Source organism: Pocillopora damicornis, chromosome 2 (assembly GCF_964200805.1).
Source record: "Pocillopora damicornis chromosome 2, jaPocDami1.2, whole genome shotgun sequence".
NCBI lineage: Eukaryota > Metazoa > Cnidaria > Anthozoa > Scleractinia > Pocilloporidae > Pocillopora > Pocillopora damicornis.
In genome coordinates this window covers 32,069,026-32,139,482 of record NC_142671.1, presented here as the reverse complement: position 1 = coordinate 32,139,482, position 70,457 = coordinate 32,069,026, and the positions used below count along the sequence as shown (strand labels likewise).

Here is a 70,457-nt window from a genome sequence, read left to right as displayed (position 1 = left end):
TCACCCTTTGAACTTAGAATAGCAGTAACGTCCAATCTTGGCATGTTTAACATTAACAAAAGGTTATGTCTTCTGTTATCGTAATGACGTCTGTCTTTTGCCTCCTATTCAGACAAACCTTGGGATCTTTGTTATTGTTCTGCGAGTGAGCTTTGGGAGGATTGGAAGCACAAGTTATGTGCAGACCACCAGGTAAATACATATGGTTGCCTTTAGTGTTTTTTACAAGCTTCTTTTTATGTGTATTTCGTTAATCTTCTACATTTTTACTTAAGGAGGAAGGTACAATTTTTTTCCACAGCGATTTGTTTACTTACGACAGTGGGAAAAAAGCGCATGAAAAAGCGAGCAGAAGACAGTAGTTAGAATGTTAAAATTGAGTTAATGCTAGGTTTAAGGTCAAAGTACTCCATCTTCACCACTAAGAAGGTTCTAACTAAAGTGCAATTGAATGAATCGCGAAAGGCTTTTCTTTCTCTCCAGGAAAGGACTAAAAGCTATCTTCGCTTTGCTTCCATTGCTGGGTGTGACATTTTTGCTGGGCTTCTTTGTTGATTGTCATGTTGCTGTGGAATACGCCTTTGTGTTATTGAATTCAATTCAGGTAAAGCGTATGACGGGATTAGATAATATTCCTGTTTTTTTGGTTACTTTTCATGTGACTTCGAATTCTTAGTCTTAAAAATGGGTGAACAGGAAAATAAGGAAGACGCAGCAATAAATAATAAAGGAAAGATGTACGAGGATAGTTTGTCGTAAGTGGGAGTAAAAAAGAAAATAAATAATCCCCATAACGATTCGCAATCCATCGAAAAAAGCATTCAAAGCCATTCAGAAGAGAGGTGTTAACGATACAACCACCTCAGGATGAATTAGTGGCTAAGGGCGTGTTACCTACGAAGTACGCAATGGCTGTACGGTTTTAGACAGATAGAGTGACAACACAACAGAGCCTGTGCATAGTGTCGGGCACTCATTTATTGGAAAAACTCTCTAACTTTATTCTTTTTAAAAAATGTTAGGGTGTGCTGTTCTTTATTTGTCACTGTGTACTCGATGATCAGGTGAGTATAAATGCTGATATCAATTTTATCATTTGTCTACTGATTTAGCTACATGTTGGTGTTGCTTTATTTTTCTGTGTTTTTGCTTTTTGTTGTTTTTTTTTTTAAATAACGGGATCTTTAAAGAATCTGAATTGAAATGTAAAGCCAAAACTAAGTTAAATGTATTTGAAAGGACGTAACGTACAAGGAACCTACATGAACATAGTACAAGAACATGTAAATTTCCTAAAGCGCGAGAAACCTTTAGTAAGCTACTCGGACAAAGTTGTGTTTCTGAAACTAATTGATAAAGAAAATGGTGAGAATTGTTTTCAGTTAAGGATTACTTTTGAAACTCAGTAAAGAGGCACTCTTTAAAGCTAGAAATGAACATGAAGCAATGATTTACTCTACCTCTTTACAACTGAGGACAAAGCTTGAGGAATGAAAAGGCTTCCAACCAACCTTCATTTAGACTCGGGAGAGCACCTTTACCACTGCTTGCTCTTGCTTTGCGATTATTTCAGTTTGTCTTACATCTTAAACTCAGCACTAGACGAATTGAATCTTTATTTATATATTTATTTTGAAGTAAGTAAGTAACTAAAGCCTTTATTTAAAGAGGGTGGCACTTAATAGCCAAAGGCTAATAAACTTGTGGCCCTCACAACTATTTACAATCTAAAATACTGTAAGCTAAAATATATATATATACAGTTAAAATATAAAATATGACAGGATTCGATTATAAGATAAAAATAAATTATTAAATTATGAAATGATGCAAAAATTGTTGTTCCTTAAAAATCTTGGCAAACATGTTCTTTTTAAAACATGCTACAGAATTTAGTTTCCTAATTTCAATTGGTGTACTGTTCCACAGTCTTGTTGCCGAAACAGCGAAAGAGCGTCCTCCTTCTGTTTCTCTTTTATATTTAGGACAAACAGCATTAGTGCTTGAATATCTAGTGTTGCGGGAGTGCCGCTTATTATTTAAAATTAAGTGTTCATTTAGATAATTCGGCAAAGTCCCATTAATTCGCTTATACATTATTGTGCATTTATCAATCTTATGTTGCTCATAAAACGGGATCCAACCTAGCTTGTTAAACAAAGCAACTGATGGTGTCATGCGATCGGCATAACAAATAACGCGTGCCGCACGTTTTTGCAATCTTAAGACCCTATGAACCGACTCTTTATCGCAATTTGCCCAAACAACGTTAGCGTAAGACATAACAGGGCGAATAATGCTATTATAAAACTGAAGTCGCTGTTTAAGAGGTAGACACGCTCGGATCTTACGCAATATTGCGATTCTAGAGGCCAACTTTTTACATACTTTCTCAACATGTTCATTAAATGACAATTTGCTGTCAATTTCTACGCCTAACAAGGTAGCACAATCCACATTACTGAGCTGTTTTCCATTTACGATTACATCTATGTCACTTCTATTTATGTTGGCCACGCGTCTTTTGCCAGTGATCGTAAGTACTTTAGTCTTGTCTTCATTTAATGGGAGCTTATTCGCTGAAGCCCATAATTGAATTTCAGAGACAGACTTGTTTAGTGATGGATTTAAGGTGGCTAAGTCCTTCACATCCGCAGAAGCGGTGACAGTCGTATCGTCTGCGTAGAGGTCCAACTGAGCACTTGTGTACAAGGGCAGATCGTTGATAAACAAAATGAAGAATAAAGGACCCAAAATACTGCCCTGGGGGACTCCATGCAACATCAAAGCTTCGCTTGACTCACTCCCATTTACACGGACCACTTGCTTCCTTTCCGACAAATAAGAGTGACACCAGGCAAGCTCCCGGTTTACTATGCCGTACAGTTCCAACTTGCGCAACAACAGCTTATGGTCCACCATGTCGAAAGCCTTACGATAATCGACCAGGACCATGCTGCAAACCTGATTATTATCTAGGCTGAACAAAAGCTCGTCAATTAACTTGATTAGGGCAGTCTCGGTACTGTGCATCCTACGAAACCCAGACTGTCTGGAATATAACAAGTTATTATCCATAAGGAAAGCATATAGAGAGTTGTGCATGAAGTAATGAAAGGATTTTCATTTTCTTGGCAAATAAGTCTTTGATAAGTCGTTGATAATATTTTTGGCATATTTCCCCAAAGAGGTAAGTCCAAATGCGACAGGCCGGTATAACACCCAAAGTAAGTCAAACTCATTTCTATGCATGAAATAAGAGATGATTTGTTACCAATCATCAACCCTTTTTCGTTTATGTTTCTAGGTTCGTAATGCCATGAATAAGATGTTACGTAAGAGGAAACGGGTACACAGTCTCCAGCAATACAAACAGGAGCCCAAAAAAGCGACGGGAATGGCTATCAAGAAAACAGTAGGTGGTGTAGTCTCACCTTAATGGAAATTTGTCGTTTAGAGCGATGATTTGAATAACGAGAACAACGTACTCAATACCAAAATTAACAATGCCCCAGTGTTATCATCCTGCACCACGCACTGAATAACCACAACCTTTGAAGAAAAAAAAATAGAGTATCATGGCTAATGAGCGTGTACAATTTTTTTTTTCCAGGAGTTGTGAAGAATAAGACGAACGAGCGAGGAACGAGCGAGTGAGTTTCTTTCTCACAACAAGTGACAAAAAGCTAACCTCCACCACTCCTCCTCCCTCCCCTCCCCTGGCGGTAAATAGCGACTGGTCCATAAAAGAGTGAAAAACAAAATTAGATTAATTAGATCAAAGAAAAGAATATTAGAAGGGCTGAAAAAATTGTCCAAGGAGCGAGGTTCACAAAACGAAGCAATGGTTTCAACAAATGTTGATCTTTTTAAAATGACTCAGGTAGTTTAGTCTTACAGAACATTTACCAGAAACTGAATTGATCAACTGTATCATTAACTGTTAAAGGAATGTATTTAAAATGTAGTGTATTGTTTAAAATAACCCATAGGAAAATAAAAATTGTTACAAATCGAAAATTTGTGTTGCTGGTATGGTCAGCGTGAAACTGGAGCAGAAAAAGTACGCTCATGCTGGCGTGACGTGTGATGACTTGGATCTGTGTAGCTCCCACGCTAATCCTAGGGCGGGCGTTTTCGAAGGGGTATACAACAAATTTCCCCAAAATGCCTATCCCCCCTTTTTTTTTACGCGAGCAATGGGCGCGAAAAACTTTGTTATTCTTAGTCAATGAAAGACATGTGAATGAAAGACATGTGAATGAAAGACATGTGAATGAAAGACATGTGGCCCCACTAATTTTTTGAGAGTAGCAACGTTAGCGTCGACTCTAGCGATTCTTGGATTTCCAAAGAGCAGTTATCAAAGTTGGACAAATTACCTCATCATCATCATCATCATATTCATTCCCTCATTTGCCCACGCAGTCATGTGTACTTTTAACTACTTTAGTTTAATTAGATAAAAAATTTTTCATTTATAGTTTGCTTGCCTTCTGATGGAGAGGGCTGTGAATAAAATGCAAACCATTTTTATTCAAAATGACCGGTGTATAAGTTAAGAATTTTTTTCTCTTTTGGCCGCCATATGTTGCGTACAATCTTGCAATTTGAGTATATATTCTGAGCAAAGGGACTCTTTGAAGGGGCTTCCATGCCAACAGCTTATCCAAATAATTAGAGAGGAGCTCACAACGTGCGCTAGGCCTCACTCTCATAAAACATGATAACTCCACTTTTATACAAAAAGGTTAGTTATGACCATAGGGACCCTACTTTTCGTGCACTTGATTCCCAGAATTCCGCGTGGCGAGCTAAAATCAATTTTTTTTTTCACTAATATTTTTTGGACTCACGAGACAGACTTCGCCAACTGCTTGTACTCTAATACTTCTCCCGAGTTCAATTTTTTTTCCAAACGTCGTTGTGTCCACTGGGATAATGTATCCGTTAAACAAAAAAGGTTATGATATTATTCACCCTTGGCTTCGATTAACATGTTCGGCAAAGTTTTACCATAGCTAACGCTTCGTAACGGAATCATGTGCTGCAGATCAAACTTCTTTAGGTTTTTCTTTTTACCTCTTGCCCGGTCAATGGCGATTTTTTTGGCAAAGGTGGATCTTAAGATCCCGGGTATACAATATACAAGAATTCTGTCGCCTAAGCTCTTTCAAAATGCCGGGAATCGTTGCGCAATAGAATAATCAAACCACAAACTGTTTACACATTTACCTTTTCAACCCACTAATTACTTCAGTTTTATCCCTTTGCCGTTGTAAAGTTATTCTATTCGCTCCGTGATTCTATGAACTTTTAGCAGTTTCGTATAGACAAAATTGAATAGGGAAGGGGGGAGGGGATCTTGTCAATGATTTAGAGTGGTGGGCTAGAGACAGGAGTTTGATATTTTTTCAGGTTTCCGTGAACGAGGTTCGAATCATACCAATTAGTCGCCAGAGTGGCACTCTCCAGAAGTTTCGCAAGTACAGTACACGTCTTGCCTTTCTCATGGATTTGATGATCGTCCGCGTACATTGATAGCGCAGAATCCACGTTGTATGAAAGTTCATTCTGAAATATGTTCCTCAATACTCCAATATCACGCACCGCCATCTTGGATCGAGGGCCGCACCAAAACGAGGCTGGACAGGCATCCTGGACCACACGCTTGTTTAGCCAATATGGCTGAAGGTGGATTTTCTGCTGCGTGGTCGAAATCTCTCCGCAATGTTCCGTTTTTTGACGCCTCTTTTATGGAGACATGGCTTGAGACCGATGGAGAAGTCCCGAAGAAGATGGTAACTCGTGGTTATAGTAACTTCTGCGAAGGGTATATCTTCGATGTCGAAGGTAAAAATTTCCTTTCAGTCTCAAATTTAACTGCAACACTGGTGTGATTTCACGCTACGCATGCTTCTTTAGGCATCTTAGATGGTGCTTTTTTTCGTTTATTGCACGATTCGCCATTCGAAATCTCTTGTGCAAAATCTATAGTGTATTAAACTTCCATATTCGCACTTTGCTTTCAGTAAAAACTCAGGATACAGAAGTAATTGTTAGAGCTCGAAGCTACAAATCACAGAGAAAAAATGAAGAGCCATGGAGGTTACAGGTAAGCTTATTTATAATACTTAAGTTTTGTCTCAGCTCGAACTTTGCTTGATGTAATTTTCATACGAGTTAATTCTTAAAACATACACACACACATTCACAGCAGATATTTATCCATTTAATTTTTTTTAGGTTGAGATATCAAGGACTCCCGAAGTTAAAATAACCAGTACCTCCTGCAACTGGGAAGCAGGTGCAGGGCTCTGTAACCATGCAATAGGGCTGGTTCACCTCCTTGAGCATTATAGAAAACTGGGCTTAAAAAGTGTACCTCCTGCCATGTCAAAAACAAGTCTACCACAAACATGGCACGTTCCTCAAAGGACAGCAGGAATCAATCCCCGCGAGGTGCAAGAGGTGCTGGTGCAGCAAGTGAAACCACCGAGCAATGATGCAACACAAAAAAAGAAAATACGCAGGTTAGATGGAGTACGGTCCACTCTGTATAATCCGATTCCAGAACATTTTGGTTCACCCAAAATCATTGATTCTATGAGAGACATTCAAACAATATGAAGACATGCAAGTAAACAGTATTGTTCCAGAAACTGACAGTTTGGCTATCTTCGAGTAAATTTAAAGATGTTTGTGCCCGAAGGGCTGACTTTGAATCACTGGCAGTAAGGCAACTAAAGAAGACTGTGCAAACTGCAGCCATGAGGCATGGTATAAATACAGAAGAAGAGGCAGCGTCTGCATATGCTGACAGTGGAGATTGCAATGTTTTCCCTGCCGGGATTGTTATCAACCCATCATGTCCACATCTGGCTGCCTCTCCAGATCGAAGGGTCTATGATCCCTCTGAAAACAATCCCTGGGGGCTGCTGGAAATCAAGTGCCCTATTACGGATTCAATCTCGCAGCTGAAATATCTGAAATGTGTAAATGGGGTTTATAAACTTCGAAAAACACATAGCTATTACTACCAGATCATGGGACAGATGATGTTGACAGGTTGTGAATGGGTAGATTTTTATGTTTATTGTAAATCTGACTTTCATTTAGAAAGAGTGAGGTTTGATGCAGAATTTTGTTCAGAGATGAAGATGAAATTAGACAAATTTTATTTTGAATACCTCCTCCCTGAACTGTTAAAAAAAGTGGGGGCATAGCCTGCTTTGTGAAGCATAGTTAAAAAAATCTGTATGACTAAGCCTAATGTTTTGATAAGTGCTTGAAATAGGATGTATGCTGCAGCAGCAGAGACAAATAATTTATGAAAGGATTTAGGATTTTTGGACTAAGTACATGTAACCAACTCATGTGAGCTGTATAGAGAATGTGATTTCGAACCTCCCTTACAAGGGGGCACCACCTCTATCCTAAAATCTTCTTGTGGGGGGGGGGGGGGTAAGGAAATGTAATGGAACTACACAATACTAACAGGCAAGTTATAGTTTCAATATAGTGGCCCTCTAAAGTTTGTGAGAAGGCAGCAAATTGTCCATATTTGGTTTACTGAACCAGCCAATGAAAGTGGCAAAACTTTTTCAAAAATTTGGTATTCTTTGATTCGTCTGATTGCTCGCTCGACGTGAATACGGAGGCGGGCAATTTGTTGTGTTTCTGTTACTTCTTTTGAGGTGAACTGCAAAGACTTTGTCTTAGACAGGAAAGGAGGGATTGTCAATGTAGCTTTTAGGGGTTGTAATAAATCTTGAATCAGAAAACCCTTATCTGCCATGACCTCGTTTCCTTCTTCGATAAGTGACAAAATTCCACTACGCCTTGTTATCTCTTTGTCTGATATACTTCCCTGATATAAAGAACTTACAAATGTTACTGCACCATGAGGAGCTATTCCCACGAGGCATTTAAGGGTGGCATGCGACTTGTATGCAGAGTAAAATTCTGAGTTCAGAACCTTAGAGCTAGGCCTTTGGACTTTGATCTCAGTGCAGTTTAGGATAACCCTTGTTATGGCACAACTCCTGGTTTCAGACGTATAAGCCCTGTTATAGTTTTAAACATATCGCTTGGCTTGAAGTGAGCAGAACACACTAGAGTAGAGCCTTTCTTGATCTAGGAAACGAGTTTAACACTCTGAATTAAATCGCTGATAACAAGGGAGAATCTCATGGAATATTAATAATCATATTCGAGTCCATGAAAACAAACAAACCGGTGCCATGTGCGTTTGACAGTTTCGGCCAAAATCGACCAAAATCTAATGTAATGAGTCTATAGTTCCTCTGGATATGAATCGAGTACGCAATTCACGTGTAAGAAGCAAGTAAGACGAGAACTAACTGAGTCTTAAATCGAAAAACTTCCCGAACATATATATCAAAAGTGCACACGTGCATTTGACAGCTCGCTGTAGTCACGACTCGACACTCACCTGAAAAAGCGTCCCTTCATCTCGCTTTATCGCGGCAATCCACTTCGATCTCTGTGAAGAATTTTTAGGAAAGTTGAAAAACGACAAATTCTGACCACTTTCGTTTCGTTTGTCGTTCGTACAGTAATTTACGCAGCAATGATCGTGAGCCATATTTGCGAGTTATTTCCACTCAAACTCCATGTAACGCAACCCTCCAAATGACCGCATGCCCGTCCACCCTCGTTTTGGTGCGGTACTCGATCCAAGATGGCGGTGCGTGATATCGGTGTATAGTTGTCCTAATACGGATTCCTGAGGAAAGCCTCGCTCCATATTTCTCCATGAGCTAATTACCGACCCGATGTGCACTCTCCCTGAGCGGTTGCACAGGTAACTGCGTAGAAAATCCAGTGCTCTGTCCTGGAAACAGTAAGCTTTTAATTTGCGCCGCATAAGCAGTGGATGTAACCTTTAGAAAGCTTTGGACATATCTGTTGATAATATTCCCACTAGCAGACGATTGTCGCTAGCCAGTTTCGAATCCCCTACCAGGCCAATATGTTGTTTCACAACTATTGTGCTTTCGATAAGCCGTAAGGCCATCACCAAGACAATTATCATACTTTGTTATTACTTGATACTTTATGAACAGGCTGGTCGTAATGATAAAGGCCAAAGCGTTTACATGCAGTTTTTTTTTCTTACATACTTACCTCCTATTCTTAAGAGGTGTTAGCATTACCAGGAGATAAAATAAAAGATGAATCTATTGATACAATATGACTGACGCGAGGTTAAAAAGAAATGTGTATTTACGTCGAGGGGTAAGTAATACGGACTCTACAGGTAATTATTGTTATAATTAGTAAGCAATGTGTGTCAGAAATACATCGAAAGCCTTTCTTTTCACATGGGTGTACCTTGCCAGTGATAGTGGTAAGCGATCTTCCATTCTTCGGCATGTGATGAAAAGTTTTATCATGCAGATTTTATTTTTTTTTAGACCGGGATCTATCAAAATTTTGCCCTTGTTAAGGATAGGACTTTCATGTATACCAACTCCAGCCAAGTCAAAGAGTAAATGATCTTATGCACAGAGACGGAACATCGAATAAGTATCTTTTTTTTAATAATCTATATCGGTTTCAATAATTGTTTCGAGCTAACCAGCACTTTTGCGGTACAAACAGTTACGTAATAACATGTATTATTGTTTTTTTAGAGGGCACGGTAACGAATCTTGCAATCTGATTGGTTCTTTACCCGGTCAGTATTTTCCTATCTCTGCCCACGGGCCACGGTAACGCTTTCGTGAGTCGCCGAGTACATCCCAACTTTCGTTGTCATTTTTCATAAATATACCTCGTTTTCCGGCTGGGTAGTACTTTTAAGCAAACACGTCGGTCACTACCTCAAGCCGATAAATAACTTATGAATCCTCTCTTTTCTCTCTATCAAATCACTTTGGTTGACAGAAAAATATTGGTTTCAGAATGAATTTTGTATAAACAATAGTGTCATTACGTTGGTTGACAAGCGGCCTAAAAACCGTCTGCAATTAATTTTAATCGTTCACAAAAAGTACCCAGAAAGTTGAAACGTGAGGTATTTGGTTACAGTTAAACTGAACGATGGAACTTTCATTCATTTAATATCTGAATTTTCTCGAGCAATTTGTTCATAGTGAAAGAGCGAGCGAATTTTTAATTTAAGTTCTACAACAAATATACGCTCCTGGTGAGTCTTTCCGATTCCGTTCAATTTGGACATTTGTACCTTAAATTGCACAACAGAAATTGAAGGAATTTTTTTTAGAAAAGGCCGCATTACATTCCCTTGTGTCTCGTTGGAGTGTGCCGTTCGAATTTAGTTTTTGTGAAGGAAAGATCAGAGTTAAACACGCCACTACAGCAAACAAACGAGTAAACTCTCACAACTTCAAAATAAATTGAATTTACTCACAATTACTTTCCTCGCCGTTTACTTAATGAACAGAGGTAAATCTTCTTACATGAATGAATGGTCGATGAGAGTGAATAATACTTTCCGTTAGATCATTAACTGATTTTGAAGAAAACATTGTCGTGACAGTCCTTGCCAAACTGGTTCTGTTTGTTTTCAAATGTTCCTACGCTTTTTTTTTTTTCTTGCGCGCTCTCTAATTGACAGGTGTCAGATTGTGACAGATACTTGTAAAAATAATGTTTCAAAGTTTGTTTGGAAGCCTTTTAAATCACCTTTATCGTTACGGAAATGAAAATGTTTCGCTGAGGCATCTCTCTTAAATTTGCATCACCTCTATTTTAGCCACCATTTACCCACTCAAAAATTGTTCAGTTTATGGAAGATCTTGCCGTATTTACGTCCACAAATCATTCGGGTTCTTTCGGAAAGAATTTAGTCAAGTTTAAAAACAATAAATATGTTATTTACCGGCTAAGGGTCGGTCCGTATGGTGAAAAACTGTGACCTCGGTCTTGAAAATGCTGCCCTCGGCCTACGGCCTCGGGCAGTATTTTCAAGACCTCGGTCACAGTTTTTCACCATACAGACCTCCCAGCCGGCAAATAACATATATTTACTTACATCAGCAATTACAGAGATTTTTTTCCATTGAGCAAACAGCACAGGCCAGTTTTTAGTTTTACTCAGCAGGAATTCAAGTGGCTCAAAACATATTAATATGAAACGAAAAGTTTAGCTGTATTTCAAGCAGACCGATCGAGGAAAACACGTCATTAAAAACTTCAAAAAAAGTAAAACACTTATCGGATTACCTCTTTAATAAAGGACCTTTATACCTTGAATTTCATTTTCCATTTATATGATGAACTTTATAAAAGCCTTTGATATGCAGAGGTATGATTTCTTAAAAGCTGATGAAAACTGTGGGGAGGGGGGGAGAGGGTGAGATTTCAGGAAGTTGTTGGCTTGATGTTTGTTGTTACTCTCTTATTCCTTTTCTACTTTTTTAATTACTGTTGATGATATATTTGTCATGATTTTGCGTAAAAATTCCGTTCTTCCTTCATTTCGCCTTGTGGGGTAGTGCACCTTTTCCCGACTTATTACAAAATGCTGCAACCGTTATGAACAAAACGCAGAAATTATTGCAAAATGCGTCGCTATTAGAAAATGCCACAGAACAGCTATCCATTAATCTAACCCTAAAAATGAAAACTCATGGTATTTCTCATTCGAAGCCTTTTCAAATTACCAATACAGGTGTTTAAAAAATAACCATTTATAAGTATTCAGCATTATAAGCCGAAAAAAAATCGGAAGCTTTTATCTCCTACATTAGGCCAATTCTAGATTATTGTGATACACTGTGGGGTTGATGCGTGAAACAGTCGGGCATTAGCGACTTGGCAGAAAAGAGCAGGTGGAATTGGTGAGAGAACGACTCACAGCTACATTTTCGAAGAACTCCTTCAAACCAGAAAGTTATTCAACCAGAGAGAGACAAAATTGCCTCTTCATTTACATTTAATTTTTTCTTTCACGGTCCTTTTCATAAATTACTGGACAATTGTGTGAGAAATTTATTCTTGCCAAATTTTCTCGAAAATAATGTAAACCTTTAAATTTGTAATAATTACTTAGATATGGTCGGAGGTCCATGAAGAACGTAGATGGAACCTTTATTGATTATGCTCAATTTTTTCTCCCAGAAGGAAATTAGAAGAAAGGAAAATGTTGCCCCCTTACAAAGAACACTGCTTACACAGTCTTGGCAATAAACACTCGAGGCAAAAATTCCTTGTCAGTGTTTTCTGATTTCTTTCATTACTAGCTAGTTACACAGATAAAACCTATGTCGAGCTTCATTCGAAGAAATACTGCCATATTTTATTTAGTGTTTTTCATTACTATCCTGTGCCACTCGAGTCGTAACCAGCTCTTTAAACACATTTAGCAGATTTTAGATACAACTTCTTTAAATTCAAAGCATATGGAAATCTATGAGGGGATCAATGAGGTAATGGCCTTTTCGGCTAATGGTTAAATTTTTGGCTAATCAGTTACTTAAGGTTTTTTCCTTTCCGCTCCGATTAAAAGAATAATTTCTAGCGTCAACTTTTTAAGACTAGAGGTTAACATTTGTCAATTTTTTAGCCTAACGGCTGAACTCTCTTTGTCGTTTTACGGCGACGGGTAGCCCCATTGACACCTTCATCCATACGGAAAAGATGCAATTCTGTGCATTTTGTGATGATGGGACTCCTAAAGTACAACTATAAAAGCATCATGGCAAAAGGTATACGGCTGAACGGCTGGTCAATTTTATCATTATCAGTTCACTTGGGGAACTACCTCAGTGTAAGTTCTCTGTGCTTCAGAACCTTTGTACTATCGGCGGCTGATTGTAAAAGCTATGCTCTATTTACCAAGGTAGGTCACAGCTAAAGATACTTTCAGAAACACGTGAACAACTGCAAACGTGAAATTAAACCTTTCCATGGATATGAAGGATAATTTTTAAAAAAAAATTTCTAGTACACTCCAGTAAACAAACACTCAAGGTGAAAATTTTATCTGATTTCGCTGTTATATAGGCTATTTATTGCAGATACTGGCTCCTTAGATACTATACAATGGTCGAACCTCAGGTATACACTGAAATGATATCACCTATAGCTCAGTGTGACCCACGTTCGCATGTCGCTGGTCGTGGCTTTCAAGTCGCGCCTATAAGAAGCAGGTTTTAAAAATATTTTTTTTGGTGCTATTTGTTTCACTTTTTGTTTGTTTGTTGAAAGGGGGGAGAGGGTTTAGAAACCATTATGAGATATTACTTTTTTTTTGTTTCTTCCTTCATTTCTTATCCACTCTAGTAAGACTCAAAGTGAATATTTTATCTGATTTCGCTGTTAAGTGGGCTATTTTTTCGTGCTTTAGCAGCTTCCTGCGTGCTTTACAACAGAGCAGAGCACAGTCAAGGCTTCTCTATTTGTTAAATGTACTGCACGGCCGTGCATACATAACATGGCGTGAACAATTTTAACTGCGGCTAAAAAGTTTCCCGTCGAGTTAAGCCGCGAGGTTTCAAAACTTCAACACTACTTTTTCATTCTAACCCGAATGAGATAGACTGTTTTGACCTCAAAACGAAAAGAAAATATACCAAAAAATTTTAGAAAACAATGGGCATGTAGCGTAACATAATTATAATGTTATTGACTGATTGACGTGTGCTTAGTAATTATGGCCGCTATCTTTGATTTTTACAATAGCGGAAGGCTGGGAATAGAAAGGAAGTTGTACCAAGGGGGTGAGCGGTGGTCAAAAAGAACGAGAGGGGAGAGGTTAAGGCATCTTACCTTTCCCAGTCCCCCCCCTCCCCCACCTTGCACCGTGCACCAAATTAAACATGGCTGGGTCGAGTAGACAATCGCAAGCTCCTTAACTTTAACTCGCCCTCATATGACCCCTCAGGCTATTTTGAATGCTGAATGTGAAGTTTAAAAGCTTAAGGATGTGATGAGTCATTATGGATCTTTCTTTTGTATTTTCAAGCGGCAGAATCATGCATTTGTTCCCTATATTCAAACTGATACCCCAGCTCTTCTAACTTAGATGGACAGATTTCAGCCAAAAATAGCCCAAATCAGCAGATCATAAAAAACTCCTTTATTCAGGGAACAGTACGTGCTGGCTGGACTGAATGCTTGACTGACACAACTGACAAAGGGGTCAGGTCATTTCATTCACCAATCTTAGACAACACAAAAACTAACATGATCTAAAAAAGAGGCGCCGCTTCGTAAGAAAACCCAGTTTCACTTTCATGTCGATGTCGTTGATGGCAGAATGTGACTTTGTTGCTGCTTTTTAATGAAACTATCGACGCCTGCTTCTATAATTCCAGAAGCTCTCAATACGGTTAGTTTAAAAGTTAAGCTGGTAAAGCTCATTTTGGCGTATTACTCATCAAACAAACGATTTCTTTCTTAAAGTAGCAAACTAAAACGTAAAATCGTTATTCAATGATTGGGTTCATGTTTCGAATGATTTAATATGCATATTGCTGTTTTAGCATTTATTTACTGAAGAAAGCAAGAGGTGATTAATAGCTGATTAAGGCAAGGAACAGAGTCTTCGGTCGAAACAGAGATAAACAAGGACACAAGAGGCACACTCAATCAGGTATATGACTGGGTTGTGATTGATGATTTCATGATTGCTTAGTTTAATTAGCTGCATGCAAAGAATATCAATGCAAAGGGGTCATAAAATATGATATGCGCGCGTGACTCTGTATAGTCTTACTCTATATATAGCGTCATTAAGCAAGTGCAATGAATAAGACAAACTTCTTCCTTTGTTATCCATCCTGAAGACAGTTACGAACGGGTTGTCGTTATCCGTTTCTCAAGAAGTGCACTCATTTTTAAGCACTTCTTTATTAGAGAACTGTTGGCTTCTCGAAACAGATTATGTGTGCAGACAAGTGAGAGAGCATATTTTCGCGCCAGATTTAGCCTACTACCTGTTTTGTCATGATAGTAAAATAGTTTCAAGGGGGGGAAAGAAAGCTGGACTCTAAAAGGAATTAGCGAATAAAAGATATAAAGTACAATTTAGAATAAACAAGAAGGATAATTATAAATTCGACTTGTGGCTTACCATACCTAAAATTACTCGTGTGTAAATAAACCTTAATTCTTGTGTCTAGTTCTTGTTACCACAGCACAATTTCGAAGGCTCCGACTAAATTCATCGCTTTTGTCCCTGTAATATGTAAGGAGATAAATCCTGCCATATCCAAAAAAATAATGTTTTGATTATTCAATCAATCAATTATGTTTCTTGAGTCTTATCAACAAATACCGGACAAGCTCAACCCTGAAACCAAGATCCACGAGACTAAAATTCTAACTCCTAATGGGAGTTCTACAATTTCTTAGGTCATTTTGAAACCCCCTCTGTGCCTATTTGAAGACACAAAAATAACCACTGATGCTTACTGCCACGAGATGAATAAACCCCACTGAGACCAAAGACTGGTTTCACTTTCATGTTGCTTGTAAACAACAAAACGCGGGTCGAGATGCCACGATAAAGAAGAATTTAAGGTTATCAAACGAGATAGTTGAATGTGGTGTTTCCATAGACTTTGAAAATTGTTCGTAACAAAGTAATCCGCTCCAATTAGAGTTGAGGATTAATATTCGTCGATCAGGGACAAATGCTGTCTGTTCTGTCGTTTTCTGTCACTTAAAAAAAACTAAACAAAGGTCCGCGCAATTCAAATGAAGAAATCAGTAGAATGGATGTCGAGGAGTAGTCAGTAAAACAGGAAAAGCTTCTTTGATTTTTGTTTTTTTGCATCGCTTCCCAGTTAAAGAGTATGTTGTGCTTCCGTCAAAACTGTTGAAATTGAGAATTGTTTATAATCCATGGAATGCAACAGTGGATCTTTCAAGGAACTTACTTTCAAAACAAGGTCGCTCAAGGACAGGAAACTCGAACTCAACTGATGACAGCTAAGTTGAGGGATATTATTAATCAGGTTTAAACAATTTTAACATCGCCTGATACTTAACCAGTGGCGTGTATTGAAAACAAGAACTATGCCATAGGAAAAAAACAAAACAAAACAAGGTGATCGTAAAATCAAAATAATAGCAATGGTGGTCCTCACTGCTGTCACCACGATGAATGAGAGTGATTAGCGCACAGGCATACGAAACTGATAAAGAATTAGGAAGCGAAACAAAACAAAACAAGTAAACAGAAAAAAAATTCTTACTATGGCTAAACTTATTGATGTTCGTGACTTTTTGTCCATAAGTCACAACAATGACAAAGAAACTTGTTAAAGCAGACCGAAACTTCTTCCATTGTAAGCTGTCCTGAGGCCAGGTTTTTGACGTAGTCATTCTCTTGTGTTTAGTCAAGCTGGATTTTAATTCGTTTGAAACGTGTGTTGACGGCAAAAAGAAAGTTAACTTCTTCTCTACCTATAGCAAGATTGTAATAGTGTATAGTATAGTGTATAGTATAGTGTATAGCAAGATTCGTAAAAATTCACCTTTTCTAAAGACGTACGTAATGTTCAGTAAGATCTTATCAAATGATGAGATGTGTATTCTTTATCTGCCCCAGGCTATTTTGAACGCTGAATGTGAAATTTAGAAGGTATTACAGGATCCGATGAGTCATTATGGATCTTTCTTTAGTATTTCCAAAGCCATATAGTCGTACATTTGTTCTCCATATTCAAACTGATGCCTTCTTCCAACTTAGATGGATCGATGTGAGCCAAAAATAGCCCAGATCGGCAGACCAGAAAGACTTCTTTATTCATGGAGGAGTAGGTGCTGCACTGAATGCTTCACTGACGTAACTGACAAAAGCGTCAAGTCATATCATTTACTAGGCTTAGACAGCACAAATAAATGTTAAAAAAAGAAGCCCCGCTGCTTCGTAAGAAAACCCGGTTTCACTTTCATGTTGATGCCATTGATTGCGGAATATGACTTTGTCGTTGGTTTTAAAGTGAAACTGTCGACGCCTGCTACTCTAATTCCAGAAGCTCTCAAAATGTTTAGCTTAAAAGTTGATATTCTAGATTTCAATCACAAATATTCAATGCTCAGAAGCGGGAACTAAGGCATTTACGTGAAACTATTTCGCGATGGCATCGCTATGATGAATACTGCATTTAACTTAGAAGCATCTCTAGATTTTCAAAGCTGGTAAAGTTCATTTCTGCATAATATTCATCAAACAAACGATTTCTTTCTTAAGGTAGCAAACTAAAACTTAAAATCGTTAGGTTCATGAGTCCGAATGATTTAATATGCAAACTTGCTGTTTTAGCATTTATTTATTAAAGAAAGCAGGAGGTGCTTGCTAGCTGACTGAATTAAGGAACAGTATCCGGTCGAACCAGAGATAAACAAGAACACAAGAGGCACGTTCAATCAAGCATATGATTGGGTTGAGATTCATGATTTCATGATTGCTTAGTTTTATTAGTATAGCCGCATGCAAAGAATATCAATGCAAAGGGCCGCAAAATATACCCTACAATGCAGATTTTTTATAAGGGGAAGTTAACGTTGAGAGGCTCGCGATCGTTTATTCAACCGACCATGTTTGATTTGGAAATAGAGTCGATGGGGGGAGGGGGGCGATGAGAGGCGAAAATACGCCACCCGAAGAGGCTGCTGAAAAGCAAAGCAGCCTCTGATTAGTTGTGCGCCACTGCCTTCCTGAAATTAGCAGGTAACCAATCAAAATGAGTTAAATTGAAAACCGGAAGCACAATAACAAACACACATAGAGTCAATGTGCGAAACGGTGAGGCAGTTTTTTCAGCCAGGAAAAGAAATGGCTTCGACAAAACCACCTCAACGGTCACAAATACGAACTGATAGTTGCTGCATTTCATATTCTCCGAACAAAAATCCTTGAGTGTAGCCGCCATTAATCCATTCAACAATTTTCCTTCAATTTGATCGTAAACGATACTTTGAAGCAAACAAACAACTGTACTCAAAGGATTACTGGTTTCAATTTGTTTGATGCAAACCAGGATATTCTTGTAAAACGGTGTGGCTGTTTTTATTTTTTCATTTTATTATTATTTTTTTCATCAACGAGAGAAATGGCTTCGCAGAAGCCTCCACTGCTGACGTAAATACGAGTTGATATTTGTGCACCGGCTATATCTTCCAAACGACAATCCGTGAGCGTAGCTATCGAAGAAGCTTTTCAACAGAGTTTGCCATCTTTCCCTTTTTTCTCCAAGAGGGAAATGTCCAAATGACACATTCAGCTTGTGATTCGGCTAGAGCTTAACCACACCAATCAGGAACTCCGTTCATGGACGTACGGAGTTTTGCAAAATAACAATGACCCCAGGCAGGTGTAATCTTCATTCCCCCCCCTACCCCTCTCCTTATTTTTGGCCGTTGACCCCCTCCTGGTAAAAATTTCTTTCTATTCCCAGCCTTCCACTGTCATTAAGATAAAAGATGGCGGCCATACTTTTCGCTAAGAAAATACTGAGCACTCGCTCGTCGTCGCTGCCATTTACCATCTCATATCCAACGCTCGCTCACGGAATAATTGTTATCCGACTATTGACCTCCGGGCAACAAGCGCGGGAATTAAATAAGTCATAATTATCTTTTTGAGTTATATTATTTCACCCTTTTAGTGCATACTAAAACAGCTATTCATCTTAGTATCGTCGCTCGCCGCCTTCCAGCTTGGTAAATATCTATCATTAGCCTCCTTCACTTCGGTGAATAGTTGTTAACATACTATAGCCTACTACAGGAAATAAGTTTAAAGTGTGGGGATAGTAGTTCGTCAAACAACGACTGTGAAAAAAGTTAGTCTTGGCTATCAACGAAACCAATGTCAAGCTTCGAGCCTCCAGTCCCCATTGGTAACTAAACTGCGGTTACCTTTCTTGTGTTTATAGTTCTATAGTACAAAACAACAAATCAAAAGATGACATCAAATCAACAAATAAACGAATGAATATTTTAGTGATGAGATAATCGGGTAGGGATTTATGGTTTCGGTTTTGTGGCTCTATGGCCCTAAATGAGTCGAATTGAATAACTTAATTACAAATTTCTGTAATGCAATGCAGCTATGTTACACACTGTAAGAATAGGCCATTTGGCGTGAGAATTTGGGCCCGAGTAGCAATATTACATACCTCAGCTCTATTGCCATGTTTTTCATTTATCATCGTAGCTCAACTTTTGAATCCAGTAATCAATCTCCCCTTCGACCTTCCCTTGCAAATGTTTTGAAATTGCTATGTTTATAATGATTTCCACACAGCGGTTCTTTTTGGCTATCACGCCCTCCATTAAAGGATCATGCTTTTTGGTGTGTAACGTGACGCTCTCGAGAACGGCCGCGAAACAGACTGGTAATGACTAAAGGAAAAAGAGCACACAATGGACAAACTTGTGATTCTGAATCAAAATGGCCACTGCACTAGAATACTCTTCAGAGCAATTAAACTACTACAGAATATGCTATGTTGTCACCGATGTACTAACAGAGGGCTTGCGAATAATTTTAAAACAAGAATGGGACAATCGCTATCGGAGAACATGGGGAGAATGGAAAGATCAACCTAACAATGGACTGGACTTTTGGAATGGCGAATCCTTGCGAAACAGAAGTCGAAACGCTCGTCTGCTGGCAACCATAAAAAACGGTGACACAGCTGAATGGGACTGCACCATGCTGTTTTACGCCATTCTTTATTCAGACTGCATTCATGGCTTGAATCCAACCCTTAAATCACACGTGGATGACCTTAGGAAGTTGCGTAATGAAGACTTTGCGCATATGCCACGAGGACACCTTTCGGAAAAAGATTTCCAAAGTGTGATTTTAAAAGTTAAAAATGCATTTCTTGCACTTGGTCTTCCCACACAGAAAATCCATGATATCCAAAATCAAACAACTTTCCCAACGGAAGAATTGACAAACATATTGAAGATGGTTGCCGATCTTAATCAAGAAGTTCAAGAGAAGGAAAAGAAACTGAGAGAAAAAGAAAGTGAACTTCTTGAGAAGGGTAAGGAGCTGCTAAAAAAAGAGGAGCAGCGACAGGTCCTTGAGCAGCAGCTTCTTACAAGTGTGTCTCCATTTTGTGTTCTTCCCCTAAAACCTACACACGACGTCACCGGCCGCGATTCTGAGGTTAATAAAATTGCCCAACAGCTCCGAGCTCTCAAATGTGTCAATGATCATACTCTAAGCACCTTGTATATATCTGGAAATCCAGGAAGTGGAAAATCGCAGCTGGCCCGTTTGGTAGCCAAGCGATTTTACGACGAAGTCAAAGGAATTCCTCTTGCGACTTCATTTGTCATGACCCTGAATGCTGAAAATTCAGAAACGCTTTTGGAATCCTACGTCGTTTTCGCTCGACACTGTAAATGTCCAGAGTATGCAGTTACAAACACTCTCAACTCCACAGAACTATGTGCAGACGAAAAGATTAGAAGTCTTAAGACGCTGATAGGCGCGAGAATTTCTTCCTATACGTCATGGCTGCTGGTAGTCGATAACGTCATTAATGTGTCTCAAATACATGGACACTTACCAGATACAGGAGACGAACAGTGGGTAGCAGGCCAGTTGCTTATAACAACACAAGACGCTGTCTCTATCCCTCTGACAAATTCTGCAATCCAACATGTCTCAGTCAGCAAAGGAATGCATCTAGATGATGCCCGCTCGTTGTTAACACTCCTGTCAGGGGTGAATGACGGTGAAATGGAAGATGAAGTTGCACAGGCATTAGACTATCAACCTCTTGCCTTAGCGAGTGCCTCCCTTTATGTGCGAGAAGTTCGGCAGAGTAAAGTATCTGTCAACTTTGGCTGGGGCGACTATCTGGAGAAACTTGTAGGTGGTGAACGAAATACGACAGAGACTATTCTTACTGAGACAAATCCAAGCTACAATAAGTCCATGACAACAGCAATAACACTTGCAGTGGAAAAAGCGATGGCAACCGACAGAGTTATTAATCACCTGTTCACTTTCCTTGCTCTTTGTTCACCTCAGCCAATACCCCAAGACGTCGCTGTCAGTTACATCATACAAATGGATGAAGAATTTACTGATAAAGAGCGGATCAAATCAAGGATAAATCGATGTTCATTGTTATTATCTGAAGAAGAAGGAAGCAGCGTCTATATCCGAGTGCACGGAGTCGTTCGCTTTGTACTTGATTCTTTAAAAACAAATTATGCAAAGGATTTATACGTCAAAGCCGTCATTGGGGCTGTTACATCATTTGCCAAGGTCAATGACTTTGATTCCTTTATCATTAGCTCAAAAGTGGTTCCCCACCTAAGAAAATTGATCCTGAAGGATAAATATCTGTTTCCTATACAAGAATTATCTCAAGTCAGCAAAATGGGTGTTATTCCCCTACAAGATTATCTTAATGGCCTTCCGATCCTCGGACAAATGTGCCTCAACCATTGTGAATACAAAGCTGCAATGAGCTACTTCGAAATGGCCTTAGAAATCATACGCTCATGTAACGCAAATGACACTCTAAAAAAAGCAAAACTGTACCTCTGTGTAGGAACCGCACACAAATATATGGGTAACTTAAAGCAAGCGAAAAAGTTCTATGAAAGTGCACTGGATATTTATGTGAAACAGCTCGGACCTGAGCATATACATGTCGCAACTTCTTACAATAACCTGGGTACTGTATACAGAAATCTAGGTGATTTCCAGCAAGCAAAGGACAGCCATGCACGTGCACTGGACATTAAAGTGAAACAGCTTAGACCTGAGCATGTAGATGTTGCAACTTCTTATGGTAACCTGGGTACTGTATACAGTGATCTAGGTGAGTTCCAGCAAGCACGGGACAGTCATGCACGTGCACTGGACATTCGTCTGAAACAGCTCGGACCTGAGCATGTACATGTCGCAGCTTCTTACGATAACCTGGGTACTGTATACAGAAATCTAGGTGATTTCCAGCAAGCAAAGGACAGCCATGCACGTGCACTGGACATTCGTCTGAAACAGCTCGGACCTGAGCATGTAGATGTCGCAACTTCTTACAATAACCTGGGTACTGTATACAGTGATCTAGGTGATTTCCAGCGAGCAAAGGACAGCCATGCACGTGCACTGGATATTTATGTGAAACAGCTCGGACCTGAGCATGTACATGTCGCAACTTCCTACGATAACCTGGCTACTGTATACAGTGATCTTGGTGATTTCCAGCAAGCACAGGACAACTATGCACGTGCACTGGACATTTATGTGAAACAGCTCGGACCTGAGCATGTACATGTGGCAGCTTCTTACAATAACCTGGGTACTGTATACAGTGATCTAGGTGATTTCCAGCAAGCAAAGGACAGCCATGCACGTGCACTTGACATTTATGTGAAACAGCTCGGACCTGAGCATGTACATGTCGCAGCTTCTTACGATAACCTGGGTACTGTATACAGTGATCTAGGTGATTTCCAACAAGCAAAGGACAGCCATGCACGTGCACTGGACATTTATGTGAAACAGCTCGGACCTGAGCATGTAGATGTCGCAACTTCTTACAATAACCTGGCTACTGTGTACAGTGATCTAGGTGATTACCAGCAAGCACGGGACAGCCATGCACGTGCATTGGACATTCGTCTAAAGCAGCTCGGACCCGAGCATGCACATGTTGCAACTTCTTACAATAACCTGGGTACTGTATACAGAAATCTAGGTGATTTACAGCAAGCAAAGGACAGCCATGCACGTGCACTGGACGTTAAAGTGAAACAGCTCGGACCTGAGCATGTACATGTTGCAACTTCTTATGATAACCTGGGTAATGTATACAGTGATCTAGGTGATTTCCAGCAAGCACGGGACAGTCATGCACGTGCACTGGTTATTCGTCTGAAACAGCTCGGACCTGAGCATGTACATGTTGCAGCTTCTTACAATAACCTGGGTACTGTATACAGAAATCTAGGTGATTTGCAGCAAGCAAAGGACAGCCATGCACGTGCATTGGATATTTATGTGAAACAGCTCGGACCTGAGCATGTACATGTCGCAACTTCTTACAATAACCTGGGTACTGTATACAGTGATCTAGGTGATTTCCAGCAAGCAAAGGACAGCCATGCACGTGCACTGGACATTGGTCTGAAACAGCTCGGACCTGAGCAAGTACATGTCGCAACTTCTTACAATAACCTGGGCATTGTACACAGAAATCTAGGTAATTTCCCGCAAGCAAAGGACTACTATGCACGTGCACTGAACATTTATCTGAAACAGCTCGGACCTGATCATCTTAAAGTTGGAAAAATTTATGAAAATATTGGTGACGCACACAATGAACAGGGTCATGATGGGGAGGCGAAAAGAAACTATGATCGTGCTTTGGCGATTTATGTTCGAAGCCTTAGGCCTGAAGATGTTGACGTTATAATTATTCAGAATAAGCTGGCTCAACTACTGCAGAATACTCGGATGGCCTTTGTAGATATGTAGACAGGCGTGTTTGTCCTGTTACCTGTTCAATGTTTTGAATGTACTAAATTACCGATGTCAAGTTCAGGCAACTTATCGTTCAAATTTCGTTAAGGATACAATAAGGTTAATTAATGGGAAACCAACATTTTTTAGAATCACGTTCAGTTTAATCGCTTACTACCGTAACTATTGCTAAGGATTTCTTCTCTTATTTTAAGCGTTTGGACGTATTTTAATTCTGAATAGGAAGAAGTTGATTGTTTATCGCTGTGAGACATTCTGGTACTTATTCCAAAACCACAATTCGATTGATCGGATCTCTTCATTTTCGTGAGTTTTAGAGAAGTCAAAGTGAACTAGAGCGAGCGCCCGTCATGACGACTTTCAGGATCTTTAGTGGGACAATTTATATACAAGGAGAGATTTCCTGTTGTAAAAGAGGATGCAAAATGTATTTCTAATTTTGCAATTTAATTTTTTTTTCTCGCAGTATACTTTTCACATCCATAACACCTTTCTCTGAGAAATATATGGGGATAAGAATGTCTGCCATCAGTGTTACTCTGTAAAGGTTAGGTATTTAGTTTAATTTCTTGTCCAATTTGGTCACTTTCCTGAAAATAAAATCGAAGTCATTGCCAAAAAATTGGTGAAAAATACGATAGTTAATCCAGCAATCACATTCAAGGAAATTTTGAGGGTCCAGATTAATTTAAAAATCATTTTTTAAATATGAAATTCGTCATGTTTTCGTAAGTAAAATCTTGCATTGCTAACCTACACCATGCTTGTGTCACTTACAGTAACCATAGCAATTTTTCTTGCGATGTTTGCTTACTCTGGAACACAGTTCCTTTATTTGTTTTGAAAACGGTACCAGCAAAACTGAAAAAAAAAAAAAAAACTTTAATCGATTCTTGATAAGCCTCAGCAAATCAAATTGCTTTAAAAAAGTTTAAATGATACGTGTACCCTAATCAATTTCGCCATTTCCGAGAATCGCAAATTGCGAATAAACAAACAAAGAAACAAACATACGATAAATCATTCAAATATCTAAGTTTCTGGTAGTAGTTAAATAGTATTATCTGATTACTTTATTCAGCGGTTTGTTAATGGAGATATTAGAAGGAAAAAGCGTTCGGGATTCAATATGAATATTCCTGTTCTTTCTGAGAACGCGAACGCAGAAGGTCTCGAGGGCCTAGTGAAGAATTAGCATCGCAAAAAAAAAACAACAAAAACGGTAAAGTAGAGTTTAACCGGCGACTATTTCAACATAACTGAATGCGTTTATTTTACGAAGTTCGACAGATACATTAAAACCATCCCACGACTGTTTTGGTTGGCTGACCCAAATGTGAAGAACAGCCGGGCTGATGTAAACTTACTAAAGCCATTTCCGTTCATCTGGAGCCGAAATTAAGGTGCATTAACGAAGTTAAGTGGGAAGTCGATCTCGTCGGTGTGAAAGATGGACACGTACGCGCAATGGTGGTGAAAATGAGCGAAGCTTTCTCGAAATTCGAAAGCAGTACAAATTATAAATGTGTGAGAATTCAGTTAAGTGATGGCGGCAAAGAAAAGAAAAAAATATCGTCACTTGTTTATGTGGATAAAGCGCTTTACATGATAATTGTTCTAAATGAATGGACGAGGAAAACAGGTACGATAGTCTTCGCTCTTGAATGAGCACGGTGACCTATATTCTAAATTGCATGTATTTCGTGTTAAAATTATCCCCTTTCAATTGCAGGAGTTTTGCGTCCATTTCATTTGATATTGTTTTGATTCAGCAGCAAGGCCTTATCTCAAATTTCAAAATTCCTGTGGTTGTGAGAAAATACCGGGACCCTCCCCAAAAATTGTTTTTATTAGAATTTCGCCATCCATTAATATTGGTGGTGGGAGCGAGTACAGTCCAATTCGGTCTGTAATCATATGAGGGGTCATCGCCGCTAAAATCCTGTTTCAAATTCTGTTATGTAGAACCTTTGTACTTTATAAATTCTTTTCTGAAAACACTCGAACAGAAATTTAACAAACGCAATAGAATTTAGCAATACAGAATTGAAATTACATAAGCAGAACGAAATCTGAGACGTTATAAACACAACGTAACAAAAATTGGAGTAACAGAATGGAGTGCAACCTGGGAAAGACCCAGTTGAACATTATAATTAATGAATATTGATGCGATCGTTCTCGCGCGAGGAGAAGGCGAAGATTCCCCCGCGAGGTGCATCTCTTTGCCGCAAGAAGTTAAGGATCTCATTGAGGCACATAACAGCGGTCAGGAAAACGCAGACGAAACACCTCTTTTCACATCAATCGAAAGACAGGCTCGGCCATTGTTTACAGTGCAACAACATCAGGGAAACGCCACCTAACAGAGAGCGATGCAGAATTCATGACAACTCCATAGCGGATTAAACGTGAACCTCAAAAATTGAGGTTGTTAAGTATTCATATATTCAGGCTATTGTTCTTTCTCAATACTTATTCATTCCGATGAGTTTGCCGACATGCCGGCATGCCTCCGAAGATCGTGAAGAGCGCAACTTCTCTGATGTAGGTGAGATATTTTTCTTTTGTCAACAGATGAAATAAACTCTCCCGGGAATCTGCTTGATTGATGTCTAATAATTGCTACGCATTCCGGTGTGTTGGGCAACATGTCAAAGACATCAACCTCGGATCAAACCCAAGCACTTATCAGCTCACAAGTCTTTTCAAGTAGAAGTAAACATTGCATGCGCCGCGCGCCCCCAACAAGCGGTGTAAATATACCATATAGATTTTAAACAGGGTTCTTAAATCATTGAGAACTTGCTTTGTTGCTTTCTAAGATATTTTTATCCAGTGGAAAACATAAAAGTACGAGTAATGAGTATAATAAATTAATAAAATACGTTGTAGAGTTTTCAATGCACGTAATGACTCGCGTAAACAAACCCCCCTTGAAGTGTTGTAATGCGACTTGAGAGTCGATTTCGGGACTTTTTTTACTTTTGTTCCTCTTCTCGTTTCTTTGGTTATAAACATTACCTCTGTTTTGCTTGATTCGGTCGACTTTGTGGATCGATCGATCAGCGAACGCCGCGTGATTGGTGGTCGGCTTGCGTGACTGCTGACAACAAGCAAGACACAACACGCAATTGGTTGCTTCTTGACAATAGTTCATTCACAATTTGTAAACATCCGTTCGCGTTCACGCCGCATGGACAAAATTCAGCTGAGGCGATCTACCGATCTACAATTTCTTGTGGTTAGTTATGTTGCAAAATCAGGGTGTTGAGTTTGACAACGGATGAATCTTCTGATGGAGAAATTAACTGGCCAAAAAGTTTCAAGCCGATCTTGAAAGGTGGCAGTAAATACTTCGTGATCGACGAATCATTTCTGCTCGCACTAGGAGTCAAAGTCCATGTAGAGCAAAGAGGATTCAAAGATCTCGATCACATACTAGAAAGACACGGTAAGTGGAATTTACGAATCTTTTCACGAATTCAATGTAGTTTATCAGCTATCGTCTAAAGAATCGAGGTAATGGGCAATAGGGTACTATTTGTCAAGCCTTCTGATAACCTGCGATTACGCGAAAAGAAACTTATTTCCCCTGGATTGAACAATCAATCGAACACTGCAATGAAAACCCTGATCACTCGAACTATGTTACCCTTATAGGCTGAAAACATTACGATTACAGTATATTGCAGGTCCATGTTTGTATATGAGCGAGGTGTGATTTCAAACCCTTGTATCTTTCTCCCTAAAAATATAATATGCTGTATCGTCTTTCTTTTGGTTATTGTTGCAGACAATCCAATACAATATTTATCGTATGCATGTTGATTTATCTAAATTATTTAAATTGTGCTTTTTAATTTTCAATAAAGTCAGTTTAAGTCACTAAAAATTGAAGAGCATAATAAAAAATAACTCCAAGATACTGACGATTAAATACACCTGCCCCTTATTAAATTTTTCAACATATATTTATGCATGGATTTATTACTCTAATGCCCTTTTCTTGTCATTTCACTAAAATGGGCACACCAAAGTAACAATACAGTTAATGCTACATTAGAGCTTACTTTAATTTCTGCCAAATATCTAAGGTGTTTTGTCCAGTGCTTAAAAGACTTCATCAGCTCAGTTGAGTTTATATGCTCTAACCTAAAGTGCCTGAGGTAGTTTTGACCAAAGATTTAAATGATATTTTACAAGTTTGCAAAAGGGAGGCTTAAAATAACAGTCCTGAACGGAGTGAAAGGAAAAAAACTGTTTGATTAAGTTACTGGAAAATTTACTTTCAAAATGGGTTCCCTTATAAATTACAACAGGAATTTAATTACAACAGGAATTTAAAATGCTAGCTTTCTAAAAACACAGCATCACTGCCCACTGATGTCATAACTTAAGTTCTGGTTTGTCCCCTTAAGGTTTAGTTGTACAAGATGAATATCTGTTAAAAAATGGGTCAGCAAAACTCTGCACCCACATGTCCTGTAAGGCAGCAATACTGCAGGTGCTGTTCAACTTCAGCAGTGCTAGGAAGGGTGAAGAAGCTGCAGCAGCAAGAGACTTGTGGTGTCAGTTGGTAGACATACTTGTAAATGTTGCTCCCACATCTGAATCCCTTCAACAACAAGCCAATAGAGACAGTTCAGCATATCCTTGCCCCACTGTTTGTGGCCCTCCTGCACATCTGTTGGAGCCGACAACTCCCGTAAACTCCACTGTTCCTGGCCCTCCTGCACATCTGTTGGAGTCGACAACTCCTGCTAACTCTATTGTTCCTGTCCCTGCTGCACATCTGTTGGAGCTGACAACCCCCGTAAATTCCACTGTTCCTGGCCCTCCTGCACGCCTGTTGGAGCCGATCATGACTCCATTGAAATCACAATCGATTGCGACTGAAGATCTTCTATCTCGTCAACAAGCAGAAACAAGCAGGATGGGGGACGCAAGTTTACATCTAGAGAGGTGGCCCGTCGTTTAAACTTGCAAAAAGATGAACTAACAAAGCTGGCTAAGAATGTTCATCATGGCTCCAAGAATGACTTTATCGCCTCACTGGCAGAGTCAGTCACTAGTAAAAAAGACCATGGTAACAATAACTGGGATGGAACTTTATCCCCACAAGATGTTGTAAATTTGGCTAAAAAAGCCCATGATCCTAAAACAAGGAAGCCTGTTTATGACATTATAGTAGAAGAAGATGCTGCTGCTCACCATCATTTGTCAGCTATTGAAGTACTGGATCTTCAAGACACTCGATCACTCTTTCGCTCATTATTCAGCCGCCCGTTCCTCTTCTGCGTCTGCAAGACCTCCAGCTGCCAAAAAACCCCGGACCTTTCAGGTCAAAGAGACCTAGACTCATACATTTTTCTGCCATGGGTCCACACAAGCTACTTCTGTCCCTTCATGTGCTCAAAAAATTGCGTTGCAGAGTGTGGGCTTGGACGCCGGAAAGTGTAAGGCAACTGCACTTGATGTAAAAAACCAGATTGGTGGTGGGTTTGAATCGCTAAGAAGTGGGTAACCGAGCTCAAAACTGTTGTTAATCACCCCTCCATCTGATATTCATTCCTGTGCGATGCTGCTGGACTTGGCCAAGCACTGGCCTACATAGGGCCACTCCAAAAAGGAACTAGACATGTTAGAGAATCTAAGTATTGAACAGGTACATGTAAGTGGATACAAGACCAGTTTAATTAAAACCCCCACCCCCTGGATAGTTTTATTAGTTACACAAAGGGGGGGATGGCTTCAGAACCTACAGGCTGTAGGTGGTTTGTAGTGTTTGAGTAAATATTACATGAAATTACCTAATGAATAATTCATTTCTGTACTACAGCTACTTCCAAGCTTTTACTTTAAGTTATCTGAAGTTACTAGTTTGATGGCAAATGCTTTTGTTTAAAGGTCAAAGGTGAAAATGTGCCTTTACTTTAAGTTATCTGAAGGTACTAGTTTTATAACAAGAGCTTTTGTCTAAATGTCAAGGGTGAAAATGTGCTCAGTGTCAAGTGTCTGGTGTGTGGAGGAGAATGTATCTTTGGCCACCTTTAGGCAGCACCAGGCCCAGTGCAAAGTCAGAACACTGTAAGTTGTGCCTGCACTCTTACATGTCTTTGTACTGTTTACAGCTTTATATACTAATCTAAAGATAGAAAATTAATTTTAAGTTGACAGTTACTTGAGTTTCACACAGAATGCAATCATTGGACTGTTCTGTTAGTGGCAGTCGAAATAAAGTTGGATTAGACTCTGTACAGGCTGATATGCTTTGTACATGAAACTCAAGCAATTGTCAAGTTACTGTTTCTGTCTTGTAATAAGTATTTTTTGCTGCACTTGTATTACACACTCCTATGATTGTGTGAAACCATTTGCATTTTTCTTTGGTTCAAATTTTATTTTCCTTTGTTTTTGGTATGCAATGTATGATAACAATTGAAAACAAAGTAAAACAAAATTTGAACTGAGGATAACATTGAACGACAACTTGAGCAATAAAAACTATAATAGTGTTAATTGGAAAATGTCAAAAGTGCCGGTTATTATGGTAAAACCTCTGTTTACATTAATATGGAATGTTTACACTGTTTCCTTTCATGCGAGAAGGGAATCTTAAACACTGGCAGCAACTGAAAACCCTCTGGGATTGGTGGAGGTTAATAACCATTTTTTGCTCAATAGAAATTAATTTAAGTTGCAACTTTTCCCTGGCACACCTTTACATGTATCACAGGTTCAAATGATAACACTGCTTTCCAATACCATACAACTAGTTTAAAATGTAAATTGAAGTTAACTCCCTTGCTTTTGATGTAAAATAATATTAACTCTATCAATATACTTGTTGCTATAGATCAGAATTCACACTGGTATATGTTTCAAATGCCAGGGTACCTCTGCTGATGGTGATAAACTGAATGAGGAATGTGATATGCTGAACACAATTTCAGAAGGTGAGAGGTCAATATTTAAAAGGAAGGCAGTTTTAGAACATAAATTGATCTGTATAATGGATATTTTTGTTATCCAGCAACCACTTTCAATGCAGCAGACTTACCAGAATTTGGGTACTTTTGTCATTTTAAGATAGAGCAAGTTTGGAGAGTCAGTTGATGGAAATTTTTCCTGGAGATACTTCAGAAAAAATTCAACATGCACTTCTGCAGGGGAGTCAGGATCTTTCTGGTGCAATTGATTATCTATTGAGTGGAGTGATGAATAAGAAAGGTTAGACTAAAACATAGTGAATGATGAAAATTAAGGTTGATTTGGGTTTATACAGGAACTTGTATGTTTGCTCAAATGCACTTAATTGAACATACATAATAGGGAATGTTGGGAGAAGACTTGAATAGCTTGTATTAATCACAAACCACAGATATGAGGGAATAACACAATTCAACTCAGATGTTTCAGCCTATTTACCTAAGTACTCAGATAACTATATTGAACTAGTTGTTTCCTTTCAAGGCTTTCTGTGATAAATTGAACTATTTGTTACTCTATAGTTTCTAGTTGTCCTTTGTTAATGATGAAAGTCAGAACTATGACTGAAAATTTCTGGGAGATATATATTAATGTTTATGTGCTTCATTTTTTAATATTATCTAGTACAGCTCTTTGAATACATTAGGTAGGGCCAAAGTTGCACATTTAACATTAAAAATTCAAGCTAAGGAAATCACAGTCCTGAAGTAAAGATCAGGGATCCAGTATTAGTATTTTTCTCAAAATCATCAGCTATGCAAGTATGTTGAAAAATATACTTGCCATGGCTAGATTTTACTTGCTTGCAATCTGCCCATAGTATTGCATTATAGACTAAAGAAAAGCAATGACAAATAAATTGAAAGCTTGCTTTTTAGTATTATTGATTCATTTGTTTGGTCCAGAAGCACTTTTTTTACAATGGAGTTCACAATAATCAATATTATTATGAATACTTGCTCAGGAACATATCTATCTGTTTTTGTTTTATCTCCTTTTTCTTTCATTTTTCTTCTAGTTGCAACACTTTGTCAAAATAGTGCCACATTTTACAACTTGTAGGAAATCCCAAATGAGAAAACGTATCTAAAAAGTTCATGTTTCTCACATCTGTCACACACAACAATACTTTTAGAAAAATTCAAATTTTGTTGGACAAGCTTTTGTGTTGTCATACTTGTCTGAATGATGTTGTGGTTGTCTTGGATTACCTGATGACCAGAAATGTGGATCCCTGAAAGATTTTTATAATTTTCTTTCTTTCTTTCTTTAAATTGAATTAAAGAAAATGAAGATGAAGACAGTGCAGATTGAAATACAGCCTCATCAGCCTGGGGAATGAGGAAATTGGATCAGAAGGAAGCTTTGATGCAGTTTGTTACCTGCACTGTGCAGTCCCATTTACCTAAAGAACATCTATTCATAATTAGAGACAAAAGCATCATAACTTAGGTGTTGAGGAAGTATAAAAATCCAAGATTTAACCTACAAAGTCTCTTAAACATCCAATTTCAAATCTCTGGTACAGTAGAATTAGAGGTAGATGCTGGTGCCATTCCAAGCAGAGCATTCTATTATTTGATGCAGGAGTTATAGAGAGGGAAGTTCAGTGGCATTAAATTGTTTGAAGGAGAGGCTGGTCATCTTGTACCACCCTGTGATTACAACCTGGTATCCAGCTCCTTCGTTGTCCTTGTTGGCAAGATGATTGTGCATTCTTTTAAGTGACCTGCCCATGGAAATTTGCCATTTTCAAACCCAAAAATATAAGAACTTGTTTAGCTAAGTAAGATTCAGCAAGTTCGTGTATGTGGGTTATAAGTAAATAAATTATTAATTTAAAAATTGTAGCCAAGGAGTAACTGACTTCCAGACTGCACATTTATATTATTTTTTACTACACAACTCTAATTGTAGAGATAATACAGCATGTATTCTGTAACCAGATTTGTTAGGCTTATCATAACAGTTGTGAATAATTACTGTTAAGGCCCAAACCCAAGTTTGGTCATTTTTCTGGTAATCAACAACTGCCTCTTTTTTTAATCTTTTTTTTTTAATTTTTTTAATATTTTTTAAAAAAATTTTTAAAACTAAAGTAGTGAGCAGTGTTTATGGCCTTAACTGGAATTGACCTTGTCCAGCAACATCCACAAGTACAGCAACTATAATCAAACAGATGACAGCACAGAAAAAGCTGCAGAGTACTTTGAAAAGTACTTAGATGAGCTGAATACCAGAGGTACAGAAATCTTGAATGAATGTCTTTTGAGATTCATGCTAATTGTTCATACACATCCTTGTTGCACATGCAAATTCATGATGCAATGTCAGGCATGCCAAAGAAATCCTCGTAACACTTAATTACCTTGTGGCAATTGAATTATTTTTGTCAAGATCTAGCTCTTCAGCTGTACAATTGATGACCCCTATTTTTAGAAATCAGTCTCTTCTTAGGGGCACTGTAACTTACACAATGAAATTTGTTTTACCATCAGTATTGTAAAACTAACTGTCATTGGAGCCATCTTTTTTAGATTTGGGAAATTTTTATGTGCCCATATGCAAAACAGTGTTTCTGCATTTCTGGCTTTGAGTAAGTCATTATCAGACTGTGGCAAGACGAGTCCCAACTGTGTATCCTCTGACCCATTGATAAGTTACATGTAATGGAAAACAAAATGTGTGGATACCATAACGATTCTGGGAAATCTCAGAAAATTGTTACATCTTGAATACATTCTCACGGCCTGAGCTGCAAAACTTCCTTTTGATGAGAAAGTGTTAATTTTTATGTCTTGTTTTCTTATTTTTATTAATTAAGATGGCTCAAAAGATGGAGAAACACTACAGGGCTCTTGCAATTCTGGATTTGCTGGCCCTCCCTTCCAATCACTGAAGAAAAGTTGACAGTTGCCTTTCTTGCAAAGACACCAAACAAAGTCCTGGCAGAAGCAGGCACCTCTTTTAAGGTGTTGAAGATACCAACATACCTCACCGAATATGACAATTTTATGAAATGTATGGATCTTTCCATTTCACATGGTAAAGTGTGGTTTGGAAAGATCTAGATACATGTTCAATAGTTTCTGAAGGACAGTGTTCTTTGATAAAATGTTTTGTTTGGTTTAGACTATAATGGGAATACTCAATTAATTTTAATAGTGCACATTACTGACTTGTTTTCCATGATTGGTTTTTACTTCACTGTAACTTACATTTTCCAATCTGAAATCAATGTTTTTTCCCCTTATTTTTGCGGAAATTTGTATGTTACTTTTTTTGGCTTAAATGATTATGTTTCATGCTACATGTTGAAATTAATTCCAGTTCATATTTTTCCTTCATATCATAGCATGTATTCACAAATTCCTGCTTTTGCAAGTGTGAGCAATTAGTTCCCAATAATTTTATGTTGTTAATATACATACAAACAGTCAATCAGCAGCCATCGATGAATGTTACTCATGTCAATTTCATTAAATACAAGAATTTAAAGCTTGAAGGTGTTAGAAATATATGAAAAGGAACGATCTCTGGCTAAAACTTTTAAAAAATACGAGCTTTCGGCTGTTTGCGCTACAGCCTTCAACGGGTAAAATGATAAAAAGGTAAGAAATACTAGGTGTGAAGTACAAAGTAGGAAATTAAAAATGCTAATAACTAAGAATGTTTGTTAAAAATACTAGGTGTGAAGTATAAAGTAGGAAATTAAAAATGCTAATAACTAAGAATGTTTGTTAAAAAGAATGTTGTATTGTCCGGGCAAAGGACAGGAATTGTTGTCCGCATTGGGAGTTAACTTGGAATGCCACGCTTCTAGTGTTTTTCTTGTTCTAAAACTGCCTTTGTCAATAATAGATGCATTATCAAAGTCTATTGCGTGAGTATTGGCCCAGACGTGATTGGAAATTCTTGAGCTTTTTGCTGCGGTTTTCACATTTCTGAGGTGTTCTTTCTTTCTTGTGTTGAAGGCCCTGCCAGTCTCACCAATATAACACCATGAACAGTCACCACAAGGAATTTTATAAACAACATTTGTTTGAGATTCCAATAATGGTCGGAATTTTGGGGCCGGGAACTGTTGTTGGAGGGTGATGAGTGGTTTGTTCACCACTGTGATGTCGTGTTTTTTGAGGACACGAGTCAGAGGTTCTGTTACGCCTTTAATGTATGGAAGAGAGGCGAACAACTTGCGTGATTCGGACGCCTCGACCATCTTGAAAAATGTGCCAACAAGTTCCTCCGGGGACAACACTGTTGAGCGTCGGGTTTTTTTGGTCTGGATGTTTTTAATGAAAATCGATGGATAACCATTAGACTTAAGTGCTGAATAAACTCGATTTAGTTCTCGTTCTTTTCCTTCGGAGGAGTTGGGTAGCTTTAGGGCTCTGTGTAGAAGGGTTGCTGCTGTGCTGGCCTTGTGTTTATTATCATGGTGAGAATTGTAGTCTAGATATCTGTCCGTGTGCGTAGGTTTTCTGTAAACATCTATAGCGATGGTGCCATTTCTACGGGTGACCAAAGTGTCGAGAAATGAGATCTTATTGTCACTTTCAATTTCGATGGTGAAAGAGATGTTGGCGTCAATTGAATTTAATGTGTCATGGAAAGCTCGCACATTGTCTTTTTTGATAATGCAGAAGCTATCATCAACATAACGTTTCCAGATTTTAGGAGGGACGGATGAACTGTAAATCGCACTTTCCTCGATCTCTTCCATACAGAGATTGGCCACTACAGGGCTGACTGGACTGCCCATAGCACATCCGTGTACTTGTTTATAGATTCTGTCATTGAACATAAAATAGTTGTTGGACAGGGTAAATTGGAGGAGTGATATTATGTCATCGATGTCCAAATTTGTTCTGGATGGAAGAGAGGCATCCTGTTCCAGTTTGATCTTGATGTAATCACATGCTTTGTCAACAGGGATCGCGGTGAACAGTGATACAACATCGAAGGAAACCAAGACTTCGTTCTCGTCGATCTTGATGTCAGATATTTCTTTGGAAAACTGTAAGGAATTGGCAACAGAGTATCCGTTACGATTTTGAATTGGAGATAGAATATCCGTTAGAAACTTGGACGTGTTGTAGAGGGCTGAGCCAATACAGGTGACAATGGGTCTCAGTGGGTTCCCTTCTTTGTGGTGTTTAACTGAGCCGCGGATCGCTGGTGGTGTGCCGTCGGTTGAGTGAAGTTTACGATAGGTTGGGTCATCAATCTTTTTTTGTCTCTTTAAGGAGAGTAACATGGCATTCAATTCGCGTTCAATCCGGCGGAAAGGTGATGTGGAAACTAGTTCATAGGTGGATCTGTCATTGAGCAAAGTCTCCATTTTGTTGTCGTAGTCTGATCTGTCCATGACGACAAAGCAGTTTCCCTTATCGGCTTTCATTATGACTCTAGAATGATCCTTCTTAAGATCGTTTAAAGCTTTTCTTTCTTCCTTAGAAATATTCTTATGCGCCGGCAGTCTTGCTCTATGTAGGATGGCAGCAGAACTAGTTCTAACAGCATCTTTAGAAATATCAGGAAGGTGACGAATAGCCGCTTCGATTTCAGACACAATGTTCTTGTGTGGAATGCTTGTGGGCGTCGGAGCGAATTTTGGACCTTTCTCTAGGAGAGATCGTTCTTCTGGTAAGAGTGGTTTGGTGGAAAGGTTCACAACCCAGTTGTTCTTGTCGATATCAGACTTTTGATAACCAGTGGATTTCATAGTAGCAAGTTTCTTGGCGTGTCTGGTGTTGGTGTTGTTGTTGAAAGATGTGGCTCTGTTCTTTAGGAATAGTAGCAAGGTCGCATAGGTGTCCTCCTTGATTAGGGAGCACAGTTCACGCTTGGTGTTTTCGATGGCAGTCCTTGATGTTTTGATGTGCTCATGGCAGATGGTTATTCTTGCTCGTAGGCAGTGCTTGCTAGCGCGATTCATTATTTGTTGGAAAACAGGATGGCTGCCTGGTGGTTTGAATCGCAGAGATTTAGGTACAAGTTGGTTATCCAATGCTTTGTGAGTGAAGTGTAGGTGACGATGATGTGCTTCAAATTTGAAAGTTGTTTTCTCTAAGCGTCGAGCGAGCGAAAGGGCTTTCTGCCCAGCCTCTTGGCGTATACGTGAAAAGATAGAGGGGCCGCAGCCAGGATAAAACATCTTGTAAAATTTAAAAAACGATCTCTGGCTAAAACTTTTAAAAAATACGAGCTTTCGGCTGTTTGCGCTACAGCCTTCAACTTGCTTACAGCCTTCAAACAAATTTCCTACTTTATACTTCACACCTAGTATTTTTAACAAACATTCTTAGTTATTAGCATTTTTAATTTCCTACTTTGTACTTCACACCTAGTATTTCTTACCTTTTTATCATTTTACCCGTTGAAGGCTGTAGCGCAAACAGCCGAAAGCTCGTATTTTTTAAAAGTTTTAGCCAGAGATCGTTTTTTAAATTTTACAAGATGTTTTATCCTGGCTGCGGCCCCTCTATCTTTTCACATATGAAAAGGAGTTTATCTTTTAACTTCAAAAACCATAACTATTCTCTTTGTTTATTAATAAAAGTAACACATGCAAAGTCTCATTTAAATGTAATATCAATTGGTTGTTATATGTGGTGGGCCAAGCCCAGGTACTGTTACAGCTGAATGAGTATTTTAGACCACTTTTACTTTCATAAGCTACATAAGCAGTGTTGATCGATTAATGAATCTTGTAGGGGATTTATGGCTATTTTGTTCTGTGGCACCTCCACAGATGAAGTTCCATAGCAAGAAGTTGGACCATCATATTCTTCTGATCAGTGTGGACCATAAAAATCTAAGCCATAAAGCTCATCAATAATCTGAAAAGGAGAGTGGTAGTGATTTATGTCCAAAAATGACAGACATGATGAAGATACATCAGTTTCTGTTATTGACTATACCTTAGAGGTTTTTGATTTGTCCTTTGTTTCTGAGTCACAACAGTTCAGGCAAATATATTTTTCTATGTTGTATTACCCACCAGCCTCAATGAATTGCTTAAGTCCTTGTTATTCCTACATTCTTTAAAATCAAATTAATTTGATTTACTTCTAGGTTGTTAAACTCCAATGCCACTCGTCTCTCCGAACTGTGCCAAACCCAACATACTACAGATCCAAAGATGTGTAATAGAGGCCTACTCCCTCCCCTTTTTCTGTGCTTAACCCTTTAACTCCCAGATCAAATTTGTAACTCTCCTTACTGTCAACCCTACAATTCTTATAATATTAGTTTAGAGAATTTAGTATTGGATCAAAAAATTATTCCCAAATTGATATTTTTCTTTGTTCTCATCACTTCTTTGGTTGATATTGTAGAGATATTGTGAGGGGAATTCTGTCTTGATCATTCATGGGGGTTAAAGGATTAAAGGAGCTCTATTATATGCCTCTTGCAACATCTAGAGATTCCTGTTGATTCTTGGCAGGAACACGGTGTAAAGCAAACAGATTGCAATACAAACAAAATCTGATTTTTAAATTTAAATGTTATGACGTAATGACTTCAATCAGGGGTCACCCCGACCTAAATTGTTGGGGGGGGGGGGGGAGGGCAGGGGGTATGAACCTCCCATTTAAAGTACCTTTGACTCTCACTTCTCCTCCCTTTCCTGCAGTGGTTCTATTCTCTTTGCCCCAAAATGTTTCTCAAATTTTCAAGGTTCCCTCAGCCTCAGGATGTCTCCTTCCCACCCTCCCTTTTCCCACCCCTTTCCAAGGGCTCCCACCCTCCTGTCCCCACCAACCCCGTCGATTTGAAAATCACAGGCTAAGACCAGCTATTATAAGTTTAAGTTTTGACATTCAAACCTTCTGGTTGGAAAAGTTTCAAAATTTGTCATGTTTTGTGTATATTTTTTCTTTGTCCCAAGCATGTGACAAAAACTAATTATTAATTTTTTTGTCAAGCTCAAAAATCTACCATCTTTCTTTCTTTCTTCATCATTATGTTTTTCAACCTGGTTAATTTGACGATCATGGATTGAATCTTTGGTACCTGATAAGTTTGTGACTGTCATCGATGTGTCATAGTGCCAGTGGGCTTGCAACTTGGTAGCTTCTTATATTTAAACCACATGACGAAATCCCATGGTTCCGCATTTCTTAAACGTGAAGGAAACATAAAGCTTCATGTTTCCGCTACATTTACGTTTTGCGGAAACGTGTTATACCAAGTCCTATTGATTCTATCAAGTTTCCGTCATGTTTCCGGAACGGTAATGTCAAGTTACGTTTCCGTCATATTTAAGTCAGGACGTTTCCGCTGTTGTTCGTTCCCGCTACGCTTCTGCAAACGGATTTAAATATCCTTGTTGAATTTTTACAAAGAAAACAAACCGATCATGGTTTTGTGCGTGGTTTTGTGCGTACTTTATTGACGAATTTGAAACGTTAGGAAACTGTTCTATAAATCAATGAAGTGATAAATATGGATTTTTAGAACAACTATCGCAAGAAAGTTTGTATATGAATTGGTTACTCCGGCTGCTTATACGACTTGCAAAGTAATAAAATTAATATTATAACGCAGCATGAAATCACCAATTTACTCATTCTCATTTCTTGCGCAAAAAACAAATTCCGTGTTCCGTAAACATGCGTTAACGCAGAGACTGCGCAAAGACTCTGAAATCGATATTAAAGGCGCGTTAAGGGCGTCGATGGGGATGGTTATAGTTCACGGATCATTATTGAAAGAAGTACCAAAATATGTGAAATAAATGTGTCTGATCGGTCATCAGTGAATTACCGAGTGATTTGGATGTGTTTCTTTGTGAACTCATTATGTTTCTTTAAGTTTCTTTAGGAATTTTTGCGCACTGCAATTGACGGACCTTTAGCGGTTCTTACGCGCAGCTAGTCTTTATGCGTCTTAAATTCTTAAAATCTTTTTACGAATCATTGCGCACTGTTCTTTACAGACTTTAAATGGTTCTAATAATTACCCACTGTTATGTACGGACCTCTAGCTCTCTTGACCCACAGCTAGTCTTTACGCGTCCTTAAATATCTTAACGAATCTTTACACTGTTCTTTACGGGCCTCTAACGGCCTTTAGGCAGAGATGATCTTTACACGTCTTTAATTTTCTTTACGAATCTTTACGCACTGCTTTTTACGGACCTTTAGCGGTCTTTATGCACAGTTAGTCTTTCTGCCTCTTGAATTATCTTTACGAATCTTTACACCCTGTTTTTTACGAACCTTTATCGCTCTTTACTCATAGTTAATTTGGTAATTTGAGGCAGTTGGGTCATTCGAGATAATTGGATCGCTGGAACCGTTTAGGTCAATGTGGGTTGACATTTGAGGCCGTTAAGTCAATTGACATATTGGGTCACTCGAACCGATCGGCCATTGAATTCTGATCATTATTTTGAGGTTTGCTTATTAGCCTAGATTTCTGGCCTATTTGCATGAGCTGGGCAGTTGAGTCATTAAAGCCAACTGAGTTACTTAAGGCAGTCTTGCCACTGGAACCGCTTGGATCTGCCTATATTATCTGCCTATATGCCTATAGGGTGTGCCTGGTGAGAACCAACCTAACAATGCGTATTTACTATATATAAACTATGTATATACAATAATTCACTGTACGAAAATATTCTCACGCTTTCGAGATGACAAGAAAACATACAACAAAGCTGCTTTAGGTGATCAACCGTGACTTCGGATCCAGGAAGAACGGAGGATTCCACCTCTGCTGACATTTCAGAACACTCACTAAGGTCAAAAATTAGGCGCACAGGCTTAAATGTCAGTAAGAATGGGAAACCAAGACTGTGAAATTACAGTCCAACTTCATTGTATCTCCAGATTAGGACGCAGACTTAGTGCCAATTAGGCTGGAGAACTTCAACTAATGTAATCTAAGGGCACGTGATTATATTCCCTCTGGATTTATCCTTCTCGTCGCTTCACGTATTCTGTTTTGTTGAAAAACAATTCCTTTTGCTCTTAAAAATCCAGTCATTCTTTTGTACCCGGTTACCGGAAAGTCGGTCAAAATACAATTTATTACTGTATCCAGCTGTCCATCACTCGTTGTGCTATACACTTCTCTACAGGAGGAGGGCATTGGGATTTTCGGTTTTGCGGTTTTGGCTATTTTTTGGATCGGTTTCTCTGTTTTTGTGCAAAAAAAATGCGGTTTTTTTGTTTTGGTGTTTATTACGGTTTGCGGATTTATCGTTTTTCAGCATGTGGTTTTAGGTTTTCGCGAAAAATACAAACGGGTTTTCGGATTTGATATCCGATGCGGTTTTCAGTTTTTCCTATCTAACCTATTTGGGTTCCGGTTTCTCTTTGATCTGAGTGGCAATTACACGCCTCGAATGATTTCGAATAGCCGCTAAATTACTGAGAGGAATGCGTGACAAACCAATTGAAATATCGTAGGAATCCTCAGGGGGTTCACGCCTCTTTTGATAACTGGGATTTGAAAATGTATCGGTTTGGACAGTTTCGCACGCGGATTTCGGTTTTGATCGAATTTTTTTTTCGGTTTTGAATGAGTTTTTCTACGGTTTTGCAGTTTTTAATGGGCCCTGATGTCTCCCTCCTACAGCCGAGACCAAATTCTTGCAATCGCTTTTCGATAGTAAAAAGAATATTATGTTATATAATATTGTGAGAATATTAAACCATTGCTCGGTAAGGAACTGTAGCTGTTCTTTTGGAATACTGAACTCTGGTCTTCCTTGCATTCCTGTTAATATAGTTCCCGCGGTGAAGTAATCACGAAGAAGGTCGAATACCCCTTGGGTCAATTCCTTCTGTACCCGAATATCTCACAAGGATATTAATTACCCAATCAAGGCGAAATACCATATAATCTAAACCATCCGCGGTTTGGTTACCCCTTTCAAAACACCTTTGCATGTCAACGACATAACTAAGCACACACTGCCACACGGCAGCCACTTTGAAAGTGGAATAATAAATTTTCTTTGCGCGGGAACGACTGCATTAATATTCATAAATTATAATGTTCAACCGGGTTTTTCCCAGGTTGCACTCGTTTCACTGATCAACAGAACAGAAAATAGAACAGCCTCAGTTTCTATTCTGATGCCCTAATTTTGTGTTACGTTGTGTTCGTGATTTCTCAACTTCCGCTCTGCTTATGTAATTTCAATTCTTTCTTCCCAAATTCTATTCCGTTTATTCAATTTCTGTTCTAGTGTTTTCGGAAATGAATTTATAAACTACACAGGTTGTACATAACAGAATTTGAAATAGGATTATGGCGACGATGACCCCTCATATAGTCATACGAGTAATTAACAAAATCGGGCGACCGCAAAGTAGGAATCAGATTCGTTGATCACGATTTGGTAACAACTATAGAGTATTATGAATTTTCATGTATCAATAACTACTGCCAATTATTGGAGTACGTACATTTTCTTTGAAGTAGGCAATCTTCCAATTTTTTTTCCACTCGAAAAAAGGGAAGTGATGAAAAGTTTTATGATACAGAGAGTTCATTTTCGTTTAGACCGGGATCTATTATAATTTTGCCATTGCAAAGGATGGAACTTTTCATAATTACCGACCTCTGTTAATACGACAGCACTACTCCATCGATGTCGAAGGGCATGTGCTCTTGCGTCAAACAAACACCGGATTAGTATCTTTTTGTGAACTGAGTTACACAGATTTCAATATTTCATATAATCTGACCAGCTCTTAAGCGTTGAAGCAGTTACTTAAAAGCGTGCATTACTTCAATGAGCAATTCAAGACAGTTTTCCGATCGAGCAAACAGCATATTTTGCGTGTTCCAATAATCAGACAGTTCACTTATTTCAAGGTCTTTTTATCAGTCAGCGTTTACTTGTGAAACTCAAACCAAATGAATATGAAAAGTTTAAAGAAAACTTGAGCTTTATTCAAAAGTTATCAGAGGTAATACACTCTTAAAAGCTTCAAAAAGTGCAACGTTTCTTTAGGATTTCATCTGTAATTAAGCACATTTAATGCTTAGGTTACTTTTGATCGGGCGTTTACATGATGAACGGAAGCTCATTTAACACATGCACTTGTTTGAGTTTTTAACGACCGACAAAAACTTTAGGTCATATTTCAGGAAATTCTTGCTTACTGTTTCTACTTTCGTGTTTCTAGTCTAATTTTTAATTAACTTAATCTTCTTGCCTTTGTTTGCTTACAACCGTCATCCTTTCTCCCATCGTGTTTAGTGACGTCCTCTTTTCCTTGGAACAAGTGCATCTGTTCTTTTGATTGAAAACAATGGTTGTATCAAGGGTAATTCGGTTTTTCTTTTAATTATCGAAAGCAATGTTATAGTATTCCTCCACGAATTAAAGGGGCTTTTTTATCGTTGAGAGACGTCTTGTTTGATCATTTAGTCTTATCGTGCGGATCAGAGAAGTCCTCAAAAGGACTGTTGTCGGTTCTAGTGACTGACGTTGTAAAATGCCTTATGGGAAGTAATCACCAGAGTCGAGCCTCGACTCTGCTTATATCTTCCCATAAGATCAGTGATGTTGTCGAAATAAATGTTAGTCAAACCACAGGCAGACCAACCCTACTATGTGTGATTTTGGGGTTCAAAGGTCATTATCGGAAATACCTGATCAATTGATATTGAGTTTAAGCGTCAGCGTGTGCCTTAAAAAAAAAAGAATAAAATAATGGATAATAAAATATTTTATGATAAAGTTCGGATATAACGCGCGCTGTCATTGGTTGAAAGAGCGTGCTCTATGAGAGTATAGAGCATAGAACTGAGCTAAAGCTGTCACGCCATCTGCCAAATTGTACTATGTTCGACCTTTTCCGGGACTTCTTTTTAGCTTTTTTCCGATAATTGAAAGTGAAGTTTCGGAACAAGCGAGCCGGCAAGTAGCAACAGAAGAACCAAATAAAGGTTTGTAAACATACCAGGCGCCGTAATTTACTTTATTAAAACGCGAACAGATGCGAAAATCCTCAAAGGAAAAACAAAATAGACATTCCGAGTTTCAAAGATTAATTCACGCTCAGTTAGATTGCAAGCTTATGTACGGAAATGAAAATCAAACACAGCTAACACTCATATAGTATTTAAAGTTCAGTGTTCAAAAACAAAACAGAACAAAACAGAAATGATGAAAAATATAACCAAACTGGCATAGCTGTTAAAATTCATTCTAATCATGACGGTGTTTGAGCGAATATGAACATGCTGAAGTCCATCGCGGCTTGCTCATCATAGCGATCTCCGGTCATCACAGTAAAGCAATTCTCAGAAATTATATCGGCCGCCCTTCGAGTGAAAAAATAAGAGCTTGCTCTGATATCCTTTCCGATGCGTTGAGTGGAAGTCACTGCAGCCGAGTTTTGCCGTATCCCGAGCGATCTTCATGTTTCGGTGAATTCGGTTGTCGTTCATTCAAAAAACACTCGCCTTTCACAGTTTGTTTTATACCTTGTCATGTGAAAAACCTCGCGTGTTTTTATGAGCCATAATTCGGCTGAAGTTTACTGAACATTTCACTTCAAGATTCTGTATTAGAGACTTAAAAACTTCAGGCAAAAGTGTTAAATTCGACTTGCCGAACTATTTTAGTTTGTGAACTATCGTAGAATGTGGACTTTCTAGAAGTTTCTTTTTAGACTGACTGTTTATGTGACTTTCTTTCTAGAAGACTCAAGAAGTGGGGAGAAACACTCGACTATGTCTCGTGTTTCTCCCTACACTTCTTTCGTGCTCTAGCTGCTTCCTACGTGCTTTATAACAGAACAGAGCACAGTCAAGGCTTCTCTATTTGTTAAATAGGACGATAGAAATAGAACGTGTTTGGTCTTTTACCTTTATTTTGTTGTCGCTCCCGGCCGCTTAAACGTAATCGTGTCGAAATTTTTTTTTTTAACTCATATTGTGCACTATGTAAAAATAAAGGTAACAAGACTTAAGCCGTTACATATCCTTTTCATTTTTTATTTTATTTATCTATTATATATATTCTTAACTCCACACGCTCACGATATTCACAATCCGAAACTGCCAAACAATAGTGATTCTTGTCTTTGAACGTGAGAAGTATTTCTTCAACTAAACTGGTTGCTAAGATATGTACTCTTAATTCATATCACATCTTTTTACATCTATTTTTGGATTTGGATCCGGTTTAAACTATATCCTGTTTGAAAGGAGCCTACAAATAATTTGCTTTTTTAATACGCATTTCGACCAATTCTGTTCCAGGACTGCATAGGACTGCATGTAACAAAAGATAGTTCAATGAAAAAACAAAATATTTTAACTGTTCATTTTGAGCAAAAATTGTTCGAACTATACACAGCTTAGGGTTGCAAGTGGGTATTCTTTTTATGTTATCATTAGTACGAATGAACTGTTTTCTCGCTTGTGGCCTGTTCCTTGCCGAACGCCGCTTTCGTATTTGGCAAAACATAAACATTCGTTAATCTATTTTTTGAGTGGGAACAAAGCGATATTCATCATGTGGTATTGGATCTAGGCAAATGCAGATTGATTGACATTGAAATGCAATAAAACAAACAGGCGAGGAAAACAACTCTGGGTACTTTTGACACTCGTCACGTGACTATGCTATGTCTGTCTACGATTGGGAATACTAATAAAATTAGCCTGTCTTGCAAACACCAAGGAGGTAGGGGTAGGCAAAGTTACATGGATGGGAAACCACCTTTCCCCAAGGTCTGCCGGAAGCTATACACTGAATCCTTTCGTACTTGCTCATTCCTCCGTACTTTGACCACTACATTGCAAAGCAGTCAATAACGATTTTGATTTTAGTATCCACATTTGACAGTTTTCATCTGGCGCCTACAAGCGCCAGTCATTCAGATATAAAGGCTATGAATATGTCATCGTCATTGTGGTTGCTAATTTTCTTCCACTTATCCATATCATCCTTAGGCTGGCACACAAACTGAGAGAGAAGATTTTTTCTTGAACTTTCCTTTAAAAATGAGTTTACTTCAACTAAGGAAAATAACATAATCTTTGCGACCAGAGCGTCTTCTCCCATACAAATCCTTTAAATTATTGGTTTGTGGCTCTAATAGAATCTTGCTGAAATTAACTGAGGCTGAAGTCCTGCATGTTAGCGTATCGTAAGGTACTATATTCATTTTTACGAAAATCACGTACTGAAACCTGTAGATATTGTGTCTGTGGAAAGGAGGTCGTGTGACATGATGCTTAAGGAATCTTTGTTCTTCTTACACAACAATATTTCCATCTGGTCACGTTAGACTTAGTGAATGCATAGGCGGCCCAAGCTCACGTCTCGAGAAAAAGCCAACGATGAATTCATGAACGCGTCACGCGTTGTGTGACTCGGTGTTAAGTTACGGGAGGAACCGTTGAAAATTTGAACACGTTATAAGGCATAGTATGGGGAACGAAATATGGTCGATTTATAACGATAAATATTTCGAAATCTGAATATTTTACACGTAAAATCAATAAAAACTTACTCATGCCCTGTGTATCCGTCGAAGTTTCTAGCGATTTCTGCTGTTTTAAGCTTGCTTTACCATCACTGTTATCCATGTCATGTTATCCACTTCGTCTTTTGACATGGATAACAGTGATGGTAAAGCAAGCTTAAAACAGCAGAAATCGCTAGAAACTACGACGGATACACAGGGCATGAGTAATTTTTTATTGATTTTACGTGTAAAATATTCAGATTTCGAAATATTTATCGTTGTAAATCGACCATATGTCGTTCCCCATACTATGCCTTATAACGTGTTCAAATTTTCAACGGTTCCTCCCGTAACTTAACACCGAGTCACACAACGCGTGACGCGTTCATGAATTCATCGTTGGCATTTTCTCGAGACGTGAGCTTGGGCCGCCTGTGGTGAATGGACGGAGGTTTGTGATCGACAACCAAGGTAATCAGAGTGTGGAAAATACCGCAGGTTTGTCGCAAATTTTGTTGACTTTTAGTTTAGAGGAAACTCATAACATGTAATGTTACCTTTTATGTTTGTGAATGACTTGAATTGTTATTAATTTGGATCGTTGGGTTTTGAATTTGCAATTCATTTGAAGCGTGTGGACAGAGAAATGTTCATCGATTGTAAAGCTTGCGAAAGCCAATTCAATTTAGATCTCTGCTCCACGACTGCCAGTATTTAAAATAATTATTGGTTATTTTAAGCCGAAATAACATAACAACGTTGCCTTTAATAGTGTCGTCTTTCAATGTGCACGAAGGCTGCTTCGATAAAATTCCTAAATCACTTCCGCTTTCGATTTGACTGTGATATGCGAAATAAATTCTTCTCTTTCTGTATCCTTTTCCTTGAAACCTTTTACATCGGAAAAGTACCTTAAGTAACTTCATAAGAAAAAGAAATTCATTCTCGTTTTAGGTGAATAATTATATGTTTTGTTCTGAATCGTTCTCTCTTGAGCAATCTTATCGCCTACATAATCACGGATTGTTTAAGCGTGATACGCGTTTAGGCATGTTCTGGCTCGGCAGCCCAATAAATCTCACTGATCTGAATTCGGCATAGGTTGTGGTAGTTTGCGGGAAACTTCAACTCGGTTGCACAAATGAAAAAATGTATTTTGCATTAAGATCTGAGAAATGATTGTTACGGTTTCGCTTTAGCCTAAGCGTCGAGAGTGGTATTACAAAACAATTAACTGAAAAAGGCACGAGAATTTTATAAGGATAGCCGAGGAAGATAGAAACAGATTGCAGATGAAGAACTTGAAAAATATGCGAAAAAAAATGTGTGACAGCTACTGATTTGACTTTGTGTTTTCATAGGAACATAGAATTCTCGAAAGTCGACTGCTGTATCGTGTCTGCTTCCGGCCATCCTTAAGTGTCAACCCTATGTTAAAGAGCGATATATAATTTATGAACGAATAATGATGTCACCCGTTGGGTGTTAGGTGTAATCTTCAAAAAGCCTTTAAAGAAGTCGAGATCAAAGTTACGACTTGATTTCGGGACTAGCACAAAATGTATTGGTTGTGTTTTGACAATTAAGAGAAGAGTTTCATAAGGAAATTCTCATCGTTGAAATGATGTAAAAGTGGTTTTTCTTTGGTGATTTCGTTGTATGTTGTATTAAAATATTAATTTTCAGCCATGCGTGTAATTTCGGAGATGTTTACATGTTTTCTGAGCACAATGCTTCAGAATTAGTGACTGTAGGATAACCACAGAAGTTGCACATTTTTTGCCTTATTTGCCCACTTGATAAAGAGGTTCTGTAAACAGTAAATAACATGGAACATATTAAACACACCTCAAAGGTAGCAAAAATCCATAATAAACAGATGCAATGTAAATCTATAAATTTTTGGTACAAAATATGTATAGATTTAGCCAAGCTTAAATTATTATGCTGGAAAAAAAACTGTAACAAAACTCTTCAGCACTGGCCGTGGAGGAGTTTCTCCGAGGGGATAAGACACTAAGATGAGGTCTGGAACTTGGGGACGATGTTCTAACAACTTGCTAAGCGATCAAAAAGCATACTAGGCAGCAGTATCTTCAAAAAGCTTAGGACTTTCGTTGTTGTTCCCGATGTTTCAACAAATTTTCAAAGATAGGGAATGTTTTCTTCTTCAGATGAAGTGTATGATGTCAGTATCACTTGAAATTATTTTTTTAGTGCGTGACTTATAACTTCAGTTAGGGAAAATGAGCCAAACTTGAAAGAAAACGACGGTAAACTACTTCGCGTAAAGACATCACCGGTCGATTGAAGTGTATACATCTGAGCACAGTGAGTTAGTAAAACAATGCGCCAGAATCGTATGGGCTTCTCTTATATCTTCTCTCGAAGCTGCCAGGTATGGTTGCTTGCCCCACTGTTTTTCCCAAACGTTTCAACCTCCTCTGTTTAGCGTAGAAAATAAAAAAGAAAAGTAATTTTCAACTCGTGTATGAACCTGTAATTTTTTTAACTTTTTCGCTTTTGGCTATTCTTGTTTCATGATTGTCCTCTTGCTGGAAATGCACAACTTCCATGTTTGAAATGCCATGTCCATGTCCATAGTAAGGTAACAGGATTGAGGAGGGTGTGTTTAGGAATAGGCTCTCTTGTATGTATGATTAATGTTTTGATGAGGTTGGGCTGTCAGGGCAAAGGAGCTGAGGATTTTAGTAGGCAGTGACTTTTTTCAAACCTGGAAACTATCATCGTGGAGGCCATACTTGTGCCTGGTAACTCATTCGTATTCTGTTTTAAGAAGGATACCATATTTTATTTTATTGTTTTTTTAGAGGGCACGGTAACGAATCCTGCAATCTGATTGGTTCTTTACCCGGTCAGTATTTTCCTATCTCTGCCCACGGGCCACAGTAACGCTTTCTTGAGTCGCCGAGTACATTCCAAATTTCGTTGTCATTTTTTCATAAATATACCTCGTTTTGCCCGCTGGGCAGTATTTTTAAGCAAACACATCGGTCACTACCTCAAGCCGATAAATAACTTATGAATCCTCTCTTTTCTCTCTATCAAATCACTTTGGTTGACAGAAAAATATTGGTTTCAGAATGAATTTGAATAAACAATAGTGTCATTACGTTGGTTGACAAGCGGCCTAAAAACCGTCTGCAATTAATTTTAATCGTTCACAAAAAATACATAGAAAGTTAAAACGTGAAGTATTTGGTTACAGTTAAACTGAACGATGGAACTTTCATTCATTTAATATCTGAATTTTCTCGAGCAATTTGTTCATAGTGGAAGAGCGAGTGAAGTTTTAATTTAAGTTCTACAACAAATATACGCTCCCGGTGAGTCTTTCCAATTCCGTTCAATTTAGACATTTGTACCGTAAATTGCACAACAGAAATTGAAGGAATTTTTGGAGTAAAGGCCGCATTAAATTCCCTTGTGTCTCGTTGGAGTGTGCCGTTCGAATTTATTTTTGTGAAGGAAATACCAGAGTCACACACGCCATTGCAGCAAACAAACGAGCAAACTCTCACAACTTCAAAATAAAAAAAATTGAATTTACTCACAATTACTTTCCTCGCCGTTTACTTAATGAACAGAGGTAAATCTTCGTACATGAATGAATGGTCGATGAGAGTGAATAATACTTTCCGTTAGATCACTGACTGATTTTGAAGAAGACATTGTCGTGACAGCCCTTGCCAAACTAGTTCTGATGTTTTTCAAATGTTCCTACGCTTTTTTTTTCTTGCGCGCTCTCTAATTGACAGGTGTCAGATTGTGGCAGATACTTGTAAAAATAATGTTTCAAAGTTTGTTTGGAAGCCTTTTAAATCATCTTTATCGTTACGGAAATGAAAATGTTTTGCTGAGGCATCTCTCTTTAATTTGCATCACCGCTATTTTAACTACCATTTACTCACTCAAAAATTGTTCAGTTTATGGAAGATCTTGCCGTATTTACTGCCCTAAATCATTCGGGTTCTTTCGGAAAGAATTTCGTCAAGTTTAAAAAACAATAAATATGTTATTTACCGGCTAAAGGTCGGTCCGTATGGTGAAAAACTGTGACCTCGGTCTTGAAAATGCTGCCCTCGGCCTACGGCCTCGGGCAGTATTTTCAAGACCTCGGTCACAGTTTTTCACCATACGGACCTCCCAGCCGGCAAATAACATATATATATTAAATTGATGCACAAGCTGTATACTAAAATTTAATCTAATTTTAATGTTGTAGTCAATAATACCAATCCCTACACAAAATAAAATGCCAGAAGGATCAGAGGGAAAAGTAATGTGCCATACATCTGCGAGATTTCATGTAATTATTTTAATTACATGAAATTTAATTAAATGTTCTCTTCATCAATGTGCCCTAAACATTACAGGGGAGGAGGCAGGTCAAAGTAAAAACATGAATTAAAATAGAAGAGCCCCCGTTAATTGCAATCTTAATTAAAGGAGGATTCTTGCTTTTCCGGATTCCCACCCTTTAAAATTCACATATCTTATGAACACGCAATTCCTCATATCAATGTTTAGTTTGGGTATGAGCATTGATAAGAAACATCATACATTACTGAAAGCTTGAGCAAGAATATTTAAAGCAATCTAAATAATAATATTAGATGTTACAATGTGGTAACGTATCAGGCAGACAAGTGATGAGAATAAAGAAAAATATTAATTATGGATTATTAGTTGATCCAATACCAAATTCTCAAAACGAACTTTACAAGAGCAATATGGCAGACAGTGATGAGAATTACTATTGATATCTAGGGAGTTAAAGGGTTAATTGTGCTCCAGATATAGTAAATGGTATTGGAGAGAAAGGAAAAAAAGTTCTTGAAATATTCTATGTTGAATGAAACTTTGTCATGAATGTTACTTGGGATGGCAACCAAAACTTATGTAAAACTATATATAACAATTACCTTTCCATGTAAACGAACCATAAGGAAGCAAGATATGAATTAATTCAATCTCACCCAGTTTGAATGTAGAATCCAGAATCTAATTAACTTATTGGGGAACAGGAAAAAGCTTCATGTGTTTTTTTCAGCGTCTGTCGTTCCAAATATCACAAATCAATCACACCACCACTTCAGTGTTTTTTTGATGATGTATACTTTTTCTTGTGGACATCTATTCTTAGTATCTATCTTTTACCAGCTGACATCTGAGAGAATCAAGTGCACACTGGTAATTTGACTCATTGCAGGTAAACTCTTCAACTGATTAAATTTTATTTGATCAAAAACATGAAGGGCAATAGAGGAAATTATCTAGCACAATCCAAGTTTCCCTGTAATGTTTCTTCTATCAAATGGTAAAGTTTACAGTTTCCCTCATTTTACTGTCTTCTGGTCATTTGTTTGTTTGCTTTCCTAACAACCTTAACTATTGTTTCCAACACTGAAATGCGAGGAGCATACAAAATGTGTACAGTTTTTAACACTTAATCTCAGGGAGTGACTAGCATCTAATTTCTCCTTTTAATATCATCCCTGAATCAAGAATCAAGGTCATGAGAATAACAGAAATGATAATTAACTGAAGGACCTCTCGATTTTTTAACAAATTCTCCTTGCCAGCACATTAAGAAATGTATAGAGAACAGTATGGAGAATATGCATACTGATGTTAGGGTGTAAAGGGTTAGAGAAATCATGCAGTCATTTTTTATATATATGTAGAGTATTGCTTGAATATATAACTGTGGTCTGTGCAAGTGCCTAGTAAATATCATTCTATTGTCTTCTACTCTTCCACCTTGGAGAGTGTCTTGTGTACATGAAAATTGAAGTTGGTGCCTTTAATACTAGCTTTTTTGGCTGCAAAGATCAACAAAGAACAACAGCCACACCAAAACATCTTTTCAAAGACACCTTTACGATGGCAGGTACACACAACTGACATATTTGAGTAGAGCATGTAAAGCATTAAGGTGTGATTGTCAATTTGCTTTTCATTACCAGCAAACAGCTTATTTCTCTCAGCTTTGAAAACTTTTGTATCCTCACTTTCAAAGAAAAGCATTTCCCTTTAACATTTAAGAGAGAATTTTTCTGGAGACCGCGTGAAATCAAAAAAATGTGGCACATGCCTAGAAAAAGCCCTACCTTCATACTTCGCTCAAAGATACCTTAGGGTAAGTCTATAAACGTGGTATAATTTTTTTGTTCAGAACTGTTTTTATTTTCTAGAAAATCACCAAACACTGTATCGAGCCCCAACCGCCATAACAGTGGCCGAAATGAAGCCGACGAGTAGGGCAACAAAAACGGTATTCTTCAAAAGCGCAAAAGAAAGCAAATCTTTCCGAATATTATCTATTTGTATACGAGGTATTAACAAATGATTTGAACCTAATAACGGGATTATTGATATAACTATGAATTATTGGCGAATATTTGAAAATCGCCAAAATTTGATTGATTAAAAATTTCATTTTGGAGCAGTTTTTCAATAAAAATTTTTCCTACTCGGTATAACTCGGAATCACTTGAGATGAGCATTTCTGAAAATTGGAAACGATGTTCTTTTCAAGGATATAAAAATTAATTTGGGGCTCTTAATAACTGCGAAGAAATAGCCCGATCTATTTCGTGCAAATCGCAACGCCGCCGTGTAAACAACCGCAGATAATCCAATTATTCTTTTATTATCGAAGCCATAATTTCTGCAAAATCTTACCGCTTTGAGCTGTGCTTTATCAGAAACTCAATATGTTAACCTTACCTTCTGAAACCAGTGATTAAAGAATGATGTTTCCATTATTTTTGTTTCAAATCGCCATGTTCACTTGAAAAGTGTTTACAACGTCCGGCTTGACCATTTACAATACTCGAAGCTGTTCATAAATCATCGCAGACTATCGCACCTCTTGACTTATTTCTGCTTCCATACAACTCCAGTATATACAAAAGTCTTTTTTGCACGATAAACCAAGATGCTTTCATTGCTTACAGTTTCAGTTAAGAAACGTTTGGCTCCCCAAATGGCACAACGATGTTCACCAATGAAGTCGTGTGTCATCACTCATTTTTGTCACGCAATCACGCTAAACGTGCACAGGACATCCAGACAGGCATTCGTCTGCAGACATCGCTGTACCGAGTGCAGGGCCAACTAATATTTATTTCTTAGTCAGTGTTATGTTTTAAACAAAAACCTGCGCGAATTCACTTAAAAAACGCTGTAGATCTCTTTTGAGTGTTTTGAATCAGTGCCATTCTGAAAAACTACTTTTTGACGTTTTCGTAAATTTAGTCACCCCCTGGTACTGACTATACATGCGTTGTTATCGACTCTATTTCCACGACTTCGCGCTTGCAAAGATTATATTTATCAATAGGCACTTTAAGTATGACGTTTAACGGCAAACGGCAAACGCAAGCTTGCCTTTCATTTGGTTACCAATTTATGGAATTCTTAAAAAAAATCCTGCACAAAAAATAAAATAAAATAAAATAACACATTCACGACAAACACAAACCTACTTAGTTCCGTGTACACACGCCTAAAGACAGACGACAGAAATTGAATTTTTGACGTTCGCGGGAAAAACAAACGTCATACGTAACCTCTCAAATGACGAACTTCCCAGTTAACTAAAACAACTGGAAGTTAATTGTCTAGTGCTCCGTGATTATATACATCACCTACGTGTCCCTAGTGGATCGATATGGTCTACCATGACCTTCAGTGGCAGGCAGACAGGTTCCACGGTGAGGCGTTCTTTTCTAATGACACTGGAAAAATTCTACCGACTATGTAAACAGAACAACAGACTAACAATTTCGTGCTTTATCTAAGCACTTTGAACGTTAAACTTCACTAAAAACGTAAATCTTCGAGTCACAAAGTCGGCCGCTTGTATCAGGCCGCGAGACAGTACGTGTTATTTGATATCGCCTGACTGTAGGTCATTACAATAACATTTTTTAAAGCTTTGGACTTACACAATCTCTGTTTTTTGTTTTTGTTGTTGTTGTTGTTTTTTTAAATTTTCCTTACGATAGCGTGCTCATCAATTTAAACCTTTCGATTTTGTACCTTGATTGCTACGATGATAATGGCCATCGCTAGAAACTTGACAGTTTTCTCAACTCGATCTCGGAAAAAGTTGTTTCCCGTCCCTTAATTAAACAATTAATCGGCTATTCTTTGAGATCCCGAATTTTCGACAAGACAGAGGCGGCGTACCCTCGGAGATTCAAGAAATCTACCAGCTAACTGAATGGGTTTTATAAAGCAAAAAAAGAAAGAAAGAAAGAAAGAAAGAAAGAAAGAAAGATAGAAAGGAAGGAAAAGAATACAGTGTCATATACTTTAGGTGTTTTCCTGGTCAATGAAACCAATATTCAAGCTACATGTAGTTCGTCACTGCTGACAGGTACAGCTAAAACAAAGGGCTTCGATCTTGCTCACGTAAGACTGCTTACGATGAACGGAGATATCGCTGATATCAATGCTAAAAAATAAGCAAATATCCTTCAGCAATGAAATGGAAAAGCTCTTTAACTTGGACTTTGCTGCCATTTCACAAAGATTGTACGCATTATATGTGATAGGGCGTCTAAGCGCAAGTTCCTTTAAAGCCGCATTCGACAGCTCTTGGATTCTTGCTTCACTTGCAGCGGCCTCCAAGTCGTCATCAGACTGTTCCTCGTCATCCTGGAGGGTCTTTTTCGCAGCCAGTCGGGAAAAGAAGGCAGCTATTTGATTTGCTGTAAGAAAATCGTCGCTTGTAAACAGGCGGTTACCACTCGCATCTTTGGCGCTTACCATCGCACGTGCAACTGATGCAGGGTCTGCTTTCTGTCCTGATTGTTCCCCCAGTTTAAATTTGACAGTAAGATAGGCCTTCTGGCTGGAAGTAAATCTCTTTCGTGGAGCACCAGCCCTTAGTGCCCAGCCCATTGGTACTTTTCTGCACGAATCTGGTATGATGTCAGGTCTGCTGTTTGCAATAACCTCTGGTACTGAAGGGGTCTCTCCCTCCAGTTTCTCTCCATACACCTTAACAGCTCTGTCTGTTAAGGTCTCGCGCTCTAGAGCTCGCTCGTGTTTACCACAATCTAAGTGTCGCTGCATTGAAGAATACCTTAGGAATGTCCGTGTGTGGTATCGCGCTTAAAAAATGCAAACAACGGTAATTTTAAATTCTGGGTTTAAAACTTTTTCCCGGAAATAAAAAATAGGGGATAAGAAGGAAAGAAAATAAGAGCGTATTGGTAACCTAGCCTCCTTTCGAGTGACATGTTATTGCGTGACACCATCGCAAAAAACGAACGTCACTGATTCACTTCATCTGTCAGGATGCTCTGGCTCGTTCTATAAAAAAACAAACTTCCGTTCTTATTGTGAAAGGAAGACTTGTAAAATGTGAGTGTTCCAAGCTGAAATATGGTTTTAACTGTCCAGCAATGCGACGTTTCCGGCAGGAACCTTCGTGAGATGTTTTCATTGTGATTTGGTATACACCGCCTGTAGTGCTGTACTATCGAAGCTGTTGTCAAGTCTCTTTATAACAAGATTGAGGCAAGGAACCAATCTTAGAAAGGTGTTTTTCGCCAGGTGAGCTTAAGAAATCCAGTTTACAATCTAGTATAGGTCAAAGCGATAAGATTTTGTTGGAATTATGGCTTCGATAATAAAAAGCCTAATTGGATTATCTGCGGTTGTTTACATGTCGGCATTGCGATTTGCACGAAATAGACCGGGCTACTTCTTCGCAGTAATTAAGAGCCCCAAATTAATTTTTATATCCATGGAAAGAACATTCCTTCCACTTTGTAAAAATGCTCATCTCAAGTGATTCCGAGTTATACCAGGTAGGAAAAATTTTTATTGAAAAACTGCTCCAAAATGTAATTTTAATCAATCAAATTTTGGCAATTTTCAAATATTCGCCAATAATTCATAGTTATGTCAACAAGCCCGTTATTAGATTCAAATCATTTTTTAATACCTCGTATACAAATAGGTAAAATTCAGAAAGACTTGCTTTCTTTTGCGCTTTTGAGGAATAAAGGTTTTGTTGCCCTACTCGTCGACTTCATTTCGGCCATTTTATGGCGGTTGGGGCTCGATACAGTGTTTGGTGATTTTCTAGAAAATAAAAACAGCTCTGAACAAAAAAATTATACCACGTTTATAGACTTACCCTAAGGTATCTCTGAGCGAAATATGAGGATAGTGATTTTTCCGATCATGTGCCACCTCCCACGCGGTGATAAAAAAAATTCGCTCTTAAACATTAAAGACCTAAGCTACCAGCAACAGGTTTTTCAATTGTTTCATAACATCAGATTCTCATTACACTTGAGAAAAGAGAGCTCTACAACACTTCTGTTTTATTTTCTCACACTTCTATAAAAACATAAATTTAACTATTTGAAGGCAGGTTAAGGAGGAAATAAAAGGAATGTAAATATGTTACGTAAAAAGAAACCCCTCACAATGAAAATACATTTAAGCAATTATCTACATATGTAAACTGGGTGCAATATACGGCCGTAAAAGCAATTTTATTCTAACCTTCCTCCTTGAAAGGTGCCTTGTGCATCAAATAGATCAAGTTCAGTACCTCCAGAGTCCTGAGCAGAGCTTTTGGGGCTACAAATAATACAATAATCAACGACTTATGGCAGGCCAATTTATTGAGAGTCAGTTGAGTATAGTTTGCTTAAATTGTATGGAAAGTGTGAAATGGGCTTCACTTGTGCTACATAGAAGGATTTATCGTTCTTAATTACTGATGAAATTCCGAGAGTGTGTCTCAATTAATTTCAAAGAAAATATCAGAGCAGGTTACAGATATGGTTCACGAATCGCAAACTGCTAATGTGTCAACAAAACCTCCCTAAATTATGGTGCCGAGACGAATTTATCGTTCACAATCAGTTATGAAATTCCGAGATTGTACCTCAATGAATTCAACAGAAAATATTCAGAGAGGTTACAGAAACGGACTCTCAAAAACGGCTCTTGAATTCGAAAACTGTAAACAACAATTATTTACGCTAACCATATGCTTACCACCATTCTTGTGAGCTCAAATTGCCAGGACCCCGTTTAATTACACGATCACAGCTCGGACGCCTCTTGCAAAATGTGATGACTATCAATTTCAGAGATTGATTCTTCAGTTTCCGGCGTTAAGAAAAAATTATCGTATCTCAAGCATGTTCATCATAACACGAGTAGTAAATACGCCTCGATCGGGATGTTGAGCGAAGAGAAAGTGGCTCCACGTTTTGAGAGACAAACCATTTCCTGAAGTTCGAACGAATCGAGTAGAAAGCATGAAAACATAGCGCTGAAAAGAACCATGACTAAATAATGAAATTCACCCACCCGCAATAGGACTTACTACATTTTACCCGTGAGTTTGTTTTCACCCAACATTTGCAGTCTGTAATCTCATTCTTAGATGTTCAACAGGTTCTTAAATGGCAATATTGTCAAAATCAAATTACGGCGTCAGTAAACATGGACATCGCTGACTCAATCTCATCTTCTTTCAATTTTGGGAAAATGCCAACTCTCCTGGATTATCTGGGAGTCTCTCGGATACAGAGTCAATCTCCCACTCTCCCATACGCATGACCAAAACTCCCGGATAAAAGGAAGTTTTAATAAATTGCCCACAAAAAACTAAGATTTAAGCTCCATATGTTCCAAAATTCTAAAATCACCCGGCTTCTTATGCTTGTATTATGGTTTCTGGCCTCATTTTCTTGCGTGATGCACGTTTGTGCAAACAAAAAGTAGAGAGTTTCTTCTTCGTTACTCCTATATAAGCGAGAATCTGAATGGATGAGTATTCAACCAATTGAACTCCCTGACAGATAAATCCACGTTTTTCCGCGAAATTGCTCGGTGAGGGTAGGTTACCGTTAAAAAATTTTTTTTCGGAGGGAGGGGTCGCCCTATTGAATTCGGTCAGAGGGGGGTACTGGTCCGAAAAAATCTTCAAATTTGAGATCTCCAGAGGTTGGCATCTCTGCATTACTTTGTTCTTAGGATAAAACAACACTTCTTTGACAAAGCGCGATGTTTTTTTAAAAAAATAGAGTAAATCTTACGATAATTAACCGAAGAGAAAGAGGTAGAAACTTGCACTCACCGTTCGCTATCATTTGAAAACTTTCTAGGCAAAACAAAGTCCGGAAGATAAACTCTATTCCCTTAACACCACGGCTGTATTAACTATTGCAAACGACAGGACAAAAAAATACCTTGAAATACGAACACTTTAAAATGTTATTCAAGCGATGAACCGGCGCGAGGGTTTTTAGGTGATGGATGCCAAAGTCATTGTTTCACCGAAACGTGATTTGAATTATAAACTGAAGCTAGTATCAAACGACGATTGGTAAAAAGGGTTTGAATTTTTCTGGGCCTCAGCGTAAGTGAAAACCCAGATAAGACACGGCTTACCTCCTCTTCTTTCTCGTATCCTTTCTAGTTTGCTTCTCTTTGTGGATGACCTCTTTTATTCTGTTTTCAGGAGCGTCTTTGTATTTCCTTCTCGCGTTGCTCTTCGCTAGATATTCGCCTTTTTACCTGTGTCTTTCCTTGTTCTCTTTCGAGTTCTTCTTGCCGTATTCTGCCTATTTTGGTGTCCTCTCCAACTTTCTTGTGCGCTTTTCTCGACTTGCTTTACGCCTTTCACGTCTTGCTTTCTTTGGTCCCTCTGTCTCTTTCTTTCCAGCCTATTTTCACTCAAAACACTCTCTCCACGTACTTGAATTACAAAAATTTCTTCCCGTAGACAAAGCTTTAGCTCTACCGGTATTGTTGCTTTGTGAGCTGATGAAAAATTGCGAAATAATAAGAATTACTGTTCAACTACAACCTCACCAGTTTGATTTCCCGCTCAAAACTTGGGTTGCAAATTATATGCTACGCGACTTCACATCTACTAGCCCACGTGAAGCCCTCTTGTAATGCCTAACCGTGTGCTCGCGGTACGCTGCACTGAAGCTCGACACTCGAGTATGCGCACTTCATTGTCATCTGCCGTTGTCTCCTGAAGCACACTAATGGGGTATCCAAGTTACGAACACAATGCGCATTCCCTTCTCTCGCCTTTCCATTACGTAATGGCTAAGATAGTGCCCGTGGCACGATGGGCCGCGAATGCTAAAAGTAGCACCTTGTACGGTCGGTCGTACGGTGTTAAGTCCAAATTTTTTCGGCTTGTTGGGTTACCACTATTTGCGCCGCGAGCTCCGCCATAATCTTAAGGTCGTTGATATTTCCGGGAAGATTTTGGTACGAGGTCCTCTGGAATGCCCCATCGGGCTCCGGCCTTTAATCCGGATGCCTGTGGGGGGCAATAACTCATCAACCAGACCAAATATCATCTCGAAAATGTATAAGCAAGAAATATAATACACATGTAATAGGTCTAATCGAGTTGTTAATGATACAAATATATCAGTATAGTGCCTTTAAATCGTTATTCACGTGGTTAATCAACAACCTGAGAATAAACTCCATTCGGCACTGAACAGACATTTAAAAGAGAATATACGAAATTAATATTCCTAAAAGCCTTTCACGTGGTTTTGTGATTCGTCTTTATGGTATGCGCCGCTTACGCTTGACTTAAAATATTTTACTTGCTGAAGAAAAAAATTTAAAAAATACTTCACTGCCTTAAAAAATGTTTGCAATTCTAGTTATCAAAGCTGAAGTTAATTATCTGTCGACGAACTACAGCTCGAATATTAGTGACTAAAGTTGATGAGTTATCTGCTAGAATTTATCCGATCTATCATCTACGCAATATTCAATGAATTTCCTATGTTCAGGTCAAAGAGATGTCGGCCACATCATGTTTTATGTGACTGATTTTTCCGCAATGCCCGTCTCCAGAAGCTTCTGTTGTCACTGGATATATGATTACTTCTAAATGTTTCTAATAGTTTTTTTTTTCTCAGAGGGCACAGTAGCGAATCCTGCAATCTGATTGGTTCTTTTTGCGGCCCGTATTTTCCAATCTCTGCCTTCCGTCTTAAGTACCGCCCGAGGCCTAAAGACCTCGGGTACAGTTTTTCCCATTAAAACCTCCTTGCTGGCGAATAACATATCTTAACTGCGTAACTCTGAAAGGAACCTACAAAAAGGAATGTTCTTCACGCAAACATACACTTTGAGATGTGAATATAGAAGCGATCCTCGCAGTTATGAACACTACTGAACTAGTAGTTGAAATAAGGCCTGAAAAGAATTCAGGCCCGTACAAGATTTGAACCCATGACCCCTGCGATGCCGTTATAGCGCTCTACTAACTGAACAAGCGAACTGGGAGCTGGTCATTATATTGGTTCCAAATAAACCCTACAAGTGGTGAATAATAACTTTAAATATATGAAAATCATATATGTGCATTGCGTTTGAAGAAACGCCTTCAGGCCTTTAATTTCAACTACTTGTTCAGTAGTGTTCATAACTGTGTTCTTCAACTGCAGTGCACATAAATGATTTTCATACATTTGCAGTCACTTTGAGATAGGTTTGAAAGATTTTAATAACAGAAAACATAAGTCAACACTTTGAAGGAACCCTTAAAGCAGCTGATAATCCTTTGTATCATTGTTAATCGCTTAATTCGATGCGAACGCTTAAGGATACGTAAATGTTGGGAAGAGTTTTCAAGGAGCTATCGGTAATAAGCGAAAATCCTCGTGTTGTAGAACAGACCCGACAATCTGTATACAAATTATGTTTTTAAAAATTCATGAAAATTAATACTTGTAACGATACAGAATCATCTTCGAGTAAATGGTTTGCAAGGAAGTTTTTTCCCCTCGAATTTACGCAGTCGAATAGCCCTGGTTGGGATTTACGTTGCCCGTTCAAGTTTGACATGGAACTCTCAGTTAATGCAGGGACGAGGTGTGGGTTGGTGGTGATGGGGATTCCTTTCCATTCTATTACTACAAACGCTTAAAAAAGAAAACGTGGGAGCATGATAGGCTATGAAATAATTTTTCGATATTTGTGTTACTCGTAGGATTTGTTGCCAAGTATGGCGAAAGCGTCTGTTTCTACCAAAGAAACAGCCAACTACGCCCGATTGTGTCGCCTACTGGTGGATGTAGGTTCGGAAGTACTAAGAGATACATTCGATAGACTGTGTCCAAAAGGAAGCCTTGACAAAGTTTTAAAAACTCCTCTGGTAATTCATAAGCTTACTTCCTTGAGAAAGAGACGGGTTCTCAACCAGGCGCAGTGGGCAATAATCAATTCATCACCAGTGTCATCGAAGCAGTTTGACATTTCCTTACTAGCTGTCTTTCTTAAGAATATTTGTGGTCTTTCTACACCGGCATCTGGCTGGAACACTCTTCCACACGCAGCAAACAATACGGAGGCAGCCGATATTGCTCGTATCACGATCCACCGGAACGAAGTGTTTGCCCACGCCAAACAGGCCTCTGTTGATGACGTACAATTTGAACTGCACTGGAAAAATATCAAGGAGGCTTTGGTGAGACTCGGAGGAACCACATATGAGGTAACCATTGATAGGTTAAAAACTGAGGGGATTGACCCTGAGAAGGAACAATACTATCAGAAGCTTTTGAAAGAATGGAAGGAAAATGAAGAAAGTGTCATGGAAGAGCTTGGTGAAATCAAAGGTCGTTTAGGGAGCATCGATTGCCAAATACAGAAGCTGGACGAGAAATTAGATTTTGCAATGCCAGTCGCATTATCTGCAGAGGATTTTGACGTTCAAGGTTAGTACCTAATACTATTTTTTAATCATGAAAAGAGTGACAGTTCCCAGTATTCGTTACTGGCTGGCGCAAACTTTCGCAAACAAGGTTTCATGCAACATTCTCAAGCCTAATACGATCTTTCCACTCTGTTCAAGACCATGCAAAGACCTACCTGACCAATTAACTGAATAATTGCCACAGTAACTTAAAGTTTCGTCTAATTAGCTACCTTTTCTTGATTCATTCATTCAGTCATTCGTGCGTCCTTTTCATTTGCTCAATTATGTATTTATTCAGGGTTTATCGATTGCTATCCAAATAATGAACTTCGCATGTATAATGTACAAATATTTCCTGCAAAACCTAGTTCTTGCTGGGAAAAAAATCACGCGAAATCAAATGGCGCAAAAATAACCTCCCTGCTGCGCAAAAAAGGTTGCTTTCAACAATACTGTGTCACTGGGGTATCCTACATAAGGCTTAAAAAAAAACAAAAGAGTTACACTGGTTGTTGTTAGGAAAAGAAACAAGGCCGCAAGAGGGAAAAAGTGTGCAAACATCACGGGGCTGCACGCAACCGTTTTCACTGCTCCTCTTCTTTAAGCTTTAAAGCAAACCCAAAACCACCAGTTGCGCGGGCTGAAAAGGAGTTTGTATCGCTGAAAAAATTACTTAAACATACCGTAATTGCAGAGGGGTATGTTTTGACTGGATAACTGATAAATGATCTGCTGCTTGACTGAGGAAAGGAAAACCAAATTTCAACAAGAAATTTCAGTGATTTCAAACAGATGAAATTCTTTCCAATTCAAGATAAAAAGATGTTGCAACAAGGCACTTTTCCATGTTTTATCCGGTTTTGGACAGAGGTTAACGCCTCAAATACTCTGTGACATACAATTGAAAATTCTCTTGCAATTTTACTCCGATTCTTGTGCTTTTATCCATTGTAGAATATAGAGTTCGTCTAGAGAAGCTTTACAACAACTTGAGCCAGGTTAACATCACCCCTTGGGATCCTGACAACACCGTACACATCGATGAAATTTACACAGAGCTGTTTTGGGTCAGGAACAACCGGAAGCCGAGTGGGAAGAAAGAAGAGAAACTGAATGACTATTCCGACGTTTTGAGAGAGCAGAAAAGCAACCCCTACTCAAACAGATTTCTTGTATATGGAATACCCGGGATCGGAAAATCCACCTTTGCTAAGAAAATCGCTCTCGACTGGGCAAGAAGCAAAAAGGAAATCCTTAAGAAGTTTGATGTACTGCTGATGATCCCGTTACGAAATGTTTGCGGCTGTTCGACGTTCCGTGACATTTTGATTGAAGCCAAGCTATTTTCCACGGAAGATCAAAGATTCATTGATGGTCTCAACAGATACATTCTTGATCACCAAGATAAAGTTTTGCTGGTTTTGGATGGTTTTGACGAGTACAGCGCCAGCGGAAAGTCGCCAGTGGTGCAACGCATTTGGATGGGGGATGAGCTCCGAGAATGCTTCGTGATTTTGACGACGCGACCAGTAAAGGAAGATGATACCAAACGATTCAGCCACTCGCAGTTCCAGATCAAAGGATTTGACTGGGCTCGGATCAAAGAATTTGCGATGAAGATCCTGGAAGATGAGAAGAATGTAGAGATGTTTCTTAATTACATCAAGAAGCACACACTGATAGAGATTGCAGAAATTCCCCTTCTTCTACTGATGCTTTGTTTGGTCTGGAAGGAGAAAGATCGCGAAGTTTTACCTGAGGCGAAAGTGCACCTGTACAAAGAGTTCATCCAAACCCTAATCAATCACATGGCTGCAAAAGACAACGAGAGAAAGTTTGAAAGGATCGATGATTACAAAGGTGATCTTGAAAAAGTTGGAGAGCTGGCATTTAAAGCTTTACTGAGAAATTCTCTTGAGTTTGATTATGAACATCTTCCTATGGAACTTCTGAGTAGCAAATTAATCACCGTTGGCGTCATTCAGATCGTAAAGCTCTTCAGTGCAAAGCCAAAGAAGAAGGTTGCTTTTCTACATAAATCTATTCAAGAGTTCTTGGCAGCTTGGTTTATCATTCACAGGCTAATTCCCTCCTCCAATGACGATCTCTCATGCATGCCCGCTATTGATTCCACCAGAAAAGTGGTCGACTTTCTTGAAGTCCTTAAGTTTGTCTGCGAGTGGTCGCCAGAAGGTTCAAGAGCAGTACTGCAGCACCTTGAATATTTAAGGAAGAGCCAGAATCCTTCCGGAGACGACATAAGCGGAACCCTATTCCTGGAGGATCTGCCGGACGATGACAAGAAATTATTAAAGTTAAGCTTAGAGTGCTTTCTTAAAACATCAAATGAATCAAAGGCAGCTGTCTACCCGTCACTTTTGAAATCTGTCAGCGGCGTTTTAGCAATACCAGACACACTCCTGCCTCGAGTGGCCGACGGTCATATTGTTGAGTCTAACGCCCTTCCTAATTGTGTTCTATTCGATTTCCAAAGACATCCATCCCTGAAGGACCGCGATTACATGGCCTCCATTATGGATGATCTTAATTCAGTAATCGTAATTGCTTCAGAGGAAGGAAAGGCTTCAGATTTTGTAAGAAGACAGACAAAAGTCGAAGTATTGGCCTCTCTGTTCTTAAAGTGCAAGAAAAATGAGATGTTTCTTCACTTCTCTCAGATTTCCAGTATTGTCATCGGTGCATTGAATGAGGTTACACCAACATCAATGGGTACCATTCATCAAACACACACGGATCATAAGGAAACACGAGGCAGTGATGAGGCGACTGAAGATGAAAGACGAGCTCGCCAACACTGCTTTTCATTGGCGAAAAAAATTGACATTGATGAAATACATGGTGACATGACTATTTCTCATGTTATGCCACTACTTGCCAGACCCCGAGAGATAGCGTTACAAAGCTTACACGAATCCTCTAAGCCCCAGGAGATCGAATGCCTTGTATCAGGAATAAGCATCACGGAGTGCCTTCAACGTTTGAGACTCCACAAAATATGCTTGACAGCACAATTACTACCCATTCTCACAGATGGCTTTCATGAGGCCAGTAACCTGCAAGAGTTGTACCTATCTGAAAATCCATTGGGGAGCAGTATTAGATGCCTGGCAGACAATCTTCATCATGTGCAAAACCTGACTGTTTTGGAGTTGTCAAATGTGCTTATGGATGAAAGAGCCTTCTCAGACCTTGCCAATTCCTTGTGCCATGTTCCTAATTTAAAAGTACTTTCTGTGTCTCGAAACCAACTGCGAACTTCGATCTCAGAGTTGGCAGATAATTTGGGGTACATTCCTCTCCTCACCGATTTGGAACTGAGTAATACACAAATGGATGAAGAAGGAGCAAGGGCCCTCGCCAACAACTTACAAGTTCTTTCAAAGTTAGAAAATCTGGACATTTCCCACAATCCTCTGGGAGGTGCGGTTGTTGTAATTGCAGAAAATCTTTACAGAGCCACCTGCCTGACTGAGCTCAACATGACTGACACAAAAATGGGTGCCGAAGAGATTACCGCATTAATTAGCTCTCTAAGGTCCTTCCAAAATCTTAGAATACTGTCCGTTGGTTACAATCCATTAGCACAAGGAGTGCGTGATCTCGTCGAGAATCTCTACAAGATCTCAAAACTCAAGCGACTGAACTTGGAGAATGTTGAGATGGGAGAAGAGCTAGTAGATTGTGTCAAAAGCACCTGGAAAAGAAACCAAAGTCTGGCCATTGCCAATGATTATTTTGTAAGTACCTGATGCGTTTCCTCCACACTTGAGGCTTATCATATTATACTTTTAATAGACAAAATTTATGTGCATCATAACAGTAAACAAACGAACGAAATTGCATGTTTTTATAGCGGTCGTCTGAATGCAAAAATTATTTCCCAAAAGAGATTTCAGTCATCTAAAACAGAAAAGAAATGCTCTCGGAAAAAAATGCAACTCACACCGCTCGACCTGCGTTTTGAGGAGGTCACCCTAATTGAGAAGCTCTGCGATTAACAAACACAAAAAGAAATGAATATAACGCGAATCCATCCACGTATTCTTCGATCTTGTCTTCGTCAGACTGACCACTTAAATTTATTTATGTATTTGCTTTACAACAGGATGAAAAAGGAGAGACGAAAAAAGGACGAAGCGTAGAAGTATTGCCAGTTTATTATAGTCATTATAAACCAGCATCCTTGGGCGACTTTGACGACCATGATGACTATGATCCCAACTGTGACGGCTTTGATGACTATGAACCCCCCGACTATGATGACCGTGAACCCGACTATGATGACTGTGAACCCGACTATAATGACTATGAACCCGACTATGGTGACTGTGAACCCGACTATGATGACCGTGAACCTGACTATGATGACTGTGAACCCGACTATGATGACCGTGAACCCGACTATGATGACTGTGAACCCGACTATGATGACCGTGAGCCCGACTATGATGACTGTGAAGCCAACTATGGTGACTGTGAAGCCGACTTTGATGACCGCGAACCCGACTATGGTGATTGCGAACCTGACCATGGTGACTGTGAACCCGACTATGATGACTGTGAACCCAACTATGATGACCGTGAACCCGACTATGATGACTGTGAACCCGACTATGATGACCGTGAGCCCGACTATGATGGCTGTGAAGCCGACTATGGTGACTGTAAACCCGACTATGATGACCGCGAACCCGACTATGGTGATTGCGAACCTGACCATGGTGACTGTCAACCCGACTATGATGACTGTCAACCCAATTATGGTGACTTTGAACCCGAATATGATGACTATGAACCCGACTATGGTGACTGTGAACCCGACTATGATGACTATGAACCTGACTATGGTAACTGTGAACCCGACTATGATGACTGTGAACCCGACTACGACGACTATCGTCCCAGCAATGACGACTATGATGCGTATGATTGATTTTTTGCCAATCAGAAAGTGAGTATGAGAGGCACTATGATAGTGGACATGATAACACTGGAAGGAATTGTTAAGGATTTGACAAATTTTTAGAGTAACCTTTCTGCAAACTCTTTAAAACAGCTATATTTTGGAAGACTAGAAAATGAAAGTCAATAATTAGACTATACCGGCACGATGTGAAGTAGATAGAACTTTGCCTTCTTTATGTGCGTGTTCTTTTAATTCAGGACGAAACAAAGTAGGATAAAGTTTGTTAGGACCTTACGAAAAAAAGTTTGGAGTTCTTTTTTTACGGACTCGTGGACTCAAGTGCCTCCTTTGTTATTAAGAGAAGGAGACCACTTGGAATAAATAGCATCATGAAAAACAAATGCAACTGTAAACTTCTTTTAAAACGGACATCCGAATTTACTGCGGCTCCTGGTTGGGCCGAGAAAAGGAAACTTTGCTGTAAACCCAATCGAGAAGTCCTTTGCCAAAGAAACATTTGCTTTCTGTTTCATTTTTTTTTTCATTTTTTTTGAGAATTCTAACTTGTTTTGAATTTTAGAGGCCAGCTTATTTTACATCTCCAGTACTGGGGACTTGACTGTCACTCTCTTTCGACCTACTAAGTACGTTATGTAGGCACAGACTACAAATTGCGTAACGAACTCAGTTCGTCGCGTGGGCAGTGAAGGGGTTAATTAGAGATAAGGGACAAATTCATTTTAATTAAAAACAAAGAGATGTTTATCATGAAAGCAAGTACATATTTTTTCATATTAGTTTCGGATAACCGAGTCGAATATAGATTTATCAGGCATCTCAGTACTATTGCATCTTTGTTTGGGTTCGAATTTGTGGTACAGCCCAATAAAAAAAGAGTTAAATATATGAATAGCTGAAATCAGAACTTCGTCCAATTCTTGTATAATCTTTTCTACCTTGGAATGTACAGCCAACGGTCATGGGAAAGCCGATTGAAGTGTTTCCTAATTTAACCTGTATCTAAGATTTTAGCAAGGACTCTCGTCACACGTGTAAATGAGGTCAATTAATAAACGCTTAAAGCGGCCTACCTATATTAACCTAGTGGTCTGCACATAATTTCCCAAAATGCACTCGCACAACAATAACAAAGACTGCAGAGTTTGCCTGACAAGGAGAAAAGATGCAGAAGTCAAACCGATATGTTCGAGCTTAACGTGGGGAGACTAGTGATTGCCGTCATTTCAAGTTCATAGAGCGAAAAGTTATTTCTCGATCAGTATAACTGAAATTGGAATTGGAGCTCCACATGAAAAGAAGATTTTCGAAATGGCACTAACACTAGCCGGACATTAAGCTTTTCTAACGTGACCGAAAATCCTAGGGTTCCGCAGATTTGTTCAGGTTTCAATACATACATCTTTAAGAAATTTTTTGATAAAGGAAGGTTTTTTCACAATTTCAAACGCAGATAATTAGGGAACAAAGCTAGCAAAGCAAGACGAAACCTTTGTAAACACTTAAGAGCCAATGTCAGCGTGCATCAAACAAACAGCGGCAAGTCACCCAGATTTGTTTTCCCTCCTACTTTTACATTTTGTAGCCCAATATGTTCTAATAATTGTGGTGTAGTTTTTTTGTAAAAATATATTTTAGTTTTCGAGAAATCATTTTTTTCGTTCGACCGCTCAAATATGCAAATTTTCACCGTGAATATTACCCGAGTTGTGTGACCTCATGTATCGAATGTACTGGACTTACGGTATTTCTGTGAACATAATCCTTTCCTTTATCATCTAAACGTAATCCTCTGTCGTTACTGAAGCTGCCAAGGAAATATTTATTTTTTGGTGAATATTTTTGTCCGACGTACTTTTCCTGTGTCGAAAAGTAGCATCAAAACAAAAACAGTTTTAACAATGACCGATATGACACAATCTACAAAGCTTCAAGCTTTTAAAAGACCAAAGGATGGTTATAAAGTTACTGTAATAATTTCCTTGTGTATTTGCGTCGTTCTTTCTTGAGACGAACTCAAAGTCCGGCAAAAATTACTTGATAGCGACTATGAAATGTACATGGTGCGCCTACTTGTCGCCACCGCTAACTGGCATAAATCACTACAACTTGCAAAAAAATCTAACATACCACTCTTACCTTGTTTATTTATGATTTTATTAGCTGTTTCGATGATCACGTTAATTAAGCTCTACCACATTCTAGCCAGATTTGAGTTCCAGTTGATATATCTTCTCTAACTTATTATATCAGTTGCGTGACAAGCGTGACAAGCGTGACACAGAATTTCAAAGATGAATCAACCTCCGAAATACCAAGAGATGGGTTTTTTCCCTCTTTGCATGACATGTAGAAAAACCTTTCAGGAATTACTGCTTGCCGTCTGAAGTCAAAGTATGGTTACAGTGGTCAATTTGATTGACAAGCTATATACTGATTTAGCTAACTGATCTGTTTTATAAGCGTCTCATCTTACATGCTAACATGGAGATTTGCTATTTAGTTAAATCGTTCGGTGATGGAACTTGTGGGTTAAGTTATCGAGAAGACCAAGTCGTTCCCTTGCGTGATTGTTAAAAAGACATTTCATGTTACTTGCGGAGTTGCAAGTTTTCAGATCCAGAAAATGAAGTTGATCTTGTTTTGTCGCGTGCCGGCATCTTCGAGACGCCAAAAGATATCGATGATTTTACAAATTGCCTCACTCACAGATCAAATCTCGGTGTTGGGTTAAATCGTAGTTCCAATAGCAGATGTAAGGTGCCAAAAGAAATGTTCGGCCATGGTAAAGGTAGGGTTAAGTCGATTCCAAAAGCTGATAGGGGAATTAGCAAGCGTGTATCACAGATAATACTCAAGATGTCTGGAAAATTCATACAATCTGGCTTCGGTAAGTAGGCTACTTACTACCTGAGCAAAATTACGCGTGACGTCAGACTTAAGTCTCGATTGGGAATTGGTCAATAGGCTACCAAAAATTCAGACAGAGGCGGAGTTTTCTGAAGTAACGTCTGAAACTTTGTTGGCTTTCCACCGTATGGGGGGACGCGTAATTATGTACACGGTGGTGAAGGGTCCTTCCGCACTAGCGACTAGACGCTGACAAAACATGTTTCTCTTCGCCAAAATCACATCAGAATTTGTCCTTGCTAAATGTCAAGTGCGCTGCACGTATTAGCACCCCCAGGGGACCCCTTTACATAAGACGGCGGGGGTGCGCGCCTGGAATTTCGAAAACGATCGCTATAAAATTATACAAGGTGCTTAAGTCTTATCCGTGTGGGAGTGGCAACAATTAGCCTGTAAAAACAAGTCTTTATGTCCTTTTCTGTCTTTTTCAATGCTTCCCTCGCTCCTACAGAGGATTCATGCAAATATGAGAGCCGTGCCGCGTTTACATTGTACAGGTAGAAAAGGTCGTCCAGAATGAGTCTTTCGTTCTGTTATGAAAACCCCAATAAACTCACTCAGAAATGACTCATTTCGAATAAATTTTACGTTGGTTATTATGTGGCAACCGGTATGAACTCGTTCTTGTACAAAACTCATTCGGATATCATCTGAAAGGCCCCTAAAAGTTTTTATTCCCGGAGCATCACGCTTTGCTTGCCTGTCTGAATACTAAAAATTTCAGTAGCGTTGAAGCAACAACCCGCTTAAACTGCGATTAGTGAAGAAAGCACATATTTTAATATTTTCAATTCAACGTAAACAAAAATCTTTATAAATGGTAAATATTCACTTGTGTCGGTATCAACTATTGCGTGACTAGCTTATGATATAAATGAGGGATGGGAAAACACAACGCAAAACCTGAGCTCCTGTCAAAAAGTAAGGGACCGG

The 70,457-nt window shown here is 38.7% G+C and overlaps 7 protein-coding genes, 1 long non-coding RNA gene and 1 pseudogene across 15 annotated transcripts in view; 7 read left to right on the top strand and 2 right to left on the bottom strand.

Moving 5' to 3' along the window:
• Nucleotides 1-4,020, top strand: part of LOC113674121 (uncharacterized) — a 10,639-nt gene extending 6,619 nt beyond the window's left edge. For 2 of the 3 annotated variants that reach the window (XM_089197884.1, XM_089197883.1), the window contains 5 exons: nt 113-192; nt 484-604; nt 1,023-1,064; nt 3,308-3,419; nt 3,614-4,020. In XM_089197884.1, coding sequence (XP_089054010.1) covers nt 113-192; nt 484-604; nt 1,023-1,064; nt 3,308-3,419; nt 3,614-3,657 — 399 coding nt within the window. In that variant the 3' untranslated portion in view covers nt 3,658-4,020. The remainder of the gene's footprint in view (nt 1-112; nt 193-483; nt 605-1,022; nt 1,065-3,307; nt 3,420-3,613) is intronic. The other variant, XM_089197886.1, reaches the window with a different exon arrangement.
• Nucleotides 4,021-5,666: 1,646 nt separating this feature from the next.
• LOC149050873 (uncharacterized) lies at nt 5,667-7,346 on the top strand. Its single transcript, XM_089193416.1, has 4 exons — nt 5,667-5,853; nt 6,033-6,115; nt 6,247-6,618; nt 6,660-7,346. Exons 1-4 carry the CDS (start codon nt 5,685-5,687, stop codon nt 7,224-7,226), a joined length of 1,191 nt encoding a protein of 396 aa, XP_089049542.1. The 5' UTR covers nt 5,667-5,684; the 3' UTR covers nt 7,227-7,346.
• Nucleotides 7,347-14,016: 6,670 nt separating this feature from the next.
• LOC149050872 (uncharacterized) lies at nt 14,017-24,914 on the top strand. 4 transcript variants are annotated; one of them, XR_016184108.1, is made up of 3 exons: nt 14,017-14,323; nt 14,478-14,587; nt 16,691-17,293. XR_016184108.1 is itself a non-coding variant. In XM_089197881.1 (3 exons), exon 3 carries the CDS (start codon nt 19,400-19,402, stop codon nt 23,462-23,464), a length of 4,065 nt encoding a protein of 1,354 aa, XP_089054007.1. In that variant the 5' UTR covers nt 14,017-14,323; nt 14,478-14,587; nt 19,253-19,399; the 3' UTR covers nt 23,465-24,914. The 4 variants fall into 4 exon arrangements, 2 of the variants coding, with proteins under 2 accessions (XP_089054007.1, XP_089054008.1); XR_016184109.1 differs by lacking the exon at nt 16,691-17,293 and adding an exon at nt 15,349-16,673; XM_089197881.1 differs by lacking the exon at nt 16,691-17,293 and adding an exon at nt 19,253-24,914.
• A 635-nt stretch (nt 24,915-25,549) lies between these two features.
• LOC149050871 (uncharacterized) lies at nt 25,550-29,035 on the top strand. Its single transcript, XM_089197880.1, has 3 exons — nt 25,550-25,900; nt 26,048-26,924; nt 27,892-29,035. Exon 3 carries the CDS (start codon nt 27,951-27,953, stop codon nt 28,449-28,451), a length of 501 nt encoding a protein of 166 aa, XP_089054006.1. The 5' UTR covers nt 25,550-25,900; nt 26,048-26,924; nt 27,892-27,950; the 3' UTR covers nt 28,452-29,035.
• A 184-nt stretch (nt 29,036-29,219) lies between these two features.
• LOC149050870 (uncharacterized) lies at nt 29,220-32,588 on the top strand. Of its 2 annotated transcripts, XR_016184104.1 has the most exons (4): nt 29,220-29,560; nt 30,366-30,429; nt 30,563-30,703; nt 31,749-32,588. It is a non-coding gene; the product is annotated as an uncharacterized LOC149050870 (long non-coding RNA). The 2 variants fall into 2 exon arrangements; XR_016184105.1 differs by having other exon boundaries at nt 29,220-30,429.
• On the top strand, nt 32,588-33,986 carry LOC149050869 (uncharacterized; annotated as a pseudogene).
• A 35-nt stretch (nt 33,987-34,021) lies between these two features.
• On the bottom strand, nt 34,022-35,240 carry LOC149050868 (uncharacterized). The gene has a single exon (XM_089197879.1). The coding sequence runs from the start codon at nt 35,223-35,225 to the stop codon at nt 34,191-34,193; it is 1,035 nt and encodes a 344-aa protein (XP_089054005.1). The 5' UTR covers nt 35,226-35,240; the 3' UTR covers nt 34,022-34,190.
• A 4-nt stretch (nt 35,241-35,244) lies between these two features.
• LOC149050867 (uncharacterized) lies at nt 35,245-36,401 on the bottom strand. The gene is made up of 2 exons (XM_089193409.1): nt 35,418-36,401; nt 35,245-35,253 (listed from the first exon to the last, which is right to left on the bottom strand). The coding sequence occupies exons 1-2, from the start codon at nt 36,399-36,401 to the stop codon at nt 35,245-35,247; spliced, it is 993 nt and encodes a 330-aa protein (XP_089049535.1).
• Nucleotides 36,402-46,348: 9,947 nt separating this feature from the next.
• On the top strand, nt 46,349-67,249 carry LOC149050866 (NLR family CARD domain-containing protein 4-like). Of its 2 annotated transcripts, XM_089197878.1 has the most exons (5): nt 46,349-46,413; nt 60,962-61,688; nt 62,624-65,427; nt 65,796-66,641; nt 67,177-67,249. In XM_089197878.1, exons 2-4 carry the CDS (start codon nt 60,977-60,979, stop codon nt 66,621-66,623), a joined length of 4,344 nt encoding a protein of 1,447 aa, XP_089054004.1. In that variant the 5' UTR covers nt 46,349-46,413; nt 60,962-60,976; the 3' UTR covers nt 66,624-66,641; nt 67,177-67,249. The 2 variants fall into 2 exon arrangements, with proteins under 2 accessions (XP_089054004.1, XP_089054003.1); XM_089197877.1 differs by lacking the exon at nt 67,177-67,249 and having other exon boundaries at nt 65,796-66,773.
• The last annotated feature ends 3,208 nt before the right edge of the window (nt 67,250-70,457 follow it).

Bases quoted from the DNA above. Each gene is read 5' to 3' on its own strand.
- LOC149050873 (XM_089193416.1), top strand. From the start codon at position 5,685: ATGGCTGAAGGTGGATTTTCTGCTGCGTGGTCGAAATCTCTCCGCAAT. The intron at 5,854-6,032 runs GTAAAAATTTCC...CTTTGCTTTCAG, and splicing joins GTATATCTTCGATGTCGAAG to TAAAAACTCAGGATACAGAA. The intron at 6,619-6,659 runs CAAACAATATGA...GTATTGTTCCAG, and splicing joins TTGATTCTATGAGAGACATT to AAACTGACAGTTTGGCTATC.
- LOC149050872 (XM_089197881.1), top strand. From the start codon at position 19,400: ATGGCCACTGCACTAGAATACTCTTCAGAGCAATTAAACTACTACAGA.
- LOC149050871 (XM_089197880.1), top strand. From the start codon at position 27,951: ATGTCCTGTAAGGCAGCAATACTGCAGGTGCTGTTCAACTTCAGCAGT.
- LOC149050868 (XM_089197879.1), bottom strand. From the start codon at position 35,225: ATGGGCAGTCCAGTCAGCCCTGTAGTGGCCAATCTCTGTATGGAAGAG.
- LOC149050867 (XM_089193409.1), bottom strand. From the start codon at position 36,401: ATGAATCGCGCTAGCAAGCACTGCCTACGAGCAAGAATAACCATCTGC.
- LOC149050866 (XM_089197878.1), top strand. From the start codon at position 60,977: ATGGCGAAAGCGTCTGTTTCTACCAAAGAAACAGCCAACTACGCCCGA. The intron at 61,689-62,623 runs GTTAGTACCTAA...TATCCATTGTAG, and splicing joins AGAGGATTTTGACGTTCAAG to AATATAGAGTTCGTCTAGAG. The intron at 65,428-65,795 runs GTAAGTACCTGA...GCTTTACAACAG, and splicing joins CCATTGCCAATGATTATTTT to GATGAAAAAGGAGAGACGAA.